Below are 72,089 nucleotides of genomic sequence, written 5' to 3'. Positions count from 1 at the left end.
TACTTGTCCCAGAGCCATTTATTGGAGGGGCCCTCATTTCTCCACAGATCTGTAGTGCTAACTCTGTTATATATCGAGTTTACATTCATAGTGTATTTCTAGGCTCTATTTTCTGGTCTATTCTATTTTTCTCTCCCTGGGTTAATGAATACCTGACCACTTTTATAATAAGCCTTTCCAGCTGGTACAGTAAGTCCTGTACCTTATTCCTTTTCTTCAGGAGGATCTTATTTCTTTTTTGCAATTGCACTTTCATATACATTTTTAAATCTGCTTAAGTTCTACAAAAACCTTACTGGAATTTTGATTGGGATGACATTAAATCTACCTATCAATTTGAAGAGAACTGACATCTTTACCATATCAAATTATCCTATCTCTGAAGACAGTATGTCTCTCCATTTATTTAGATCTTTTTAGTGTCTTTTAATGAAATTTTATAATCTTTTTATTAATGGATTGCATATTTTGCAACTTTCTAAGTACATTATATTTTTGGTCAGTGTTATACATGGTATATGTATTTCTTTAATTAATTTTTTTGGGGGGCTGCATTGGGTCTTCGTTGTGTGAATGGTATATTTTCAAATTAGGTCTTCTCACTATGTTTTTGCTAGTATGCAAACATGCAGTTGTCTTTTTGTATATTGATCTTATGTTTAGCAACATTGTTTTTGTATATTGATCTTTTGTTTGCCAACATTTATCTTTAATAGCAATAATTGTCATTTGTAAGGTTTGGGGGATTTTTCTACATAGATAATCATGTCCTCTGGAAACTGTGACAGTTTTGTTACTTCCCTCTCAATTCTTTTACTTTTTTTCCTCTTTCTTTTCTTACTATGTTGGCCAGGATCAGTGCAGTGTTGAGTAGAACCAGTGATAATGGACATCCTTGTCTTATTCATGTTTATAAATGGAATACTTCTAATATTTCACCATTAAGGATGACATTATAGGTTTTTGGTAGCTACCTTTTATCAGGTTAATGAACTTCTCATCCATTCCATATTTGCTAAAAGTCTTGTTCATTTTATTTTTAGTCATGAATGGGTGTTGAATTTTATCAAAGACTTTGTCTGTAACTGCTGAGGTGATAATATAATTTTTTTCCTATAATCTGATAATGTGGTAATTACATAAATATATTTTCTAATGTTAAACCAAACTTGAGTTTAGATAAGTTTTGGTGATGTGTTTTGTTTTTTAAACACTGTGGAATTTGGGCAACTGCTGGCTTCATTGCTCTCTCAGCTCTTTGGATCTTTGCTAGCTTTTGGTCTCTGAGGGTTTCTCTTTCTTTCTTGCTGGCTCACTGATGTATCGATATTTAACAAGATATATTTTTTAATGTATTTGTCCAGGCTTTTGGGAATATTTTATAGCAGAAAGGTTTTGGGGGTATCAGGCTCACCAAATTACCAGAACAAGAATTCCACTTTCTCATATTTTTAGTGTAAAAGCTTCCATTAATGTAAGATACGATCACTTAGCACCATTTCTGTCTTCTCTTCTTCTTGTCTGTGTGCACAACCATGCCTCTCCCTGCTGAAATCAAGGAAGTGGAGTTGTGTGGTAGAAAGAGCATCACATCAGGAGTCACAAGGCACAAGCAGCATCACATAGTGAAATTTTGACTAAGCCATTTACTCTGTTTCCTTCAATCATCTGCTAAGTGGAAACGGGATTGAAGTGAATCACATGAATTTATAAACATGAACACACTGTTGTAGAGAGTTTGGGAAAGAGAGAAGATTGATTAAGTAGCACAGAGCATTGTTTTTTTTTTTAGGGTAGAGAAATTTCGTATGATACTGTAATGGATACATAACACTGTGCATTTCTTTCTTTTTTTTTTTTTTTTTCTTTTCCTGTAGTGCCATGCACGGCATGCAGGATCTTAGATCCCCAACCAGGGATCAAACCCATGCCCCCTGCATTGGAAGCATGGAGTCTTAATCATTGGAGTGCCAGGAAAGTCCCAGACTATGCATTTATTAAAACCCATATAGCTTTACAGCACAAAGAGTAAAACTTAATGTATGCAAAATTTAAAAAAAGAAGGGGAAGAGGGGGTTCCAGGATATAATGCAGACGGTGACAAAAGAATCTAACTGTATTACAAATGTATGCGGTGATCTCACTGAAAGGGGCAAGAGAAAAGGTGCTGACCTAAGTAACTTTGAAAATGAGACTGTAAGACTAAAAGCAGTAGGAACTATACATAAGCGCTGTCCTCTAGTTGATAAAAGTTTCCCACAGAGGTATGGGTTAATAATTCTGAAACTACTACACATGAGTACTGGAATTAAACAATTAATAGCTGCATGGTGGATGATGGCAACCAGATTTCTTACTGTTGGAGTTGGAGGTTATAGACAACCAAGTGGGGAAGGCTAGAATGATCCATGTGGTAATGGATTAGAGTTGGAGACATTAGTATAAACTCTAGTTAGCTTACTATAGATACAGATGGATACATATGAAACATTTATAGATAAAGATATGTGTATATACATGGTTTAGTATACACACATATGTTTCCTTGCTTTGTCAGTTGAGAGGGCCTAGAAGCAAGGACAGGGTAGTAGCAAAGAGCACACCCAGCACCCAGACCATTCTCCAATAAAAGGAACAAACACTCTATTTATTTAATAAATTATTTTATTTTATTTATTTTTGGCTGTGTTGGGTCTTCATTGCTGCACACAGGCTTTCTCTAGTTGCGGTGAGCGGGGGCTACTCTTCGTTGTGGTGCACAGCCTTCTCATTGCGGTGGCTTCTCTTTGTTGCAGAGCATGGGCTCTAGGTGTGCAGGCTTCCATAGTTGTAGCACGCAGGCTCAGTGGTTGTGGCTCGCGGGCTCTAGAACGCAGGCTCAGTAGTTGTGGCGCACAGGTTTAGTTGCCCCACGGCATGTGGGATCTTCCCAGACCAGGGATTGAACCCATGTCCACTGCATTGGCAGGCAGATTCTTAACCACTGCGCCACCAGGGAAGTCCCAACACTCTTTAGAGGAAATGGCTGATTCTAGGACTGGGTCAAGGAATATACAAGAGTCTGTAGTGCCAGAAAGTAAAGAAGTGCTCAAAAATACAATGATGGGAATGTGTCAAAAGGATATAGGAGACAACAGAAAGAGCTCTTTTTTTTTTGCGGTACGCGGGCCTCTCACTGCTGTGGCCTCTCCCGTTGCGGAGCACAGGCTCTGGACGCACAGGCCCAGTGGCCATGGCTCACGGGCCCAGCCGCTCTGCGGCATGTGGGATCTTCCCAGACCGGGGCACGAACCCGTGTCCCCTGCATCGGCAGGCGGACTCTCAACCACTGCGCCACCAGGGAAGCCCCAGAAAGAGCTCTTAATTGGCAAAGCAGGAATAGTTTGAACAACAAAATAAAGTAGTATTGGGTTATAACCCAAAATTTAAAATAAATATCTATGAGACTGTACTGATATAAACAAGTGATTGAACAAATAAATGGGGGAGAAGAAACAAATCTCCCTTGCAAAAACATTCCAAATAATTTATGTAGACACTTCACCCTTAAAAAGGTGGAGCATAACTCCCCTCTCCTTAAGTGTTGGCTGTGTATAGTGACTTCCTGCCAAAGCATATGGTATGGAAAAGAGGGGGGTTGGTAACTTTACAGTAGAAACCTGTCAGTCACTACCTCAGCCAATTTATCAAGGTTAACATCAACAGTGGTGAGTCATGTTCATATCACGTACCCTTGATATGATGTGATAAGAATGGCACTTTACCTCTGTGGTTTTCCTCCCTAAAGCCCATAACCCCAGTCTAATCATGAGAAAAACATCTGATGAATATTTACTGAGAGGTATTCTAAAGATAACTGATCAGTACTCCTCAAAACTGACAAGGTCTTCAAAAACAAAGAAAGTTTGAGAAACTGTTAGAGCCAAAGAGGAGCCTAGGGAGACTTGATGGCGAAATGTAATGTGGTGTCCTGGAAGGAAGATGAGCTCAGGTACCAGCCTGCCTGGGTTCAGATCTCAGCCTCACTACTTATTAGTGTGTGAACCTGGTTACCCTAACTAGAATTACTTAACCTCTATGTGCCTCAGTTTACTTATCTGTTAAATGGGTTCTTGGGGGGACTAAATGACTTAACATATGTAAAGCACTTAGAGTAATGCCTGGCACATAGCCAGCACTATATAATTGTTTGAGTCTATTATTAGTACTTTGCTTTGCTCTTTAGCTTTGGGGATCTCTGTGATTATAGCTGAATTTCAATGACTCTCCTTCAGCATACTGAGTTTTAGCTTGGCACTCTGACAAAACAGTATTCATAATGTTTTGCTTATAAGGGAAAAATTATCAAGATGGTAAACATTCAAGAGAAAGTAGGACCAGAACTTGAGGATTCCCAACCCCAGTTTCCTGCTACATATATGTAGTATTGACTGAGTGAATGCAGAAGCCATGAAACCTGACAGGATACTTTTTATGGGCCTAGACATGCCAACATAGAGATTCTGAAGTTAACTTTGGTTTTCAGTAGATTCCTTATTAAAATATCCACTTCCCTTGTTAAACTGATGTTCTTTTAGGACAAAGCACTGCCTGCAGTGCAAACCCCTCAGATTTAGGGTTCAGCACCTAAAATTTTGGTGATATTTGAAACAAAGTGGAATGAATGTATTATAGAAACATATGTTTTAGGCCTTTTACTTCTCTGCCTAGAATACATACCAACTCTTCAGAAAACCCCTTGTAGATCAGCAGCTCAGGTAGAATAGAGCTCTGAGAAGAACGTAAAATTTGGAGTCAGGAGACCTGCTTGGAGTGTGGGTTCTTGTAGCTGTGTGATCAAGGCCACTCATTAACCCCTTTGAGCCTCAGCTCCCATCTGTAAAATGGTGATAACAGAAATGCTTGCGCTGCCTTCCTCCCTTGCTTATAGAATTGTTGTAAGGATTAGGTGTGAAAATGAATGTGAGAGCTCTTTGTAAGTTGTAAAACCTATGCAAGTATTATTTGTTATGATAATCTCAGGTTTTCAACCAGAGTAAAATTCTCATGGAGCTTTATGGTCATATTAAGTGTTGCAGTCATCTGCACACCTTTACTTACTTATTATGTAATAAACTGAAGTCATTCGAATTTAAGATGCTTTAGATGGTATATTTTCTCATAGGACTTTAGTTTTTATGATGTTTTTCTTTGGTGTAACAAAGGAAGGCATTGTTTTAATCTGGAATTGTCTCTTTGAGGTGGCAGTTTCAGGAAATGTTTTCCAAACTCTTCACTGAAATTGGCTGTATAGAGAACACAAAAGTGTATTCCTGTCATTTAGAAGTTGTCTCCTGCAGACACAGACCCTCTTGTCCTGGTGTGGAGCTGACCAGCAGAGGGTGCACAAGCTTTCCCAGCAGCTAGGCTGGGCAGACCTGACTGGTGCCATCTGTGTGTGCTGCCTGATGATTAACAAGTACTATAAATGAAAAGGTTCTAGCACATCGGAAACACAGTTACCAAATGGAAGGAGACAGCAGCCATAATGTCACACAGCAGTGTAGGAAGCACCTCCCTAGTTGGTGAATAGGAAGTTTCTGGATAACTGGAATTTGATATTCTAATGTGGTTTTATTTGTCTGTTTTACACCTTCTCCTCTTTGCTTTTTCCAATTTCTTTCTCTTTCCAGCTTTCTTACCCCACCTTCTCAGCATCTGCAATTGTCTGCCTCACCTGGTCTAACAAATTGGGGTCTTTTAAAAGTAGCCTTTCTTTGGACTTCTTTGACCTTAAGGTATTTGGGTCCTGAATCCAGCCAACTACAGCATTCTGTCTGGGTCCCACTAACCAAACTCTTACAAACTCCATGGCATCTTTTCCTCCATGGAAATGGGTGACCATCAGAAAATTTTGTAACCTTTTAGTGTTACTGTCACTACTGCCCGTATCATCTTTTTTCCCCCTTCCTTCCCAAGCGTGGATAGTATATAGAATGTATATAGTTACTGGTTTTTAAAATATTTTTATATTTTCTGATTATAAAAGTAATTTGAGTTTTCTCGAAAAGAACATTTTGAGACACATTAAGAAGAAAATATAAGGATGTCCTTGAGCCTTTCAGTCAAAGGGAACTACCATAAACTCTTCCAGACTTTCTCTATGCATACACATAGGTGTTGGTATGTGTATTAATTTTTTAAAATGAGATCATATCATAGGTACTCTTTTGTACCTTTTTTACTCTACCTAATAAATCATGGACTTCTTTCCATATCAACAGCTTTAGGTTTTTAGCAACATTCTAAGTAACTACATAATTTTCCTTTATATAGGTGTACAATAATTTAGTCAGTCCTCTAAAGATGAATATTTGGATTGTTTGCAGTTTTTCAGTATAGTGCTGTGACAAATCCTTAATATATTCTTCTGATTATATTCTTAGGATATATTTCTAGAAATAGAATTTTCCATCAGATTTCTTCTTTAAACATGTTCATGTGTATTGCCAAAGTTCCCTCAGGAAAGGTCTCTTGGTACAATCTCCCTGGCAATGTGTGAGGATGCTTGTTCTTGCACACCACTGATCACAACATTTCACCTTTGCCAAAATGATGGTGAGTAACCCATTGCACCAATTTTTTTTTAATTGGTGGACTTTCTGCTCTCCATGTCACCCCAGAAAATTAATCTATGGCAGCAGTTCTCAATTTTTTGGTCTCAGGACCACTTGACACTCTGAAAAATTATAGAGGCCCCCCCCAAGAGCTTTTGTTTATATGGATCATCGTTATCATTATTTGCTGTATTAGAAATTAAACCTAAGAAAAAATTTAAATATTTATTTAAGTCCTTTTAAAACAATAATAAACCTATTGCATATTAGTATGAATACCCTTTTTATTAAAAGTATTTTCCAAAAGAAAAAAATTAGAAGAGTAGTATGGTTTTACATTTTTGCATAGCTCCTTAATGTATGGCCTAAAAGAAGATGGCTAGATTCTTATATTTGCTTTTGCACTGTCTATTATGATATGTTGTTCCAGTTGATATATATGAAGAAAATCTGATCTCACACAGATATATAAGTAGTTAGAAAGGGGCAGAGTACTTTAAAAGTCTATTCAGATGAGTTTGAAGAATCTCCTTTAATACTACACTAAATCCCAGTAAGTGGTAGCTTCTTTTTTTAATTAGTTAATTAATTTATTTATTTTTGGTTGCGTCGGGTCTTCGTTGCTGCGCGCGAGCTTCCTCTAGTTGAAGTGAGCTGGGGCTTCTCATTGTGGTGGCTTCTCCTGTCGTGGCTCGTGGGCTCTAGGCTCACAGGCTTCAGTAGTTGTGGCACACAGGCTTAGTTGCTCCACAGCACGTGGGATCTTCCTGGACCAGGGCTCGAACCTGTGTCCGCCTGCGTGGGCAGGCGGATTCTTAACCACTGCACCACCAGGGAAGTCCATGTGTTAGTTTCTTAAAGGTTAATTGCAATATAATATTTGAAATCATACCTGTGAACTTTTTCTACTCTGTTACATTAAAATCCATTGGTCTGTCTTGCACTTTGAGTGGATCTTTTACCCATGCATGATTTTGTGATATCGTATGTTGGCCATCTGGAAAATATTGGTTCACTGAGTTGTGTAGGTCTTCCAAATGTTGACACATTTCATTATACAATATCAAAAATACTTTATTCTCATCAGAACAGTGTTTAAGTGTCAGCAAGCTGTTAAGCTCACAGTGGTGGACACAGGGTTTCCAAAATTCTAATTTTTGCTTGAAAGCTTGAATTTTATCAATGGCAACAAATGCTGTCAGTTGTTTTCTTGACAGGCTTACTTTGTTTTTGAGAAAATGCCAAAGTAAAAATGGGGTTCCATGAAAACAGTCTTCATTGCTTCATCAATGATATGCTTAAGTGAAACTGGTTTTTCCTTTTTTTTCTTCAAATGCATGGTTGGTAAAGAAGGCATGACCTCTAGTATAGTTTGGTGCCACTGCCTTGATTCAGACCAAGGTCCCAGCAATTTTATCCACCATTGCCTGTACACCATCAGTGCAAACGTCACCACAGTAAAAAGGCAAATAACATGTTGATGGTATTGTGAAAATAATTCTGACCTTTTGCAGACCCACTTAAAGTGTCTTGGGGGCCCCTAGGGATCTGTAGACCACACTTTGAAAACCTCAAAAGGTCTAAGGTAATCATAGGAACTCATTCTCTGGAGAGACTGGTTTAGGAATAGTTTGTGACCCAGTTCTGGCCAGTGAAATCTGAGAGCAAGTCTGTTGAAGAACTTGTGAAAAAGTTTCCTCATCACTAAAAAGAGGCATAAGAAAGAGATGATCCTTTTCCTGCTCTGGATATTGCCATGCCAGTGTGATGCCTGGAACTGCTGCAGCTGTTTTGTAATTAACAAAGCGAACCAGCCTTAGAATGAAGGTGATGCTATTTAGAGCAAGATGGAGAAATGGCATGAACCTGGGTCCTTGATGACATTATAGAACTGAAACCATACCTGGAACTTGCCCAACCTCTGGACTTAGTTCTGAGAGATAACATGCTCTATTTATTTGAGCCAGTTTGAATAGTGTCTTCTGTTACTTGCAGTCACAAGCATCCCCCAAAGTTATTTATTATTAGTGTGATGAACATTTTTAAGTGTTTAGTGGCCATTTGCATTTCTTTTGTGAATGCTTATTGATGGTATTAGCACATTTTCTACTGAGGTCATTTATAATTATTTTCTAAACATTCCTTATATATTAATCATATTAACACATTGTAATATTTTGCATTTATTTCCATGAGTGTCTTTTATATATAGTATATCATCCTGTACATTCCTATAGCAATCAATTAGTCTTTTTCTTTTATATTTTATGGCTTTGGTATAATGTTCAAAAGAGTCTTTTCTACCCCACTTTTTAGTAAGTATTCACCTATATTTTTTCTAAGCCTATAAAAAGTATTTTTACATTAAAAACTTTAATTCATCTGGAATTTATTTGGTGTTAGATAGAGTAGGGATATAACTTTATTTTTTCTGAATAGGTAGCCCCTTTTCTTAATACGCTTTTTTGAATAGGCCAGTCTTAACGTACTGATTTGAAATACTAGCTTTATTACAAATGGAATTCTTATATATAATTTGACTAGTTTCTGGACTTTCTATTCTGTTCTAGTGCTTTGACTATATATCCTGGCACTATAGACATGGCCAGGATATATTTGCTTTCTAGAGTATTGTAACGTATGGAAGGGCAAGGACTACCCCAACCCTCCCTAACCCTACGCCACCACAATCAACAGCACACATTTCCCCTGCAGTATTTTCTTGGTACTTTCTCCATGTTTATTCTTCCAGATGAACTTTAAAATTATTTGTTAAAGTTCCTCAAAGACATTTTTGGAACTTTGATTGGGATTACTTTAATTTTGGCGAGAATTTACATTTTTTGTTTGTTTGTTTTTTGCGGTACGAGGGCCTCTCACTGTTGTGGCGCCTCCCGCCGCGGAGCACAAGCTCTGGACGCGCAGGCTCAGTGGCCATGGCTCACAGGCCCAGCCGCTCTGCAGCATGTGGGATCCTCCTGGACCGGGGCATGAACCCGTGTCCCCTGCATCGGCAGGCGGACTCTCAACCACTGTGCCACCAGGGAAGCCCTACATTTTTTTTACAATATTGAATCTTCAGCTCCAGAAACCCATGTACTGTCTTCCTATTTATTAAATTATCTTCCATGCTCTTCTGTAGAGTTGTATAGCTTTCTTAATATCAGTCCTGTACATTTCTGGCTAAATTTATTCCTAGGTATTTCATATAATTTTTTTGTTGTAATTGTAAGAGGGCTCTTTCCCCCTGTATATTTTCTATTTTTGTTATCAATATTAAAAAAAAACTTTAAAAAATCTAGCTCATATTTCCAGATAGTTTTGGCTTCTCAAAACAGAATAAGCACAAAGGATACTATCATTTGTGGCAGTACAGTGTGTACTATGTGCACTTGATTTATGAGGTATGACTGTTTGAGACTGTTTAAGGAAACAGAACATACCAGAAGCTATATCTTAATGAATATGATCTTTCCAAGCTGGTTATGTTGGGAATATGTACATTTATGGCAACAAGAACAACTTACTCTAAAAACAACAAAAGGTATATTTCCTAAAACAAAAGTATTGCCACTACTGAGGATATGAAAAAGGATCAATTAGCTTGCTATGAGGACATTATCTGAAAATAATGTTTTCAAAGATGTTTTACTGTTATTGGAATAAATAGTAATCTCTTAAGGTGATTTATTTGAAAGGACAACATTTATTTTGATGTAAAGTTGTAATTTTTAGTTAAACAACATACCTTTATAGGCACACCTTCTGTTATCAGGTGGCAACGAGATGGCCAACAGGTTTTTTGTGTTTGCTATTGTTGTTTTAAAAGAATCATTTAATCAGATTGTTTTTTGTATTAAATAAAATTCCAGTTGCCCCAGGCATTATGGATTGGCAGTGTTTCAGCTGTTTGGGAAAATGGAATTTGCCAGTTTTCTAAGATCATCTAAAATAAAGAAACAAATTTCTTTTCATCCACATTATGGATTTTGAAAGCATGTGTAGTCTAGCCTGGTATCTTAATCACCAATTAAAATGCTCCTGTGGAAAATGTGGTTCTGAGCTCTTAACAGCTGACTTACAAATGGTCTTAGAAATAAGACCTTATATAGATTGAAGATTACTATGGTTTCTCTACATATCGTGGTCCTCGGAAGTTAAAGCTATAATTAACATTCTCAATTATTCTCTAGCAACTTGCTGTGTCATTATTATTCACGGGCTATTTGTTTTAATCATTCTTAAATGTATTGATATTTTAGTTTATATAATTTCTGAATGAGTTTATTATATGTTAAGTAAAGAGTGCTTGAGTTTTTTTTTCTTTGGGTGAGGAGTCTGACTCTAGGTCAGAATCATATGTGTGATCTTTCAGGCCTGGCAGTTAGCGATTAAGACTTTTCCTGCAAGGCCTCATCGGAAGAAGCTGCCATCCGCACACCAGAATTGGTATACAGCCAGTGCACTGCAGTTTTCTGTAGGGATTCCAGTCAAGCCTTCCCCCACCCACCCCCCCGCCCTGCCTCTCCCCACTCTGTGTGGCCATACTTTTATGTATATCTGCATTCTGATAAAGTGAATGCATGTGTGGGGACCCACAAAATGGATGTCACGCCAGTGGCCTAGTCAAGGTCACATTTCTAAACCTTAGTCAGCCTGCCCTTATGGGAAACACCTGTCAAGGAAACCTAACATACTACAATCGCAATCCTCCAACCTAATTTTAGCTAGCTCAGCTTACCCTAGAAAACAGGACCTGCTAGCCTTGTAAGGAAATCCCTGACCTCCTAGGCAATCATGCTGTTTCCACATTGCCTCTTCTAGTGTACTATAAAGCTTGCTCTTGCCCAAAATCCCCTGGGAAGAGTGTTCCACTGCTAGTTTTTTCATTTGACAATTCCTAGACCAGATGCCTGCATTCAGAGGACTCCTTATTGGGGGCCTCTGCGGAGACCCTTTCTCCACTTTGGCTCAGTACCATTCCTCTTAGCTCTTCCCTTCTTCCTAAACCCCCCACTCTGCGCCGGTCCGTGCGCCCACAAAAAGGCATTAGCCTCTTTTTCAGGGGTCTGGGGCAGTGAGACAGTTTCCCCCATCTTTGTTGCATCCACTCGATCCTTGCCTGGTGTCATTCCACAGGGGAAAATGGAACACTGGGGAGCCGGTGCCTCTTTTTGCCTCTTGTTTACACTGTTATTGTAAGTAAAAGGCTTGATTGCTACTTTCACAGTTTGCCTTTTTGTCCTAATGGGCCACCTCAATACTTGATTGCTCAATAAGAGGGAAGTGGGAATGGGGTTCCTAATTATTTGTGATTTTTTTTTTTTCTTTTCAAGCTTTAAGGGGTGTCTTTTAGAAATGTTTCTGGAATTCACTGAATAATAGTTTGACTTTACATTTGTGAAACACTATGTCGTTTATAATGTTCTTTGTAAAAACTTTGTGACTTAGGAATTATCTCCATTTAAGAAATGAGCCTTAGGCAAAGTAAGTCACTTTCCCAAAAATCATGATTAATGGATTGGCTGTACCATGACTTAAACTTGAGGCTTATTCTGTTCTCAGTTCAGCACTTTCTACTATACCACCCCACTTCATTGGTAAATTAGTCTTTCACTTTCTTGGGAAGTTGGGACTACTTTAGGGCTGAATAATAAGCAAATCAGATCAAGTAGGAAGCTTGATCCTGTGGTATTAATGAAGCCCTAGGGAAATTGTAAGGAGAGCCAGACTAACGGTAACAACAGTAATATCAACTAAAGTTTACTGAGCACTTATCATGCACCTAGCACTATGCTACATTATCCTAGATAGATCACCTTCTATAACCCTCCCATATTTTGCAATAATCTTATTAGTCACATTTTATTGAGGAAATTGAGGTTAACAAAGTTAAGTATCATGTTAGAGGTTATATGGTAGTAAGTGGCAGATCCTGGATTCAACTTAATCCAAACCCTTTGCCTCTTCACCTGAAATTGTTTTCCAAGGAGAATTGAGGTGATTCTGCCCTACTTGGAGTATTTCTGCTGTTAAGGAAGAGTGGGAGAAGAATTCTCTGGAACAGAATCTTCTAATACTGTATTTCTCAATGTTGAAAAATATATAAACCTTCATTTAAAGGAAAAAAATTCTCAGACCCCTGAGTTGATATTTTACTATATTATTAACACAAATCTGGTTATAAGCTCCTTGTACATAGAACTACTATTCAACTATAAAATCAAAATAAGCACAAATACAACCACAAAGCCAATAAAATTCAAATTAACAACATTATAACGTGACTGCTGATGTTTTACCAAAACTGACTTGCAGCTCTCATTATAAACAAGGTACTGACCACCACCACACAGGTTCTTTGGACTTCATCCCATCTGTACTGTGTGTGCTATGTGTCTTCTCAATTCCCTCACCACTTTTCTCAACTCAAAATACTGCAGAATCGGGCTTCCCTGGTGGCGCAGTGGTTGAGAGTCCGCCTGCCGATGCAGGGGACACGGGTTCGTGCCCCGGTCCGGGAGGATCCCACATGCCACAGAGTGGCTGGGCCGGTGAGCCATGGCCACTGAGCCTGCGTGTCCGGAGCCTGTGCTCCGAAACGGGAGACGCCACAACACTGAGAGGCCTGCATACCGCCAAAAAAAAAAAAAAATACTGCAGAATCTTTTTACAGTGTGCTGTGTACTCAGATGCATCATTTCTATCTTATATCTGTGCTACTTGTGGCAACAAGATCATAAATGCACGTATAGGCACTGAAGTCAAGTAGCAGTTATACATTTGCTCCTACTGGTTTTATTTTTTAGATTATCATAATAAATATACAATTTAAAAAGTTGTCATAGGATCTTAGATGTGTCCAGTGGGGGATTGATCCTGAGGAGCAAAGGATGGAGATTTATTATAATGACCTGCTGAAGATTAAAATGAGGTGGTAGTTGGGGGTCCATATTTCAGCTTTTTGTCCATGCTAAAATGTTTCTTTTTCCTAGGTGTTCATGGCCTTGTGGTTCTCCCACACTGTAAGCATCTCTCATTCAAATAGGATTTCCTTCTCCTTGTTACAGCATTACTGTTTTTGTTACTAGGTGACATAGGTTAAACTCAGAAGGCCTAATTACTAACCAGTACCTTCTGTCTGTCTTTTCTTCCCCTTGTTTCTGTTAAACCCAGACTTCAACCACATCAAGTCCATCAACCTTCCCCAATCCCTCCTTCTCCTCTCTCCTCTTTATTTTTAGGTTTCTAGTCATTTGGGGTTTTTATGGTCATTTGTTATATTCTCCCTCAATTCCACATCCTAAATCACCATTACTTTCTGTACTACAAGCCTAGACAGGCCTAATCTAGGTAAAACCACATATTTTCCCCTCAGACTGCCTGGTGGTAGAGGAAATCACATAACTGCTATATTATTTAGGTTACTTTTGGTTGGAGATAACAGAAAACTCAGACTGGCTTAAACAATTAAGGGAATATATTGGCTCAATAACTGAAAAAGCCAGATGTGGGACTGGCTTCAAATGAAACTTTAACTAATTAACAGTGGGACCTAACTTCTTTTTATTTTCCCAATTTTCCTTCTTCAGAGTTGGCTTCATCCTAAATGTGTACCGTGCCATCATCCTTAGGCCAGGTAGCTTCAAGATAGCTTTTGTCATGGACTGAATTGTGTCCCCTTCCCCCAAATTCATAGGTTGAAGCCCCAAACCCCCCTCCCATGTGACTATATTTGGATAAAGCCTTTGTGGAGGAAATAAAAGTTAAGTGAGGTGATAAGGATGGAGCCCTAATGCAATAGAAATGTGTCCTCATAAGAAGAGAAAGAGATACCCAAGATCTCTCTCTCCACAAGCATGCAAGATGGAAGGCCATGTGAGGACACAGCAAGAAAGTAGCAAGAAGGACCTCACCAGAAACCAACCCTGATGCCACCTTGATCTTGGACTTCTAGCTTCCAGAACTGTGAGAAAATAAATTTCTACTCTTTAAGCCACCCAGGCTGTGGTATTTTGTTAAGGCAGCCTGAGCTGACTAATACAGCTTTCAGTAGCTCCAGGGCTTCATGCTTCCTCTTTCATGTGTAACAGGTATGATAAATCATCTTTGTCCCAAAATCTCTAGCACTAGACCTAAGAGATGCACTCTGTTGGCCAGATTTAGTCTGATGCTCACCTCTGAACCATTCACGATGCCCACAGATTTGGAATGTACTGATTGGCTCAGTGTAGGTTATGCAGTCCATCTCTGGCTTCAGCCAGGTCCACTGTGGCTTCTCTGCAAACTCACAGATTCCAGGTCCATGAGCTATTGGAAGTGGGGAGTGAGTACTCAGGAGGCAGCTAATAAATGATCACTAATTTGAGTTGCAACTTCATGTGGGCCAATTATGTTGTTCACATTATTTTACTCAAATGTTGTTAGTTTCCTTTCTCATTTTTTTTTCCTGTTCCTTCTTTTCTCAGGTTCCCTACCTTGCAGCCTCTTACTTCACAAAGAAGAGAGCATTGGGAAAGGGTTCTCTTAACAATCTTCCCTTCCACTACAAACACACCTGTTCTCACTCATCAGATGATGAGATTGTTCTTGATGCCTTACATGGATAACATGTTTTCTGTGTACTTATTCCCCCTCCCTACCTCCCACTTCTGGAAACTTGTTTGTCAACAATCCATCTCTTTCCGCTATCTTCAGTCTATTTTGTTTCCGACACTGGGTTTTCTCTCATCCTACAAAGATACTTAGGATTCTTTGCATCTAAACAAATACTTTGACCTAGGGAATCCCTTAAGATAAGGCCCAAGTTCTGTTTTTTCTTCGCTACTGCCTATCAGAGTCCTCTACATTTACTACCTCCCCTACCCCAGTGACCTACTTATTCCTAAAGTCTGCATTCTGCCAGCACAGCCAGGATTCAAATCACTTTGATAAAGGTCATAATTGATCTGTGCCTTCAAAACCAATTATTTATTTTTAGCTTCTCCTTTTTTAATGTTCTTTAGTATTTGATCACATAAACTGGTTCCTCTTCCTCTACCTGACTCCTAAGTATTGTATTCCCTTGAGTTCTATCTCCTTTTTTTCTTGATCAATTCATCATGACTTCACCCACCAACCTGTAGACCAGTGACTTGTCTCTGAAATCTATACCTCTAATGCTTACTAATTACCTGAACTCATTTCCAACTATCTTTTGGTGATATTCATTTGAATGTATTGTGGGATCCTTAAAATTTGTCATGTGCAAAGTGACCTTATTCTCTTCCCTTCCCTACCCACACCCCACCATTATCCACCTTTTTTTTTTGCGGTACGCGGGCCTCTCAATGTCGTGGCCTCTCCCGTTGCGGAGCACAGGCTCCGAACTCGCAGGCTCAGTGGCCATGGCTCACGGGCCCAGCCGCTCCGCGGCATGTGGGATCTTCCCATACCGGGGCACGAACCCGTGTCCCCTGCATCGGCAGGCAGACTCTCAACCACTGCGCCACCAGGGAAGCCCATGCCACTATCTTTGGCTCTCATGATCTGTGACAAATCCTTCTTGAGTGTAGCCCTCATCTAATCAATTCTGTATAGGAGTGGTTTTAAGTCATTGATGTGCACCAGGATCATATGTGAAGATTTAAGAAGCCGTAGATGCCCCAGTCCCCGAGCTTTGATTTTTACTGCTCTCGTTTAGGGCGCAGTAATTGGCAGGATAAGACCATCATAACAATCTTTATAAAATACAATCTGATCATGTTGTTTACCTGTTTAGAACTTATCAGTTGTTGACAGTGTCTATAAGAAAATATTCAAGCTGCTTAATTTGGTTTACATAAAGATTCCTCATTATCTGGCCCCTGCCTAATTTTCCGGCCTTATCATCACTTCTCCACTCCAACCTCCATCTGTCCCTCACATCGTAGGCTCTAAGCATATAAAATTACTTTTAAAAAATAAACGTTTAATTTTAGAACAGTTTTAGATTTACAGAGAAATTGTGAGAATAGTATAGATAGTTACCATATACTCCATACCAGATTCACCTATTATTAACATCTTACATTAGCATCTATATTTGTCACAATTAATGAACCAATATTGATACATTATTGTTAACTAAAGTCCATAGTTTATTCAGATTAAAAAATTTTTTTTCACCTAATATCCTTTTTCTGTTACAGGATCGCATCCAAGATACACTACATTTAGTTGTCGTGTCTCTTTAAGCTCATCTTGGCTCTGACAGTTTCTCGGATTTAACTTGTTTTCGATGACCTTGACAGTTTGGGGGAATACTGGTCAGGTATTTTGAAGAATGTTTCTCAGTTGGGGTTTGTCTGATGTTCTTCTCATGATTAGACTGGAGTTATGGGTTTGGGGGAGGAAGAAGAATACAGAGGCCAAGTGCCATTCTCATCATATCATATATAAAGAATATATACTATCAACCTGACTTATCATTGTTGATGTTAACCTTGATCACCTGACTGAGGTAGTGTTTCTCAAGTTTCTCCACTGCAGAGCCACTCCCCCACATCCCACCCATACTGTACTCTTTAGAAGGAAGTAACTATGCGCAGCCCACATTTAAGGAATGAGGAGTTATGTTCCACCTCCTTGAGGGTGGAGTGTCTACATAAATTATTTGGAAGTCTTCTGCATGAGAGATTTGTCCCTTCTCACCCATTTATTTATTTGTTTATTCAATCAACCATTTCTATCAATATGAACACATGGATATTTATTTTATATTTTGGGTTATAAGCCAAAATTATTTTGTGGTTCAGAGTATCAGTATTTCAGCTTTGGCCATTGGGAGTGCTTTCAGTTGGCTTATGTGTCCCTTTGACATATCCTTATCATTGTGGGTTGTTTTTTTGTTTTTGTTTGAGCAGTTCCTTACTTTCTGGTACCATGCTACAGGCTCATTTTATATATTCCCTGCCCCAATCCTAGCATCAGCTATTTTCCCAAGGAGCTCTGATTCCTTTTATTAGAGAATAGTATTAGAAACCAAGATGGTCCCTGGTGTGCTTGTTGCTACAGGGGTATGTTTGCCTCTCAACTAACAGAATAAGGAAATATATGTGTGTATGCTAACCCATGTATATACACACATCTATAATTAGTTCTGTATGTAACATCTGTATTTATAAGCTAAATATGAGTTCATACTGATGACTCCAATTCTAATTCATTACCATATGAATTATTCTAGCCTTCTCCCCTCACTTATCCATAACCTTCCACTCCTGGTGAGAAACCTGATTCCCACCATCTGCTTCTTAATTGTTCAATTCCAGTGTATTTGTATAGTGACTTCAGAATGGTTAACCCTTTATCAACTAAATCACAGTGCTTATTACAATTCTTACTGCCCTTAGTCTTACAGACTCTACTCATTTCCAAAGTTACTTAGCATCTTTCTTCAAATTACTTTTGCTTCCCTGAATATACCTTATGTTTTCACACTTCTTTGTCTTTATTTGTGCTAGTCCCTCTGTCTGGGGTGCCCTGGTTTTTACCCTTATCTCCTTGGAATATTGTCACTCACTCTTCTAGACCCAGCACAGATGTTGCCTTCACCAGGAAGCTTTCCCTAGCCACAACCAAGAGACTTAATCACTAATGCCTCTGTACTTTAATAGCACTTTATTCCCACCTCTGTTACACATTTATCAAGACTCTGTTTGCATCTCATTCTTCTTCACTTGGTGGTAAGTTTCTTTTTTTTTTTTTTTTTAATTTATTTCTTTTTGGCTGCATTGGGTCTTTGTTGCTGCATGTGGGCTTTCTCTAGTTGCGGTGAGCAGGGGCTACTCTTTGTTGCAGTGCGCGGGCTTCTCGTTGCGGTGGCTTCTCTTACTGCAGAGCATGGGCTCTAGGTGCGCGGGCTTCAGTAGCTGTGGCTCGCAGTCTCTAGAGCGCAGGCTCAGTAGTTGTGGCTCACAGGCTTAGTTGCTCCACAGCATGTGGGATCTTCGTGGACCAGCACTTGAACGGGTGTCCCCTGCATTGGCAGGCGGATTCTTAACCACTGCATCACCGGGGAAGCCCTGGTGATAAGGTTCTTGAGGGCAGGAACCAAATAGATTTGTCCCTGGATTCCTAGGACTCAATAGTAATGGATGTTATGTTAGAATCCTCTTGGGTGAAAATTACAGAAAACCTAATAGTGGCTAAAATATATAAGGATTTCTTTTTCTCATCTAGCAGGAAATCCAGAGGAAAGTGGTAACTATCATTGGTTTACCTGTTCAATGATGCTGTCAAGAACCAGGCCCTTTCCCTCCCCTGTACACAGCATCACTTTCCTTTATTCAGGAAAAAGGCAGAGTGAGGGTGTCAGCAAGCCATCCTCCAGCCCCTTTCCCTTCTGTATGGAGGCAAAGACTTTTGCCCGTTAACAGACTTCTGTCATCTAGAACATGGTCACATGGCTCCTCCAACTGCAAGAGAAGATGGGAAGGTGTATTTTTAGGAAGGCTAATATTTTCAATAAGGCCAAGATGTTGGGATTAAGCTCCAACTAATCACAAGGCCACAAGGAGGTCAGGTATCTGTTTCCTGTTGGATAAAAGGCCTGAGGGTAGACAGAAGACCAGGCCAAGAAGACTCTTTAAGACAAGAGGAAAAAAGGCTTGATCTCAGTGGGAGCAACATCTGTTATTGGTAGAAAGCACAAATGTACCTAATGAGGAATCTAACATACTCTGACTACCCACTCTATATTCCTAGCATTCTGTATTGCTCCCTGGAAACTTTCAACTTGTCTGTTTTCATGTGGAAATCGTATCATTCTTGTGAATTTTACTTTCCATTCTCTGGTGCCTTTTCTGTGTCATACCTCCTGTGATGTGACAGTCAAATTTTTACCTGATAGACCATGGTGCAGTTTGCCTTGATTTTTTGCAAGTTATAACTAATTGTAGTTCTTTAAAATAGAATTTACACAGTTCTATAATTTCTGCCTACCTAAATCCCACATTCTTTTGAAATTATGGAAATACATTCATTTGGATGCTTTTATTCATTAATGTTCTGTTTCGAGTTTTTTTTTTAATTATTTTTATTTTTGGCTGCATTGGGTCTTCATTGCTGCGTGCGGGCTTTCTCTAGTTGCGGCGAGCGGGGGCTACTCTTCATTGCGGTGCATGGACTTCTCATTGTGGTGGCTTCTCTTGTTGTGGAGCACAGGCTCTAGGTGTGCAGTCTTCAGTAGTTGTGGCATGCGGGCTCAGTAGTTGTGGCTCGCAGGCTCTAGAGCACAGGCTCAGTAGTTGTGGTGCATGGGCTTAGTTGCTCCACGGCTTGTGGGATCTTCCCAGACCAGGGCTCAAACCTGTGTCCCCTGCATTGGCAGGTGGATTCCTTTTTTTTTTTTTTTTAATAAATTTGTTTATTTATTTATTTATTTATGGCTGTGTTGGGTCTTCGTTGCTGCTCACGGGCTTTCTCTAGTTGCAGAGAGCGGGGGCTACTCTTCATTGCAGTGTGCGGGCTTCTCATTGCAATGGCTTTTCTTGTTGCAGAGCACGGGCTCTAGGCACGCAGGCTTAAGTATCTATAGCATGTGGGCTCAGTAGCTGTGGCACGCGGGCTCTAGAGCGCAGGCTCAGTAGTTGTGGCTCACAGGCTTAGTTGCTCCGTGGCATGTGGGATCTTCCTGGACAGGGATCGAACCCATGTCCCCTGCATAGGCAGGCGTATTTTTAACCACTGTGCCACCAGGGAAGTCCCCAAGTTTTTTTTTTTTTTCTAAGATTTTTTTTATAATTTATTTATTTTATTTATTTATTTTTGGCTGTGTTGGGTCTTTGTTGCTGCGTATGGGCTTTCTCTGGTTGTGGCGAGCGGGGAATACTCTTCGTTGAGGTGCACAGGCTTCTCTTTGCAGTAGCTTCTCTTGTTGCAGAGCATGGGCTCTAGGCGTGTGCGGGCTTCAGTAGTTATGGCACACGGGCTCAGTAGTTGTGGCTCGCGGACTCTAGAGTGCAGGCTCAGTAGTTGTGGCGCACGGGCTTAGTTGCTCCGCGGCATGTGGGATCTTCCCAGACCAGGGCCCGAACCTGTGTCCCCTGCATTGGCAGGCAGATTCTTAACCACTGTGCCACCAGGGAAGCCCCCCCGAAGGTTTTTATATATAACATTCATTTATAACTTGAATTCTTTATAATATTCCATTTTGTGCCAGGATAGCCTTATTGATACATTAGTCCAAACATGACTGGGTAAATCCTGCATACAGGTGCAAGCATCTCCTGCCATCTAGAGTACCTAGGGTTAAGGCCATTTGCAATGAATCAGGAAGCAGAAGTCTCATTAAGTGTAGAACTCCATTAACTTCATTCATGAAAGTTTTTTTACTAGAATTTGTAAGGACTGGTAACACATAAAGCATGCATGTAACTTAATACCTTTTCTCAGCCCACCAAATCTGATTACTACTTCCAGAAGTTACTGTAGTGCGCACAAATGTGAAATGGCAGGTGAATGAGTTAAAACAGATTTCATTCTGGTCCAGCATGTTTTTGGAGACAACTTCCAGAGCAATTAGATACCCTTCAGATATTCAGGTTTAAGGCAGCTTTGAGATAGGTTTACATGAAATCCTTCATATAACGTGTGAGTCCCAGTAACTTCTTGTGTGTGTGAGTGCATGGTGACACCTTTAAGGGTGGTCTTAGAGAGCAAACACAGCATGAGATTCCCATTTTGAAGCTGCAGAGTGACTGACATCACAGTGTGCTCTGCAAATACTTACTGTAATTATTGTTGCTGTTCTGTTCTTGCTAATAACCTTATTTATTCTCTGAAATTATAATCATCCAAAGAAAGATTAAAACAAGATGTATGAGTTGCCTGAGCTCTTTGCCTCACAGATGGTCACCCTCAGAGTTCTCTGAAATTGACAGAGTTAATTGAAGCTTCAGTTTTCACGCCTGTAGTTGATACTTAAGTGTTTCTTACCTGTGGCTTTCACTATTCAAAACAGTACAACAATAGCACTTTAATTTGCTCTCATTAATGGTAGCCTCTCAGGTAATGTTAGTGCAGCTTTATCTAGATGTTGTTTGTTCCTCTGAATGAAACCTTTGTACCAGCTTCCCAGCCAGAGAAGGAAAGCTAAACAGTTACAAAGGTAAAAACATGAATGTCTCACTAATTTACTCATTTAAAGGATGCTCAGAACCCAGGAAACATCCAAGGGAAGTTAACTTTTAAGCAAAGGGCAGACATTTAGTGTATGATTAACGGCAGTTTCTTTCACTGAGATTTCAGTGAGCTGAGACAACTGGGAATCATTCTTAGGGAGGCAGCTCAGAGCCAGCGAAGGGCTCCAAGGATAATCATTACAGATTCACACAAACAACAGTACTATTTGCTCTAGTTCTTTGGTGCCCTTCCAATAGTATTGAGATGTGAGGAAGCAATCTTAGGCTAAAGCTTAAATAGTAAGGGAAAGAAGTCCTTCTTTGCCTCTACTCCTCAACTGAGTAAAAGTAAAAGACCAGTGGAAAGAACAGGGTGTTAAAATGTTATGTTGTTTAGGTTATGCAAGAGCACTTTGCCTGTACCTTGAGATTTGAGTACTGAAAAAGAGAATGACTGTGCTGCCCTACATCTGGGGACTGGTGTCTCCCAGTGGCATTGCTTGCTGTTTGATTAAGGCCCAAGAGAAAAAAACAGAATTGAGAAAGATGAAGGGAGGGAAGAAATTCTGGGCTTCCTTAAATCAAATACAACAAATTAGCAACCCCAGTAAAGACTGGGGAGTCAATACTGTGATCCTTCTTGTATGTGTGGTGTACAAAGGTAGGGCGCAAATTGTATATATGTGCATAACAAAGATGCTTTTAAAAAAAGGTAGAGCATAGGCTTTCCCGTTCAACTGCTTGGGGTCAAGTTGAAGCCCCATTAGTTATTGGTTGGGTAACTTTAAGCATGTTACTTTACTTCATTCTCTGTGAGGTATTCCTATGTAATATGGGTATAAAAATAGGACCCCTTGGTAGGGAAATAGAGGTTAAATAAGATAATACATGTAAAGTGCTTAGAACAGGGCCTCAAACATGGTAAAAACTTAACTTTTTAAAATATTAATATTTATATGAAAAATAAATTGGGATTGGTGATTTACTTCCTCAAAGATTTTTTCAAATTGTAATGTATGGCATGCAGTATTTCCTTTTACTAAAATTATCCCTTTTATTTAAGAAGTAGTTAAAACAATTACTCTACAAAAATAACATTTGCAGTTACTTAAAACATGAAATATCCTATATACATCTTACCTGTTTCAGAAGAATATGATATAGTTTTGTTGGTATGGTATGGTAAGGGCTGTGAGTCATTGTGAAAAGGGCCACATTTTAGTGGAAAGCAAAGCATTTAGCCAAAATTTGGAGGTAGGACAGAGATCTCTTCCCTACAAGTCATCCTTCTACACCAAGGCTACTGCTTTTGCTACAAGCATAATGTGGTGTTAGTGGTAAGCTCAGAAAACTTGTGAGTGTTAAAACCACCTTCTCCTTGGCTTGTCATACGATATATATGTGGAACCCAAGTCATTTTACACATTTATTTGTTTCCTTGTATTCTAAAATGGACACACACTTACCTACATCTGAGAGCTGGCAGGAAGTCTGTCAGCTCTTCATGGCATACCAATGTAGTTATAGCATAATAAATGCTATTGATAATGAAATTCTCTCACTCTGATACCCATATGAGCTTCAGTTCCTTTCTGGATCTGTTCCTCAGTGATTGCTTTAGCCAACTGACTATTCATGACTGAGTCTTGGTGTTGAGATATCAGAGGGCCATGGCCCTAAAGCCATGCTCCTTCTTCATTCTGTTTCATTTTGACCTTGATAGAACTTGAGAGGAAGAACCACCGTAGGATGGTGAGCTGAAAGTGAGAACCTATAGGCAAAATAAGTAAAAGAAATACCACTTGATTATATGGACTAGAATTTGATATGGCAGAATCAGTTTGAACTAAGTTAAGTGAAGCATCAGGACCACAAACCTTTTAAGGTGCTTTCAACAGTAAATTAAAACTCAAACACCTAACAAGGATTTGTGGAAATTCTTGTTGCCTTCGTATTTCTCTGCTCTGGACTGTTGTAACTCAAACTGCCTTAGCAATTAAAGCACACCAAGACATGCCTAGAGAACTCTTACCAGGCTTCCCTCTTTCTGATATCTGCAAGTTTTATTCCTGACAAACACCTGATAACTAGGAACTATAATGAGAAGTCCTAAGTCTGTGGGAAAACTGCATTGTAATAATGTGGCCAGTATTCAGACCTTTATTTCATACAGTTGTACTACTTTTCCACGTTATGCTGGCCTCATAAAACAAATTGAGAAGTGTTCTCTCCCCTATTTTCTGAAAGATTCTGTGTAAGATTGGTGTTATTTCCTCCTTAAACATTTGATAGTCACTAGTGAAGTCATCAGGGCCTCCAGTTTTCTTTGTAGGAAGGTTTTTTGGTTTGTTTTTTTATTGTGGTAAAATATACATAAAATTTACTTCAAGAAAATGACTATTACTAGAAATAAGGAGGGGCTTTTATTAATGAGTCAATTCATCAAAAATATTAACATTTAATATTGCTATTGTCAGAAAACATACTCTGTATGATTTGAATACTTTGGAATTTATTAAGACTTGTCTTATAGCTCAGCATATGTGGTCTGCCTTGGCAAATGGTTCATGATCAGTTGAAAAAATGTGTATTCTGCTGTTATTAGGTATATTGCTCTTTCTATAAATGTCATTCAGGTCAAGTTGATAATGTTCAAAACTCCTATGTCCTTATTGATTTTTTGATAGTTCATTTCTGAGTGTTGTTCTGTTTATTACTGAGAGAGGGCTATTAAAATCTCCAAGTGTTGCCGTGAATTTGTTAATTTTTCCTTTTAAAAGATTCTATTTTTGCTTCGTGTATTTTGAAGCTCTGGTATTAGGTACATGTACATTTAGGATTTTTATGTCTTGATGAATTGGCTCATCATTATTAAATGTAATAGTCTTTTTAAAAGTCTATTTTGTCTATTATTATACCTCCATTAGTTTTTTTATGCAGTGTTTGCATGGTATCTCTTTTTTTTTTCTTTTTTTTCAATGTACTACAGAGCCCAAGAAGACCCAGAAGATATAAAGTAGGATCGCCATTTGTATAAGGTTCAAAAATAGGCGAAATTAAACAGTGTTGCTTAGGAATGCATCAATAGATGGCAAAACTGGGGGCACACAAGGAGGGAAATGAGCACCAGGCAGGGTGGGGGCTTTTGTCTGAGGTGGGAGCAGGGGCTGCTGAGCACAAGTACGCTGAAGGGCTGCTTCTTTTATGACTGTTTATTAAACATCCGTGTTTTATGTACTTGTCTGTACGTATGTCAGATTTCACAACTGAATATGTGAATTATGAAAGACAAAAAAGTGGAGCTACTAAGTTGCTTCATTAAATAAGTGTAATTTCTGATTCCTAACCCTTTAACTCACTCCTATACCCTCAAATGCCAGCAGGTGTAAAGGGCAGCTTCCCAAGTTTATCGCTCCGTTGTATCTCCAGAGCAATTAAAACACTGGAGGTGAACTGGAAAGATCTGGAAAGACCTAGATCCCACCACCTCAGATAAGAAGAAATGTCAGCAGCAACCCCTGCTCACCAGAAGGAATCAAGAAAGGACTGCTCTCCTGCTCAAATATTTGTCCTGCTCTTTTACCATCCCAGTCATCATTGCGCAGAGTTTATGTTTAACACCAAATGCTTGTAGGGCTACCAGGTCCCATCTCTTTTTTAGTTGTAACCTATTTGTATCTTTAAAGTGCTTCTCTTATAGACAATACAGGTATGCCCTGCTTTTTGAAAGTTTGCTTTACCTCCTTCACTTGGATGAAAGACCTACATTGGTACCTGTTGTCGCTAAATGAAAGAAATCTGAAGAGGATTTTCACTTCTACGAAAAAAGGTGAAAACCGAAAATAACTTTCAGTGTTTGTTTTGCAGTGAGCTGTTATAGAAGCGGTGCAAACCCTGAGCGTCAAGAGCAGCACCTCCAAGCTCCTTCCCTGGGAACTACACTCAGCATCCCAGCATTAAGCCGCCATAGCTTTGAGCATCTGTGCTTTATCTTGATTTATTTTGTGCATCTATTAACAAGATGTGTCCTAAGGTAATTGCTTTTTTGCTTTACACCATTTTGGCTTACAAAAGGTTTCACAGGAATCCTCCACTTTTGGATAGTGGGGGAGACCTGTATATGGTTGAGTATTGCCTTTTCATACAAATTAGCAACCTGTGTCTTTTAACTGGAATCCATTTACACTTAATGTAATTACTGATATGGTTGGATTTAAATATGTCATCTTGGTATTTGTTTTCTAATGGTTCCATCTGATCTTTAGTTTCTCCTCCTTCCTTTCCTGCCTTCTTTTGGGTGAATAGAATATTTTTAGCTATGCTTCTTTGTGTTATTTCAAATAAAAGTACTAATCCGTACAATTTCATTGTGCAAATAATATCTTAATTAAACTTGTATTCAAATTAGGGTATGCCAAAGACCTAAATAGACATTTCTCCAAAGAAGATATACAGATTGCCAACAAACACATGAAAGGATGCTCAACATCACTAATCATTAGAGAAATGCAAATCAAAACTACAGTGAGGTATCACCTCACACCAGTCAGAATGGCCATCATCAAAAAATCTACAAACAATAAATGCTGGAGAGGGTGTGGAGAAAAGGGAACCCTCTTGCACTGTTGGTGGGAATGTAAACTGATACAGCCACTATGGAGAACAGTATGGAGGTTCCTTAAAAAACTAAAAATAGAATTACCATACGACCCAGCAATCCCACTACTGGGCATATACCCTGAGAAAACCATAATTCAAAAAGAGTCATGTACCACAATGTTCATTGCAGCTCTGTTTACAATAGCCAGGACATGGAAGCAACCTAAGTGTCCATCGACAGATGAATGGATAAAGAAGATGTGGCACATATATACAATGGAATATTACTCAACCATAAAAAGAAACGAAATTGAGTTATTTGTAGTGAGGTGGATGGACCTAGAGTCTGTCATACAGAGTGAAGTAAGTCAGAAAGAGAAAAACAAATACCATATGCTAACACATATATATGGAATCTAAAAAAAAAAAAGGTTCTGATGAACCTAGCAGCAGGACAGGAATAAAGACGCAGATGTAGAGAATGGACTTGACACGGGGAGGGTGAATGGTAAGCTGGGATGAAGTGAGAGAGTGGCATGGACATATATACACTACCAAATGTAAAATAGATAGCTAGTGGGAAGCAACCACATAGCACAGGGAGATCAGCTCGATGCTTTGTGACCACCTAGAGGGGTGGTATAGAGAGGGTGGGAGGGAGATGCAAGAGGGAGGAGATATGGGGATGTATGTATATGTATAGCTGATTCACTTGGTTATAAAGCAGAAACCAACACACCATTGTAAAGCAGTTATACTCCAATAAAGATGTTTTAAATAAATAAACTTTGCACTCCAAAAAAAAACCAAACAAACAAATTAGGGTATGGCAAAAGAGAGTTAATAGAGGGTACCTAAAGAGAGTGGGACTCTGGTGGCAGAAACCAATTTTCTCTACCAGAATTCTTTTGGGAGCTGACCCTGCCCTTCTCTTTTTTTCTCATCACAAAATGGAACCATGACCTAGTAAACATTAAGCTAACATGATAGTCATAACATAAAGCACATATTTATTAATCGTTGCAGTGACTATAACTGGATAGCTGCCTGTATAGTGTCAACTCTTCGGTCACTTCCTTCTTCCACACTGCAGGGATCTAAGAAGCCACCTTGGGAAATATGAAGTAACTTCCTTCCAATTAAATTTATGTCAGACAAGTACCATTTTTGTGTAGTCAGTCAAACAATTAATTCACAAGCAGCTTGGTGCTGCCCTTAGAAGTTTGCAATTTATTTGAGAAAGCATTTATGTTAAGTAGTTGTATTATGTATCTATATTATGTTTATTATACAGTTTACTATATATTTATATAATATAAAAGATAAAGAGCATTGCAAGGCTGTTGTAGATAATACATAAATGAAATAAAGATGTTTGTGTGGTTAATTAGAAAAAGCTGCCTAAGCTGGACAAATTGCCACATGTTTAGGCCCTGGCTATACCGTGTTTTTCTATGGGCTAGCGGTCTGCAAGGCACACACTTCTCTGACATTTTCCTGAATTGCCTAATATCCAATCCGGTTATGCCTTTTTGTCTCCAGCCTGTCTGTAGATGTTCTTGGGCATTTATAGTGAGAAAAACATCTTTTTTTCCCTTCTCTTCCTCTTCTATATATAGATAGATATAGATAAGTATCACGTGATTATTTGAAGGATTGAAATTTCATTTTGATTTGGCTTTCCTGGGTGGAAAACATTTACATCATTTCATACTTTTGAGCATGAATTGCCTCTTTTTCTAGGTGTAATCCATTTCTACTCTTCAGCATACGGAAGATTTTATGAATAATGTTCAGTGCAGAAAGAGAGCTCTAAAAATAATTGTGCTAGTAGGGTTTTGTTAGTCTTATGTGGAACAGTGACAGGAGAAAAGAACAAAGGCACATCAGAGGAAAGGTAGTGGTAGGCAGAGCATTTGATTTCATTTGCCTCCACCAAAGAGCTTGCATTTAGTGGAGAAGCAAAAACAAATAAGAAACAGGAGATCTGCACTAGCTATTGAATGTTTCATTTCTCATCACTGTTAGTCACATTTGAATGGAATCATTGCAGTCTTTTTGGTGTGTATAACTAAGCCTTTTTTTCCCAAAAGGAAAATCTTGAATTTTATGTTTAAAAGCACAATGAGATGTTTTGACATTCTGCAGTTTGTTTTGGAATTCATAGTCTTAAAAACCCATTGACTTTCAGTAAGGTGGTAAAGGGTGTACAATACATGTCATTTTTATGCCTGATAGCACCTGGGATAGTCTCTAATGCATATTATATATACACACCTTTTATCATCCGTTTCTAGCTTACAGCGTTAGGCTGAATGTTGCGATTAACAACTGAATGGGGGTGAAATGCCAAGCGGTATTACAATGGATTCTTATTGGAAAACATAAGCTCTTTAGAGCTTATTTTTTATACTTTTCCATGAAGATTTTAAGCCGACATATACGCCAGTACATAATTAAAATAACATACTCTTTAAATGTTTAAGTTATTCTCCAGAAATGGAGATAGATTTGGCTAATCAAATGATGATTCTCCTCTTGAGCTGGGATTTAAGCATGCGTTTTGTACAGGGAAATCTGTTTTGCAAATGCATTACTGATTATTCTTTAAAATGTATGTATACAGGGTTGTTAGAATTAAGAACTGTTGGGATCATATCTTAATATAGTATTTACTTACTTATTTTACCAATATTCATATTATTCAGCCCAGCCCAGGGAATGAGATTTTTAAAATTTGTTTTCTTATTCTGCTCCTATACTTGGGTTTTTGGTCTAGTGGTCATCAAATATTCCCTAGAAATACATTTGCGTAGAATTCCCAAAACAAAATAATAAAATCACTTAAAAAAACTTTTTAGTATACAAAATCCAGATTCTGGGCTTACATGCTTTAGCCATGTGCTAAAAATTATATAAGCAAATACCAAAGAAAGCCAAGTTGGTCAAGGCTGTGACTTATAAAGAATGCCAGGCAATGTTGTACACTCCAGATATTCTTTTTCCTTCTCTTGGCCTGAAAAATACTTCAGGAAAGAAGCTACCATGCCCATCTTTCATTTCAAATTTTTTAGTTTTCATGTCCTTTCTCAGCTTGTAAACCTTTTAGGCCAGTTTTTGGCTCTTAGATAAATAATATGTTGTTTAATCCATATTGACTAATTAACTGTTTGTAACTTTCCAGGTACTGATTAGGATGAATGTGATTTGGAGAAATTATTTTTCTCGTCTAAGGATAAGAAAGGTGCCTCACAGATACCAAAGTAGTTATCACCCAGTGGCCCCTCTGGGATCAAGGATTTTAACTGATCCAGCCAAAGTTTTTGAACACAACATGTGGTAAGTTATCTTTTTTTTTTTTTTGTGGTACACGGGCCTCTTACTGTTGTGGCCTCTCCCGTTGCGGAGCACAGGCTCCGGACGTGCAGGCTCAGCGGCCATGGCTCACGGGCCCAGCCGCTCCGTGGCATGTGGGATCTTCCCGGACCGGGCACGAACCCGTGTCCCCTGCATCGGCAGGTGGACTCTCAACCACTGCGCCACCAGGGGAGCCCGGTAAGTTATCTTTTTAGGTGTGATATAATGTATGTACATTAAGCATCACCAGTGTTATTTTCATTTAGTGCCAGAAAAGGATTTTTTAAATTGAGCACTTATGTTTTTGAAGTTAAAAGCAAGGGTAACTGATCCCAACTTAAATGTTGCCAATTCTGAATTTCTTTGCAAAGAGAATTAGAAAAGTGAAGTTTCCCAAGTGCTTTCCTCAGCTTTGGGTTCTTGCAGGCCCTCCCTGCTCACCTCTGATCCTGATTTGGCAGCATATCACTGAGGGGGCTTCTTTTCTAGGTAGAGCCCTCCATTTGCCTCTTTTACAAGTACTTATCAATCAGCAAATGTGAACTCAGTACCTGCTGCTTACTGAGCACCAGGGAGAACACATTGGTTTGACCTTAATTCATGCTTTTAGGAAATCCACCGTTTATTTGTGAAGATAGATGGGTATTTATAGGAAAAACTGATGATTAGGAATACAAGGCAGCAAATTGTAAGGGCCCAGAGTGTTCTTATAAGGCATAGGTCTGTATAAGAACAACTCAAGGGCTTCCCTGGTGGCGCAGTGGTTGAGAGTCCGCCTGCCGATGCAGGGGACACGGGTTTATGCCCCGGTCCGGGAGGATCCCACATGCTGCAGAGCGGCTGGGCCCGAGAGCCATGGCCGCTGGGCCTGCGCATCCAGAGCCTGTGCTTCGCAATGGGAGAGGCCCGCGTACAGCAAAAAAAAAAAAAAAAAAGAACAACTCAACAATGCAGAATCACTTCTATTTTGGCATAGTCAGGAAGATTTTTTTTTTCAGCTTTATTGAGTTACAATTCGCATATAAAGGAAGGTTTAAGTGGGGAAACTGAGATATTTATTCTTTCTCCAGTACCCAGTATGGTGCCTGACACATAAATATTTGTGGAATAATAGATAGGTAAAGCTGGAGTAAGGGCATTCTAGGTGGGTAGACAGTCATATCCACCTAGATGAGGAAGTATAAGGCATATTCAGGAGAACAGGATAGTTTGCCGAAAATAAAGGCTTTTCTAGGAGATTGGTAAATGATAAGGTTGGAATGGTAATAGACCAGGTGTGGGGTAGGAGCAAGATTGTGTGTGGTCTTAAATTCACACCTGAAGTGAAAGGTATTACAGAGCCACTAAAGAGAAATGGCATTCATTATACATGGTATATTAAGTATAAGTATTTGTATAACAGTATAAGGATAGATCAGCAGGTAGAACTAGAAGCAGAAAAGGGAAAATGAGAGAGAGATTGTAAGGGAAGAAAAAATAGAACTTGGTGCTTTTGTAGAATAAAGGAAAAGGAAACATTTGACTCTGAAGGTTTGATCCTAGATGACTAATAGAAATAGGAAAATCAAGAGGTAAATTGATTTTTTTTAAATATAATAGAAGAAAAACAGGTGGTTTATCTTCTTCTTTTGTTTGTTTTTTGTTTTTTGTTTGTTTTTTGTTTGCATTACGCAGGCCTCTCACTGTTGTGGCCTCTCCCGTTGCGGAGCACAGGCTCCGGAAGTGCAGGCTCAGCGGCCATGGCTCACGGGCCCAGCCGCTCCGTGGCATGTGGGATCTTCCCAGACCGGGGCACAAACCCGTGTCCCCTGCATTGGCAGGCAGACTCTCAACCACTGCGCCACCAGGGAAGCCCTTTTTGTTTGTTTGTTTTGTTTTTATCTTCTTTTTTTAAATTGAAGTGTAGTTGATGTACAATATTATATAAGTTACAGGTATAAAGTATAGTGATTCACAATTTTTAAAGGTTATACTCCATTTATAGTTACAAAATATTGGCTATATTCTCATCCTTGTAGCTTATTTTATACATAATAGTTTGTACCTCTTAATTCCCTACCCCTATATTGCCCGTCCCTCTTCTCTCTCCCCCTGGTAACCACTGGTTTGTTCTCTATGTCAAACAGGTGGTTTCTTATAAAGTTAAATATACACTTACCATATGACACAGCAATTCCACCCACTCCTAGGTATTTACCAGAATAAATGAAAATATATGTCCACATAAAGACTTGTATATGAGTGCTCATAACAGATATAGGTATTTGACAAAATAAGAGGTAAATTGATTTTTTATTTTGGAATAAAGATGGTGCATTTAATTTTAGATATTTTGAATAGGTTTTCAGAGAGGAACATCCTGAGAAAAATGTCCAGAACATAGACTCCACTGCTAGGAAGAGAGAGCAGTCAGGGCTGAAGATGTGAGGTTGGGTATAATATCTGCAGACAAGATTGTTATCTGACTAGCCTTGGGAGCAGGACCTCTAGGGCTGGGAAAGTAATTCATGGACTTTCTATGTTTATATTGCAACAGAATATCAATTTTAAAAGGAAATAGATTGACTTTATTAATTAGTCCTGCACTATACAATATGGTGGCCCCTACCCACATATGGTTTTTGAGCACTTGAAACCTGGTTAGTCTGAATTCAGATGTGCTATAACATTTTGAAGATTTAATATAAGTAAAAGGTAAAGTATATCATTAATAATTTTTGTACTTAATTATTCAGTAAATGTTAAAATGATATTATTTTGGATATGTTGAATTACAGTATATTATTAAAATTAATTTCCTTTTCACTTTTTTATCATGGCTACGAGAAAATTTTAAATTACATGTGTGGCCGACATTATACTTTCTTGGACAGTTACTAAGTTAAACCATTTTGACTATCATCACCAATTTGGACAGTTATAATAGGCTGTGAGATAATTGTCAAACAGTTAAACCTCCAGAGGAACTTCTGGTCCTAGGCAAGCTCCTCATTTGCCAGGATTTTTGTTTTGTTTTTTGTCAGTAGACTCTAGTGATTTAGTTGTCTACATTTCTTTTTCCATTTGCTATCACTAGCTTTTTTGCCCAAGATTCCTGCCTGCCCATTTAAGTTCTGTTTTGTCATAGGCTCTCAGGGAAGCAAGGGTCATGTGGTTCAGTGCCTCTCAAACACTGTGGGCTAGCTTAGGGCTGCTGCACAAGAATCCCTTGAGGTATGGCCCAGGAATTTGTAATTTGAAAAAGTTCTTTTAGTAATTCTGTTGAGCTACCAGGTTTAGGAATCCTTGATGCAGTCCAATGGTTTCAAACTTTAGTAGAATTTTTTTTCCAAGTGAAGGCTTAACATAGAATCCCAATATTTAAAAGGTAAAAACAAACGTACTCTGAGTGAAGTGAAGTGGTCATAGAGGCTTGGGGCATTGACAGCTCCACTTCCCTTTTCCTCTCCCACCCCTCCCTCCCTCCCTCTAGCAGCCTAGAGGACCTTTAGGGTTCAGCTGACCAGAGTTTGAAAAACCTTGATCTGATCTCTACAGCCATCCTTCTCCATAGCATACCCCCAAAGAAGTTACCCTGACTGTGCAGGATACCTCTAGTGAACTCTCTCCAAAGCAGATACATACTGTAATAATAAAATAATAATAATTTTCTCCAAGGGAAGAGGAAAGTAGTTGCTTCACATCACCTTCCCATGTCCCCCACCCCAGTTCCCCCCGTTTTTTTGCATGAAGAGAAGATAAGTAAATTAAACTGAAAACCAGAAGACTGGTTTACTTTCTCCTTACTTCAAGTCCAAAGTTCTGTCTAAAAGTTCTCACTTCCTTCCTTATTTCCTCCTTTATATTTAAGAATAATGTCTCCTCATGCTGAATTTTGATTTTTAAGAAGTCTCTTAACAAGTACATGTCAGTTTTCTCTCAGAGATGTTGATCAGAATTGTGTACAGTTCATTTTTCCCTTTAGCCTCTAGTTTAGTTAATAAGAACTATTTACTCTATACATGAACCTCTTGTTAAAAATTTTTTGAGAAAAAATAAAAATACCGTTTTTCTTCAGTTTCTATATCCTGAGTAATATTTGCCCTCCAGATTCTGGATATTACTAGTATTTACATCTGCCTATAGGCTCTTAATTCTTAATAGTTTAGTTAAGTGAATTTCACATAACATAAAATTAACCATTTTAGGTGAACAGTTCAGTGGCATTAATTACATTCACGATTTTGTGCAACCAGCATCGTTCCAAAACATTTCCATAACTCTAAAGTAAAGTCCCTTATCCATTAGGCCTCTTACACTCATGCTACAGTTCCCAGCCCCTGGCAACCACCAATCTGTGTTCGTCTCTAGAGAATTACCTCTTCTGCATATTTCGTATAAATGAGATTATACAATATGTGATCTTCTGTGTCTGGCTTCTTTCCCTTAGCATAAAGTCTTGGAGATCCATCCATATTGTAGCATGTATCGGTACTTGATTCATTTTTATGACAGAATAGTATTCCATTGTATGTATATACCACGGTTGGTTTATCCACTCATTCACTGATGGACATTTAAGCTATTTCCACCTTTTGGCTCTTGTGAACAGAGCTGCTGTGACATGTGTGTACATGTACTTGTTTGAGTCACCTAGGAATGGAACTGTGGGGTCATGTGGTAATTCTACATTTAACTTTTTGCGGAACCGCCATACTTTTCCACAGTGACTAAATCATTTTGTATTCCACTTATAGTCTTTTAGTTATACTTAGTACATTTATCAATTTGGGGGGCACTGACATGAAACTATATTCAGAGTGCTTGTGAGACATGGCCCAGACATCTGTCTGTATTGAGCAAATTACACAGTTACTTGGAAGAATCATTCCTTATTCCACGCTGCTCCTGGTTTAAGTGTATAGGAACTTTTCAGGGGACCCCCGAAATTTATAAGGAAGCAGTAAGCACTTGTATTATCATATAACTAAATCAGCTAGGCCAGCAGCTTTCAAGCTTTTTGGCATGACCCACAGTAAGGAGAACAGTTCACATCATGCAACAGTACTTGTACGTATAACACATGCACATATATGAAACAGGAACAGAAGTTTCCTATGCAGTTTTACCATGTAAGACATGCACTCATAGTTTCCATTTGTTCTTTTCTGCTCCATTTTTGTTTTTTTCTCTTTTTAAATGTAGATGGACTAACTAAATTGGTTTCATGACTCACTAAAAGTGACGTGACCTTTAGTTTAAAAACACTGAGCTAAGTGATTCTCTGTAGATCCAAGGCAAGACCTATATCCTGTAACATGACTTTCTATTACATAACCCATTTAAATAACTGACTGTTTCCAGCATCCCAATAGAGTTCAGGTATCAAGAATTCTTTCTTACTATATAGTCTGAATTTTCTTTATACAATAATTTGTCATGAGAGGCAATCTAGATGTTAAAAGGGGCAGTCTACATGTCTAACTTTAGGAAGTTACTTAATCTCTCTGTGCCTCAGTCTCCTCATCTCTAAAATGGGATAATAATAGTAATATTAACCTCATAGAGTTCTTGTAAGGATTGAATTAGTATATATATGTTATAATATAAATTGTATATACATGATAAATAAGCAACACATAAGAATTAGCTGTATTATTATTATTACCGTTTCCTAACATGTACTTTAGTTACTTATGTGTCTGTTTTATCTTCATTATTAGATTGTATGACTCTTCAGAGAAGAACTTAGCTTATATCTGTTTCATTGCTATATTCTCTATATTATAGGTACCCAATAAGTTTGTTTGAATAAGTGAATGAATGTAGAGAAATAGGAGATCCAGTTTATGTCTACTTGAAATTTACAGCTAGACTGAGAGTTAATATCATAGCTATAAAAAATAAAATTAAATAAATAAAAAATAAATTTAAAAAATATCATAGCTAAACATGGGCTTCAGAACCCAAAAAATCTGAATTTAAGCCCTAACTCTACCCCTTTCCAGGGTTAGAATTTGAGGAATTTGAGCAAGTTTTTTTCATGAGGTGTTGTGAGTATTAAAGGAAATAAATATGTAAAACACTTAGTAGTAGTAAGCTCCCTAAAAGGCATCATTCTTGTTATTATTATAAGACGGAGAGTTGAGATATATACCAATGAATAAATAAACAGTATAGAGGACTATGCAGGGTCATACAGTGAAGACAGTGAAGACCATAGGAATAGTCTTCACAATAGGAAGAGATTTTTGAGATGGGGATGTAAGAAAGTCAATAAGATTTCATAGGGCAGGTAGGATTTAACCTGGGCTCTGAAGGATGAGGAGGATTTAACTAGTGAAAACCCTTTTGTTCTAGACATGAGCAAAGATCTGCATTGTACACAAGGTATATTTCGTGTACAAAAGCAAGCAAATAGACCAGCCCACTTGGAAGAGAGGTTTCACATTTTGAAACTGGGTAAATGGTGTGACAAAAGAAGTATTTTAGGAGAATTAATCAGGCTCTGTTGTCAGGACACGTAGAGTTAACCATTGTAGAACATGAAATGATATCTTTTTTCCTTAGCATTTTTGTTATATTGACATGTACCCATCACTGGGCTAGGTTCAGAGCAGTACTCAAGAGAGGAACAGCAGATGATCACTGCTCTAAAGGAGCTCTAGTCTGTTTCACTAATAAGCTTGAGTCCTCCAGGTAAAGAAGATGGAATGAATCTGAAAAACAAAGTATTCCTCCTCCAACAAAATGAATAAGAAGTAGTAAAAGCAAGCAAAAAGTATGCCAACAGCAACTACAAGAGTTCATACTGTTCATACATAGACAATTAGTGACCAAGGAAAGAAACTATAGATTCATGTGTGGCTCAGAGTGGCTTCTAACCCTATCTTTATCCCTCAGAAGCAGTACTAGGGAAAGGTCAGCTGACAAATCATTACTAATACTCATTAGGCAGCCCTGGCAAATGTTGAGAAAGAGCCCTTGAAAATAAGTGTTCTCACCTATCACAGAAGAATTTGAGGTCTTAGTAGAGTAGGGAAAATCATGGGGCTCACCATTTTCCAGAGTTCCATGCTGAATTGAAACTATCCAAAGCCCAATGGAAACCCCCTTAGGAATAGGACACATCCTAACTAGATAAGTGAAACCTAGCATAGATAGGACTTAATAAATCTCAAAAAAAAAAAAAAAAAAAAAAAAAAGCAGACCCAGACCCTCATAAAATAAAGGCTGCCAACTACCCAGTGGAGTTCCCCCTTCTCCCCCACCTCTGACACCCTCAGATTACAGAAAAGTGCAGAGGATACATAATACCCAGCCTTCAAACTAAGCTTGCAGAGAAAGATAAACCTGAGTAAGGTTTGGTGTCAAGAGAATTTGTCTGCCAACAAACCAGAGAGGAAAGAAGGAAGGAGGGGAGAAAGAACATAGCATGCACTATGGATTAGTTTGCATTTTCCAATATTTTATGTAAAGGGAATCACAATATATACTCTTTTTTTTCTGGCCTCTTTTACTAAGGATCATTATTTTTAGGTTTATGCATGTTGTTGCATATATCAATATTTTGCTTATTTTTATGACTGATAAAAGAATAAAATCAGAATATATAAAAAGCTCTCAAAATTCGATAAACACCCCAATAAAAATGGGCAAAATATTGAACAGACACTTCACCTAAGAAGATACACAGATAACAAGCATATGAAAAGATGCTCAAACATCAGTAGTCATTAGGGAAGTGCAAATTAAAGTCACAATGAAATACTACCAAACATTTATTAGAACAGCTAAAATTCAAAATACTGTACCAATACTGTTGGTGAAGATGTAGAGGAACTGGAATTTTCATACACTGCTGGTGGGAATATAAAATGGTGCAACCACTTTGGAAAACAGCTTGGCAGTTTCTTAAAAAATTAAACATACAACCTCTATATTATTCAGCCATTCCATTCCTAGATATTTATCCAAGAGAAAAGAAAGCATACAAAGACTTTTGCATGATTGTTCATAGCTTTATGTGTAATAGTCAAATTTGGCAACAACCCAAATGTCCATCAACAAGTAAATGGATAAACAAATTGTATATCTATATAATGAACACTACTAATAAAAAAGGAATGAAACTATTGATACACACAACAACATGAATGAATTTCAAAATAATTATGCTGAGTGAAAGAAGCTAGAAATAAAGAGTATGTACTTTACTTTTACTGTACTAGAAAAAGCAAACTAATCTATAGAGGCCGACAACAGATCAGTGGTTGTTAGTGAAGCAGGAGGGGGGTGTGGCGAGAAGGGGAGGGGTGGAAGGGAGGGATTACAAAGGTGCACCAGAATACTTGAGAGTAATGGATATATTCATTAACTTGGTTGTGGTGACGTTTTCACGCATATTACATTTGTCAAAATGTATCAAATCATATACTTTAAATATGTGCGGTATGTCAATTATACCTCAATAAAGCCATTAAAAAATATGGTTACATCCATACATTGGAAAACAATGTAGCAGTTAATAAAAATAAGAGAGATCCATGTGTATTGATATCAAGAGATGGCTATGGTATGTCATTAAACAGAAAGAGCAAGTTGCAGAAAAGTATCTCTAGTATGGCCTCATTTTTATTAAGGAATTTCTGTACATGTGCTACAGTATATACATATCTTTGTTTTTATATACACAGAGAAATGTCTGGAAAGGTCCACATTATACTGATAACACTGTTTATCTCAGGGATGGACATGGGGATAAGAAGTAGGGTAGAGATGAAACTTCGTATTTTATAAGCATTAGTATTATTTGAATTTTGATTTTTTAAAAGAATGCCCCCCATGTACATATTCTCATCTTACTGTCTATCTGATAAAGTCTTTGTTCTTTAATAATCAATTACAACTCCTCATCTTCCTAACAGTTTTGAGTTCTATCAAATCTTCTTCATTTTCGTGTCCCCAGTTCACAGCCCAGTGCCTAATAGTTATAGGTTGTCAATAAATGTCTAATGAGAGAAGTAAATATTGTTTTTTTTCCAGCAGCTGTGACCTCTATCTCTTGTATGCAGAAGTGGGAAGGCATTGGTTCTTTCTGTGTGTCTTTTGTATGTCATTCATTCCTAAGTAAGAAACTGATTTACTAATAAAAATAATCAACTGAAATATTTATTATGGCCAAAAAAGATAAGTGGAAAGCCAGGACTCAGCAATATAAATTAGTGTCAATAGTAGAAAAGATTTAATTGAAGTTAGTTCAGTTATTCTCTGATTTACCTATAACAACTATATTTTATCCATCTGAGACATTTTTTTTACCGATTAACATCTCTGTGAAGTCATGGCATTTCTTAAAATTGATGGCATCTTACAATTGTAATTGGAAGTGTTTTTTTCTTTCTTACTGGTACAGAAAATAATGGTATCTTAGATTTGATGAAATAGGATAATTATAATTTCAAAGTACATAGTCTTAATTGTACACTGTTTTGAGAACTATTACATTTATTTTACTAATACAAAAACTAAGAGACATAGAAAATATAAATTACTTTCCACTGCCATACATCAAGATTAACATTTGAATATTTGTTATATTGTTAGAAAAGCATGAAAACCTTTTGTTATATGGATAAATCGGCAACAGACATAAAAGATTGACCCAGAAGGAAGTACATGTGAACATATGGGAAAATATACAACAGTAAAAGAAATACAAGTCAAAACAATTTGGTACCTTTTTATAGCTACTAAAATAACACCAAAAAAGAAAGAAAAAGAGAGAGAGAGAAATTTAAGATAACACTGTATCCTGGTAGCAGTGTAAGTTAATACAATCTGGTTATATTTCTGTTTATTTTTTGTCTCATCTGTTCTTTTATTTTTCTCTACTGGCTTTTTGGCTATACATCTTTTGATTATTTTTTGTATGTTATTTTAGAGCAATAGTTTCAAACATTTTGGTCTTAGGACCCCTGTACACTGTTAAATCATTGAGGACCCCAAAGACCTTTTATTTATGTGGATTATATCTATTGATATGTTCAATATTAGAGATTGAAACTGAACAGTAAAATATTAATTTTAAAACAATAATAAACATTACATGTTAACATAAATTACATATTTTCATGAAAATATCTATTAGCTCCCCAAAAATATAGTGCAAGGAGTGCATTGTTTTAAATGTTTGTAAGTCTCTCTAATGTCTGGCTTAATGGAAAAAGCTGGATTCTCATATGTGCTTCTTCATTTAATCTTTTGTGTAATGTTGTTTAGGTTGAATTATATGAAGGAAACTTGGCCTCACACAGATATGTACTTGTAAAAGAGAGGAGTGTTATAATAGCATCTTAAGATAATTTTAGATATTTTTCTTTTTTTTTTTAGCTGTGCCCCACATCTTGTGGGATCTTAGTTCCCTGACCCGGGGTTGAACCCTGGCCCTCGGCAGTGAAAGCGCAGGAGTCCTAACCACTGGACCACCTGGGAATTCCCCATATTTTTCTTTCCTTTTTAAAAAATATTTATTTATTTATTTTTGGCTGTGTTGGGTCTTTGTTGCTGCACACGGGCTTTCTCTAATTGCGGCAAGCAGGGGCTACTCTTCATTGTGGCGCATGGGGGTCTAATTGTGGCTTCTCTTGTTGCAGAGCACGGGCTCTAGGTGCGCGGGCTTGCTTCACTAGTTGTGGCTCACAGGCTCTAGAGCGCAGGCTAAGTAGTTGTGGCGCATGGACTTAGCTGCTCTGCAGCATGTGGGATCTTCCCGGACCAGGGCCCGAACCTGTGTCCCCTGCATTGGCAGGTGGATTCTTAACCACTGCGCCGCCAGGGAAGCCCCCCCATATTTTTCTTGATACTACATTAAATCTCAGCAGCAGCAGTTTCTTAGTTGCAATATGGAATATGAAACCATATCAATGAACTTTTGGTATTGTGCTATATTATAATCCATTGTTACACCTTATACTTTTTTTAAAAATAAATTTATTTATTTTTGGCTGCGTTGGGTCTTCGTTGCTGTGCCCCGGCTTTCTCTAGTTGCGGTGAGTAGGGGCTACTCTTCGTTGTGTTGTGCGGGCTTCTCATTGCGGTGGCTTCTCTTGTTGTGGAGCACAGGCTCTAGGCGCACAGGCTGCAGCAGTTGTGGTTCATGGGCTCTAGAGCGCAGGCTCAGTAGTTGTGATACACAGACTTAGTTGCTCCGTGGCATGTGGGATCTTCCCAGACCAGGGCTCAAACCCGTGCCCCCTGAATTAGCAGGCAGATTCTTAACCACTGCGCCACCAGGGAAGCCCACACCTTCTATTTTGAATTTTTTTTTTTACCTATGCATCATTTTATGACATCATGTATGGAAAATTTGGAAAGTTTAGTTCCCTGTTTTATGTAGATTCAGATGACACATTTCATTATACAATATTCAAAAATCACATTTGTTAATACACCATTATTCCCATCAGGAAAAATCTCTTAAGTATTGGGAGCTATCAAACTCATGGTGGTGGAAACAACCTTTCCAAAATCCTAATTTTTGCTTGAAAGCACAAAATTTATCTTTGACAGCAAATACTGTTTCTTTTCTTAAAGTGATAGGCTGATTTTGTTTACTTTTAAGATGCCAAATACTCAAGTCTGAATAGCTATAGTTTGTCTACAGTTGCTCTTTCAAGTAAAAATAGCATTCCATGAGAAAAGCATATAATTTAGTTCACAATGCAAACAATCATACAAGTACTTTTCTACAAGTCATTCATCAGACTTCAGTTTGCAGCTTTTTGCATGCCTCCCATTTTGTCACATAAAATATTAAAAATATATTTACCGAAGGGTAATATATTATCCTCCTCCTTCACATGCTAAAAGTTTTGATTATCTGGTGGACATTATGGATGATATCTTATGTGGAATCTGGATTATGTTGTCTTCCTTTAAAGGTGTTGAGTTTTTTTTCCTGGCAAGTGGTTAAATTATTGCCAAATCTTCTTGGTCAAGTCAGATTTAATTTTAGGTTCTGTTCAGGTGAAATTATTTTGATATTTTTCTGAATCTAGCGTGATTCTTATTCCTATAGTGTGGCAATTCTGGGGTCTTAACTGAATGCCTGAAGTGTTCAGAGAGGTCTCTCCACTCTGGCTTAGCCAGAACTCCAGTATCTCCAAGCACTGCACTGCACTGCCTATGCAGACTTCAGGGACCCTCCCCTTTGTCCAACCCCCTCTTGTTCAGTATTCTGCTGCACAAAGTCTCACCATCTCAGCAGCTCTGAACCTTGATTTCTGCCTTCTCAGCTCACAAAACTACCACTCAGTGAGTCAGCCAGGCTCTGCTTGGGCTCTACCTCTGCACCACAGTCTAGAACATGTCCCAGACAGAAAGTCCAGGGTAAATGTGGGAGCTGACCTTTTGTGTTCCTCTTCTTTTAGGGATCACAGTCCTGTGCTGTCTGAAGTGTAGTCCAGTGCCTAAAAGCAATTGCTTTATATACTATTTTATCCAGTTTTATTATTGTTTATAGCAGAAGGATAGGCCTATTTCTAGGTACTCTGTCATGGCACAAATCACAAATCCTATACAGCAGTTTTAAGCCATAATTATGAATATTTCGTAGCTATGTAGAAGAGTGTTTGTGTGTGTGTGTGTGTGTGTATCCACAAATACAGGAAGGGAACTTGAAAAAATAAGAACTGTTAATTGATTAGGATATTTAAACGAAAGGTAAGACTTTTTCCTCTTTAAATTTTTCTATTAATATAATTTAACTATGTAATAAAATGACTTTGTTATGGAATTAAAGATTACTGAAATAGTTTTAAGGTAAAACTAATAAACTTTATTTCTTCCTTTTACCTAACAATATTTTATTTTTAATTCACTAGGCACCTAATACATTTGTTAAATTTTCTTCTATAATGACACTTTTTCATACACAGTAAATGACCAAGACAGAAAAACATTTTATCTGCGTAGCTTACACTGGGTACTTTGGTTTATATCTGATTGTTAAAAATTATAGTAGGAAGTGACACCACATTCAGCAGTTTTCTATAAGTAGGAACCTCAGAAACATTAGTACCCAAGCTAAATGATTGGGGAGAGAGTGTGTGTGTTTTAACTTTTCAAAACCAAACCAAATGCATGACTATTTAGACTGTTATTGCCATCAACTTAAAGCTAAAGCAAGGAATCATCATTCAATTGCACTATACTTATAGAAGGAATATGAAATCACACACACACGCACACATATGAACTGAAGTCATAGGACTCATGGCCACTCCAAAATTACGAATTAATTCTACTAGCCTTGGTGTGAAATTTTCTTTTTTTTTTTTAACATCTTTATTGGAGTATAATTGCTTTACAATGGTATGTTAGTTCCTGCTTTATAACAAAGTGAATCAGTTATACATATACATATGTTCCCATATCTCTTCACTCTTGCGTCTCCCTCCCTCCCACCCTCCCTATCCCACCCCTCTAGGTGGTCACAGAGCACCGAGTTGATCTCCCTGTGCTATGCGGCTGCTTCCCGCTAGCTATCTATTTTATGTTTGGTAGTGTATATATGTCCACGACACTGTCTCACTTTGTCACAGCTTACCCTTCCCCCTCCCCATATCCTCAAGTCCATTCTCTAGTAGGTCTGTGTCTTTATTCCCGTCTTGCCCCTAGGTTCTTCATGACCTTTTTTTTTTTTCTTAGATTCCATATATATGTGTTAGCATACGGTATTTCTTTTTCTCTTTCTGACTTACTTCACTCTGTATGACAGACTCTAGGTCCATCCACCTCACTACAAATAACTCAATTTTGTTTCTTTTTATGGCTGAGTAATATTCCATTGTATATATGTGCCACATCTTCTTTATCCATTCATCTGTCGATGGACACTTAGGTTGCTTCCATGTCCTGGCTATTGTAAATAGAGCTGCAATGAACATTTTAGTACATGACTCTTTTTGAATTATGGTTTTCTCAGGGTATATGCCCAGTAGTGGGATTGCTGTGTCGTATGGTAGTTCTATTTGTAGTTTTTTAAGGAACCTCCATACTGTTCGCCATAGTGGCTGTATCAGTTTACATTCCCACCAACAATGCAAGAGAGTTCCCTTTCCTCCACACCCTCTCCAGCATTTATTGTTTGTAGATTTTTTGATGATGGCCATTCTGACTGGTGTGAGATGATATCTCATTGTAGTTTTGATTTGCATTTCTCTAATGATTAATGATGTTGAGCATTCTTTCATGTGTTTGTTGGCACTCTGTATATCTTCTTTGGAGAAATGTCTGTTTAGGTCTTCTGCCCATTTTTGGATTGGGTTGTTTGTTTTTTTGATATTGAGCTGCATGAGCTGCTTGTAAATTTTGGAGATTAATCCTTTGTCAGTTGCTTCATTTGCAAATATTTTCTCCCATTCTGAGGGTTGTCTTTTGGTCTCGTTTATGGTTTCCTTTGCTGTGCAAAAGCTTTTACGTTTCATTAGGTCCCATTTGTTTATTTTTGTTTTTATTTCCATTTCTCTAGGATGTGGATCAAAAAGGATCTTGCTGTGATTTATGTCATAGAGTGTTCTTCCTATGTTTTCCTTTAAGAGTTTGATAGTGTCTGGCCTTACATTTAGGTCTTTAATCCATTTTGAGTTTATTTTTGTGTATGATGTTAGAGAGTGTTCTAATTTCATACTTTTACATGTACCTGTCCAGTTTTACCAGCACCACTTATTGAAGAGGCTGTCTTTTCTCCACTGTATATTCTTGCCTCCTTTATCAAAGATAAGGTGACTATATGTGCGTGGGTTTATCTCTGTACTTTCTATCCTGTTCCATTGATCTATATTTCTGTTTTTGTGCTTGTACCATACTGTCTTGATTACTGTAGCTTTGTAGTATACTAAAAATCCTATCTTTTATTTTTAAGATTTCTTTTTCTCAAATTGAAGTTTTCAGGAAAAAATATTCAGCATATTTTATATTTTCTTCTCAAATCTCTTTTTTTTTTTTTTTTTGCGGTACACAGGCCTCTCACTGTTGTGGCCTCTGCTGTTGCAGAGCACAGGCTCCAGACGCGCAGGCTCAGTGGCCATGGCTCACGGGCCCAGCTGCTCCACAGCATGTGGAATCTTCCCGGACCGGGGCACAAACCTGCGTCCCCTGCATCAGCAGGTGGACTCTCAACCACTGCGCCACCAGGGAAGCCCTCAATTCTCTTTTTTTAAGAAAACATATATTCTTTTTTATTATAAAGATTGCTGGGTTTTCCCCCAAGAAGGATAGCATAAAGTTTTAATGACCTTAAACATGCAGTATAGTTTTTTTATAAATATGGTTTTTAAAAGGATTATCTCTAGTTGAAGCAGCTTTATAATATTAAGGAAATTTTAAGGCAGTTACTCTTTATTCCACTATTCTACTATAATTGTTTTTATTTCACCCAGTGTGTATATTATTTTATATAGTTGTGATTATAATACGTATACAGTTTGGGGATCTGTTGTTTTAACCTCATGCTTTTTCATATATACTTTTCCATGTTGTTGCATAAACTTCATATCTATCATTTTAAATGTCTGTGTAATATTCCTTTGAGTTACCATACTTTTTCTATTATCCTATCAGTGAGGTTGTTTCCAGTTTTATGCTATTATATTTGGTATTCCAGTAAATACTGTTGTACAGATACTTCTCTGTACAGAACTTCTCTGGGTTTTTTTTAGTGGCTTCGTTACAATAAATTCCCAGAGTATAATTTGCAAGTCAAACAGTATGAACCATTTTCTTCCTTCAGTAGTGGTGGTGGCGGTGGTGGTGGTGGTAGTGGTGGTGGTAGTGGTGGTGGTGGTGGTGGTGGTTGTTAAATACCTGATTATTTTCAGTTTGTTTGTTAGTTGTCTCTATGCTTAAATTCTATTGTAATTGTATTTGTTACTTATAAACCTTAATGATTCTTATTGCTGTCTGTTGGGTTTGGATATACATGAATCAGACTCTTCTAATATAAGAACCTCCATAAAGCAGCTGGTCTGGAGGAAGTCCCCATAAATACAGTAGAAACATTTTATAGGTTTCTATGGGGATTCTGTAACTATATAGTGGAAAATCTGTTCTCTTGGGGCTAAGGGTATAATATCCCCCTCACCTAGCAGTTAAGAAAATGAAGCAACATAAAAAACAGTATAAGGAAGTTAGAGCAATTTAAGAAATAACTAAATCTATTAAATACTCAGGAAGAAGCAAGTTAAACTAACAGTTTAAAACAAATGCGTACGAGTGAAAACCATATACACTCTCGTTGTCTCAGAGCTTGATTTTTTTACAGGGAAACAGACTGTTCTATTTTCCTTATTATATTTTTTAGAAATTCATAGATGAGAAACTTGTCCCCAGCCTTAGTAATACTATTTTTCAACAAGTGATTTATTGCCTTTAACGTCATAACTGTCATATAATAATATTCTCTATATATTTATAGGTACAGAATATAAAATGTAGTTACCAGCTCCAAGTTATATATGCGATTCCTCACATATATTAAAATAAGTCAAAGCAAAAATTTGTTCTGATCTCATTCATTAAAGCAAGTGATAAAGCTGTTTAGTGATTATTTGGGTTGTAAATGATTGGGTTTTATTTGAAATAACAGTGGTTAAATTTTCATCTGTGAAACTCTGATTTTTACATTATCATATACTTTTCCTGGGAACTTCAGTATACCAGTTTTGATCCTTCTTAAATGTAATTTCTCACCTTTCAGTGGTGTATTTATAGCCAGGTCACTGGAATATACCCTCTCATATCTGATTGCATAAACATGACTTAAAATAGTACTGAGCTTATCATCATTCCACCCAAAGCAACTCCTTATTCTGTCACTGTTGCCCCCACTTTCATCAGTACTCAGTTTTAATACCTTGGAATCATTCCTGACTCTCATTCTTCTCCCTTCAATATCTAGTTAATCTCCAGATCATAACTATAGTTTTCTTTCATAGTGTCTCCCCCTCTACTCTGCCTTTCTGTTTCCCATTGCCACCACCTTAGTGCTGGGTCTCATTACTCCTAGACTACTGCAGCAGACTTGAATTTTGGGTATGTGATTTCTTTATTGTTAAGAAAAATGGTTTATTCCAGGAAACTACATCACCTACTTACAGTTTTACCTATTGCAAAAAAAGAAACATAGACTTTGGAAGAACAAAACAAAACAAAAATCACCTTTTTTCTATAAAGATGTTGCTTCTATTCCAAGAAAGATATTTTGGTGGCAGGAAATAATATTCTCTCATATGGAGTAAATTCTGAAACTGAAAATACTTATAGAAAGTGCCAGGTCTTAGAAAGATGACCTTCTTATATGCTATATCAAGTAGTCTATCATTTAAACATAAATGAATCCATATATAGAAATTAAGGCAGCTAATAAGAATAGTGCAAAAGGAGTATGAAAAAACTATTAAAGAATTCCCTGTTCATAAATTAACAGAAAAGCAAATAAATTTAGCCTTAGAATGAAACACAGCAAACCATACCAGCACCCAGATAAACATGCACCATGGTGCTCCTGGGACACCACTTCAGCAGTTATCTCCAGAAGGTCGCTGGGGCTTGCAAGACACCCAGAGTTAGAAGGACCGTAGGCGCTCCAGGGTTGCACCGGCGCTGTCACAAGGAACATCTGGCACAGCGTATTCATTTGCCTTGGAATTTGTTTGTGTCATTTGCCTTTGACTAACCTAGAATGAAAGGGGTATCCCTTGTCACTCTTTTTCTGCCTTCTTCAATTATAAAGCATGTTTTATAATCTTCATTTTTTGAAAGGGATCACATGCAATGGTCAAAAGAAGAAGAAGAAGCAGCCAGAAAAAAAGTAGAGGAAAACTCAGCTGTGCGAGTCCTTCTGGAAGAGCAAGGTAAAGCAACTACATGTTGTGTCTCCTGGAGCCTGGCTTCCCTGTGTGCCCTTCCACTGATTCAGTTCACACCTCAGTCTCTTTTCCTCCTAATTGTGCCACTACTTTAGAGAGTCCTTAGCTTCTACCTTTGCTAATCTACTTGATCCTTTGGGAGAATTCCAAGTTATTCCAGTGTAGCGGAACCAAAGTTAAAGAAATGAATTATGTATTCACCCTATAAGTATAATCTCTTTCTATAGTCATATTATTGCTTTCTCTGGGAGATACATAAGGGTGGCATTTAAAACAAGATATGAGAACATAATTTAAATTTTTTCCTTTAGTTATGCATCTTTTAGTATGCTGTTGTGCACTTGACCTGCTAGGAATATTCAACAGATTCAAAAACTGAGCGAAGAAGGTAGAGTCATATCAAAATGTTTCTGGTCTTTTATTGAACATAAAGTTTCAATAAGGATTTGAGGTACTTTTCTTGGAGGCCTTTGATATTTAGAGTTTAATTTAGGTAAGGCCTTGCCAACCTTAAAAATGGCTTCTAAAGTATTGGCCTATACTCCAATCACAAAACCAGAAAATAACAAGTGTGGGTGAAGATGCATAGAAATGAAGCCCTTATATGCCCTGTTAGGGTAATTATAAAATGGTACAACCTCTACTGAAAACAGTATGGAAGTTCCTCCAAAAATTAAAAATGGAACTACCATATCATCTAGCAGTCCCACCTCTGGATATATAGCCAGAAGAATTGAAAGGGTCTTGAAGAAATATTTTCACACCCATTTTCATAGCAACACAATTCACCATAGCAAAAGGTAGAAGCAACCCAAATGTCCAACAGATAAATTGATAAACAAAATGTGGTCTCTTCATATGGAATATTATTCAGCCATAAAAAGAAATGGAATCCCTGTCACATGCTATCATCTGGATGAACCTTGAGGACATTATGTTAAATGAAATAAGCCAGTCACAAAAAGACAAATACTATATGATTCCACTTATATGAGGTACCTAAAGTAGTCAGATTCATAGAAACAGAAATTAGAATGGTGGTTAGCAAGGGCTTAGGGGAGGGGGTGAAACACAGAGTTGTTGTTTAATGGGTATAGGGTTTCAGATTTGCAGGATGAAAAAGTTCTGGACATCTGTTTCACAGCAATGTAAATATACTTAACACTACTGGGCTCTTCACTTAAAAATGGTTAAGATGGTAAATGTTATGTGTTTTTTACCACAAATTTTTGTTTAAAAAGCACAGTAGGGCTTCCCTGGTGGTGCAGTGGTTGGGAGTCCGCCTGCCGATGCGGGGGACGCGGGTTCGTGCCCCGGTCCGGGAAGGTCCCGCATGGCGCGGAGCGGTTGGGCCCGTGAGCCATGGCCGTTGAGCCTGCGCGTCCGGAGCCTGTGCTCCGCAACGGGAGAGGCCACAGCAGTGAGAGGCCCGCGTACCGCAAAAAAAAAAAAAAAAAAAAAAAGCACAGTAAAAATAATTTGGCCTCTGTCCTTCTCAATGCATAGCTGGGAACCGACAGGCGGTTGGCCCAACACTTACACTCTCCAGAGAGAATTTTCCTACCTTTTTTTTCTTAAATGATTTCTCCTTTAAAACAGGTTGATTTTTTTTTTCTTTAAAAAAAACAAAAACAGCTTATTGAAGTACCAGATACCCATAGAAATTAACACAATTCATAAATTTTCATAAAGTTTTCATAAAACTCAGTGAATTTTCCCAACACCCACTTTAAGAAACAGAATATTACCAGTAACCCAGAAACTTCCTCATGCCCTGTCCCAATTACTTTCCCAAACCCCTAAGACTCTACAAACAGCAACCACTATTCTGGCTTCTAATACCATAGGTTAGTTTTGCCAGAACAACTTGGTTCTGGTCATCATCATTTCTCAATCACTCATGTAGCACTGCCAGTGTACCTGTTAGATAGAATGAGAGGCAGTAAACTATGGCCAGGGGCCAAATCCAGCCCACTGCCTATTTTTATAGAGAAAGATTTATTGGAACTCATTTGTTAACATTGTCCATGGCTGCTTTTGAGCTATATCTACAGAGTTGAGTAGTTGCAACAGGGACCTTATGTAGTCCACACAGACTACGTACCGTCTGGCCCTTTACAGAAGAAGTTTGCCAACCCCTGAGATAGAATTTTGTTTCCAGATTGATCAGCTGTCCTGAAACTCCCCAGAGAAAGATGTTTGCATTCCTCTGTGCAAGCCAAGCATAGTGAAAAGCACTAATCCCACTGGTAGTTAGCTATTGTTGTGACTTTAGTCTACACTTGAGGCTAAAGTTTGAAGCAAAGGTAGCTGTTGAAACTTAAGCTAATGAGACAGCCCTCATGAGCTGCCCTTTGCCAGTGAAGGGGGCAGTGTGGTCCTGTCTTATCCTCTGGCATCATTTGTTATCCCTCAGAGCTAGTTTTCCTTCCTTACTGTAAGCATGAATATGTCCTGGAGGATGGACAAGAAAGAAGAGCACCTGATCCACAGTAGAACCATTCTATTTTTATGAACTCCAGCCATGCAGTCCCAGAGTGGGATGTGGCCAGGGAGTGTTGGGGCTGGATTTGAGAGTGCATACCGGTGGCAGTTCTGCTCACAGATCAGCCCGCACTGCATTCCTTTGCAGGAACTCTGTCACACTGTTTCTGAGGAAGTATAATTTTGCTTCTTTGCCAGCAGCTGCACAGGCATATTTTCCACATTACTCAAGCTTCTGCTAGTGGCCACCTGGATGTGACAGAGAGAGTCAAGCCTAAACAGAATTAAAAGATATCAGTCATCTTAATTCTTTTCCAGGAAGTTAAAAATTATCCACAGTATATTTCCTGAGAATATGAAAAACCAAGGAATTTTTTTTTTCCATGCTCTTTTGAGTATTTCTGTTTAGAACATAAATAGATGAGCAGTGCTGATAATGTTCCCTTAAAGGGCTCTGTATGTGGCTGCCTATTTTGGCCTATTTATGTTAACAATGAACTTGAGTGAAGCTAATGAGAAGGTTATTTTCAGGCCTTGGAAACCACAGTAAAGGAAAATGACAGTTCCCACAGAACCATAATGTGACTGAAATAGAAAGGTGGTGACTGGCCTTTCTCTATAGAAGCAGGAAAAGCAGACTGGAGAGAGCTGATGATACTGCTTTGAAGCATTTGGTTTGCTTATTAGCATGTGCAGTCTGTTTCTGAGCAAGTTTTCTGGCCGCCGTGGAGACACAAAACAAAAGAGTTCATTTTAAAATGACTCAAAGTGATCAAGGCTTCTGCTGGGTCCCCTCTGCGTCCTCCCTTCCTACCTCCCCCCACCCCCCCATAACACCACTCAGTGCAATGGACTTCACACATGTCAGAGAACTGCTACAAGGAGAGGAACACACACATTGAGGGTGACCCTTACATCACACTTAAGCAAGGTTGCACAGAGCAGCAGCTGAGGGTGGCAAAGAAAGAAAACTTATGTCCTGAGGGACTATATTGAGTGATGGGATATTACAGTGAGAGTAAATACCTACCCAGCCACCCAGTCCAGTCTCCACCAGGGATCATCGACCTGCTAGTCTGCAGCAGCCTAGGTGAGGCTTCTAATTGGATATCTAATGTCTCTGATGAATATGGGTCAAGGTGAATAGATCCGTTTAAAAGCTCTATTCCCAAACGTTGTGAAAACCCAAAGGAAGCTGTGACCCGGTTCTTCTCCCACTGCCCCTGTTAATCACCATCTCTTCTTATCCAGGAGGGTCCTAAGTCTTTGAAAGAGCCAGTTTTCTCCCATCATAAAGTATTCCATTTGCAGAATAGTATACGGCATGAGCACTGTCTACTGATTTTATCTTACTTATTTTAATGCCACTGGGAGGAAATACTGGTTGTTCTCCCATGCTGGCCAACTCTCTGGCAAGTTTCTTTTGGTCTCTGTGTGTCAGTCTCTCCTGTCACTCCCATTTCCCATTTGTCACCTATTGTCTCAGCCTTTGGTGAGAACTGAAGTCCGGAAACACCCCCACAATTCTGAAAATAAGAACTTATACATCACAAATAAGACAGTCTTTTGCTGTACAATGGTTGACATATTCATTCCTGTGATTAAAATGTAAAGCATCCGGGCTCTCATTAGCAATATTTCTTTCAATTAGATGCCCAGATTAATGATTTTTTTTTTTTTTTGCGGTACGCGGGCCTCTCACTGTTGTGGCCTCTCCCGTTGCGGAGCGCAGGCTCCGGACGCGCAGGCTCAGCGGCCATGGCTCACGGGCCCAGCCGCTCCGCGGCATGTGGGATCTTCCCAGACCGGGGCACGAACCCATGTCCCCTGCATCGGCAGGCAAACTCTCAACCACTGCGCCACCAGGGAAGCCCAGATTAATGATTTTTAATTCCACATTTCCTTTTGGTAATTTATTTTAAATTTTATAATAGCTCAGATTTCGTTTTAAAGCAGGTTAATTCAGAGAAATGAGAAAGATACATTTGGCAGTTTTTGAGTTAACATGATTATAATTTCCTGAAAACATCTCCAGTGTGTTATATCTCAGCTGGTAATTTAGCAAATGTAATGGGTTTTTAAAAGTTAATAACAAATGCAGCTGCTATTTTTACTTTAAAATACCCTTGTAAATAACTAACTACCTAGGATGAGTTATCTATGTCGAGGAAAATAGTAAGAGAATTCCACTATACCTTCCTTTGTGAATACCTTACCACTTGAGAGTGTCCTATGTGAGAAAAAAAAATAGAGTAGCTAAAAGTTTTGTGTGCTGATAAATTTAGGATACTTGTTTGTAGGTCAGCTTTGGTTGTTAATTTCATACACTGCTCTTAGAAGTATACTTTAAATTTCATAACTTTAAGAGTTTCCTTTATTAGACAATTAACTTTATCAGTGACATGTGGAAATTTCCAACTTTGAGAGCTCAGGTGTTCATGTAATTGCTGTGCAAAAATAGCTTTAAATTGCCTTTTGTATAGGGAGGGTGGGAGGGAGGAAGACGCAAGAGGGAAGAGATATGGGAACATATGTGTATGTATAACTGATTCACTTTGTTATAAAGCAGAAACTAACACACCATTGTAAAGCAATTATACTCCAATAAAGATGTTAAACTAAATAAAATTTTAAAAAAATAAATTGCCTTTTGTTACATTGCAACTTAGAATAAATTTTCATAATACATATTAATCATATCGTATATGTCAGATACATATAAATGGTTTAATTCAATTTCTTAGTTGTTATATTCCGTGTGATTCAGGGTGAATTCTGAATATTTAAGTATGGTTAGTGTGTCATAGTCCTTCTTCCCCTCAGCAGTATTGAATTTAATAAATGAATAATTGAGAAGTTGCTTCATCTGGCTGTGGTTAAACAGATCACTACATCCCTTTTACGGCCGTTGGCAGAGAGCAATTAACTCTGAATTGGCAACCTTGCAGAGTTAAGGGAAAATTTTCTCCTCCAAGAAAAATTGATCATTAATATACCTGTTTAGAAAATCAGTTGGACAAGATGAAGACAGGGCAGATTTCGCTACACTATATTCTTTTATCATTATTGGCCTGAACTTGAGTGAACAGCAGGATTAAGCTAAATTTTTCACTCATGGTCAGAAAAGTTGCTCTTCCAATTCCCCTGTTATCACAGATACTCTTGCAGTTCAGGAAATTAAATTATATGCTGGAGGTGTTTCCTTGTCTCATAGCCATAATTATGAGTTTGATTGAGCTTCCGTGGGTCTCAGAAGCTGTTATACATTACTGGGAACTGTGGAGTTGCCAGCATTGATGGAAGGTACTGCTAAAAGCACAACTTTAAAAAGCAAAAAAAAAAGTTCCAGCTCATTAGCCTTTATCCCAGACTATCCTGTTTTGTTTCTGTTTTGTTGCTGTCCCACAAACCCATCTATTCTCATAGAGCATTTTATGTTCCTGTTGCTCATCATAATTTCATCATACAACCTTGCATAGTTTATTTTTTATATAATTCAAATGGGGTTTAATTAAGTCTGTTTTTCTGATCTGTCTTTATGTAGGTTCACTCCAGTCAGCATTATTTTTACTACTTGGTTATACTGATTATAAGTCATACTGAGGTTTTAATTTCAGCTTGATGCTTCATAATGAGAGGAAAGTACAAAATTAGAAAAACATTATTTTCAGAGATATTTTGGAGGGGGTTAATCTTGATTTTGTGTTAGGAAGGCAGTATAGTATAATGGTTAAGAGCATAAAGTCTGATAGAATTGGTTCAGGTCCTGGCTCTGCTGGGTGACTTTGGGCAAATTTTTTTATCCCCTCTGACCTTGAACTTCTTTGTCTGTAAATTGGAATAACATGTCTATCTGAGAGGTATTATTAGGATTAAATGGGGAAAAAATCCAAGTAACATTTGACATAGTGCCTGGCACAAAATAAACACTTAGTATGTACTATTGTGCTGCTGTTATTGGTACAATGATTTATGTGATGTTTGTTTTTTTCCTCCTAATTCCTGAGTGGGAAATACTTGAAAAAGGCTTGAAAGCGTATATATTAGCAGACCTTGACCATCATCTTTTAATAGTAATCAGATCCTTTTTAAAGATTGGGTAAGCTAGGGTTGAATTTAGGTGCTTGATATATTTGGTACCTGCACCAGATTCTAGTCACCTCACTGCAAATTCATTTTCTTTATAAACTGTAGAAATTAAACAGTAGTACAGGCGCATATTTATGACAGCAATCTGATCCAAGATTTTGCAGTTTGTAGAACTGAATGTTTAATGTTCTCCATAAATTCATGGGATTTAATAGGGAAGTACATAGACTTTTTAGAGCTTAAACATAGAGATACTCTAATTCAGGGGTCCAGCCCGTGGCCTGTTAGGAACCAGGCCGCACAGCAGGAGGTGAGCAGCAGGTGAGTGAGTGAAACTTCATCTGCCGCTCCCCATCGCTCCCCATCGCTCACATTACCTCCTGAACCATCACCCCCCCACCCCCCACCTCCGTGGAAAAATTGTCTTCCACGAAACTGGTCCCTGGTGCCAAAAAGGTTGGGGGCCGCTGCTCTGATTCAACCCCTCATCAAATGAGGAAACTCTTTGGGCAAATAGAATGAAGAATTCAACCAAGATTCTTTATCTTCATGTAAGATGTAGATAAAACTTTGCAAAAGAAAGAACTACCTAATAATCGTTAAATTGTTACCAGCACTCCAAATTTCCATCTGATGGTTATAAATGAATATAAAATAAATTTTAGAGTTGCAGTCAGTGTATAGACCATTCTGTCTGAATATTTTCTCTTAATATTATTATCCTTTAAATTTTAATTGCTACATAAGTTTACTCTGTTTTGACATGCATGGTTTGCTTGGTCATTCCTATGTTGCTGGCTGTTTGAGTTATTTCCACTTTTTCTTATTACAAATAGCACTGCTATGAACATCTTTTCTTTCAAGTTACTCCACTGCTGTCTATCTCTTCCCCTGCCAGTTAATTCCGAGGGGGATATTCCCACAAATTAATCACTTATATTATATTCTAGTTACTTATAGTTAGGTTCAAACTCACTTCACAAGTAACTTGGTATTAGAAACTCAAATGCTAGAGATTTGACTAAATATAGGTCTTCTTAGGTGGGTCACCTTTTTTTTTTTTTTTTTTTTTTTGCGGTACGCGGGCCTCTCACTGTTGTGGCCCCTCCCGTTGTGGAGCACAGGCTCCGGACGCGCAGGCTCAGCGGCCATGGCTCACAGGCCCAGCCGCTCCGCGGCATGTGGGATCTTCCCAGACCGAGGCACGAACCCGTGTCCCCTGCATCGGCAGGCGGACTCTCAACCACTGCGCCACCAGGGAAGCCCGGGTCACCTTTTATTAAGCAGAAAAATCTTTTACCAGCATAGAGTGAGTTACAAAGAGAGTTCTTAAAGTAAAAGGAAGAAGAGAAGGTGCGAGAAGACCCTGGGGAAATTTGACGGTTTCCTAATTCCTCCTGAGTCTGATTTTCAGAATGTTGTTTTGTTTTCTTACACAGTATATCAGGTACACTCCAATTTCTAAAAGTAGAGATAGAACTATTTTAAAGATATACAGCATTTTTAGATTAGTGATAAATAGGCTTCCTCCCATTAGTGCAGATGAGAGCATGTTTTGGACTTCAACATCACATAATTCTTTTGTTACAGAGATCTACTTTCATTTCTCAGACCTTAAATACAGATGGGAGTTTCTGTCTTTCTAGCAGTCCTGCTGCCAGATACAATTCAGCCCTGATGGGAAGGAAGTCTTGTGGCCAGATGGGTGGAGATCCATGGTACAAGGCCATAAAGATAAAAGTGGAAAGAAAAGAAAAAATATAAGGACTTCAGGACAGGGTTCTGTAACAGAGACAATCCTGACTATAGGCAACTGCTTGTTCTGAGGGTAAGGGCTTCTTTAAAATTCTCAAAGAAATGAGTCTGTTGTTTTTAGTTTTAGTTTATTTTTGGAATAGATTATAATTTCACATGGATCAAAATTCAAATGAGAATTCTTCCTCAAACCCTGGTCCCCAGCCACTCAGTTCCACTCTTTAGAGGCAACCAGTACTACTAATTATGTGATTATCCTTCCAGAAGTATTCTGCCCATATAGCAGTAAATATGTGCATATACATACATGACTGTTTTTCTGTGTATGTACATACATGTATTTTTTTCTTCTTTTGTTTCTAATAAATAGTTGCATCATATACTTATTGTTCTACATTTTGCTTTCTCACCTAACATTAAGTCTTGAAAATTATTCTATATTAATGGAAGGTTTTTTTAATTTTTTGAAGGCACTTTAGAAATGTCACGTGTCTACACTGGGCGAAAGTAGTTCCTAACCCAGGGATTAGGTCTGGTATGTAATAGTATCCAAGAAATGTTTCTTGAGTGAGTGATTGAGAAAGTGAGTGAATTAATGATTATACTAATTTAAGCTGCAGACAGAAAGAGGCAGAAAGCTAAGAATTGCCTGAAGGTCTGAGACTGTTGACCTAACCCTGATGCTGAGACCCAGGGTAATCGAAGGGATGACATCACAAAATGCATATCTCTTTTTAAATTGTATCAGAAATTCTCTTTAAGGCTTCCTATTAGGAGATGTCAATAAGAAGAGGTGCCTCTGGAGGTAGGTGAAGAATGGAGTTACGGGATGGCCCCTAGACCCCAGGAGTCAGATCATACGGTCCTGCTTCTGCTGTGACCAGGCTCCAGGACCCGTACAAGTGGGTTCATTTCTCTGTGTGTCCTTTCTTCAAACGTGAAACAAGGGGGTTGGAGTAGATTATTGCAATGGACCGTTCTAGCTCTAAGATTATGTCATTTATTATTCCACAATTTCCTGTTTGATTACCAGTTTGCACAGACATTTGTCGTGTTGAAGCTGCATTTACAGAGACATAAAAAATGAGGTATCATTTCTCTAAGATAATAAAGAGCCTTACAGGTTATTGGTGAAAATGTGATCATTAAGATTTCAAGATTAGACTGTAGAAAGCAGTATGCAATGATTATATTCCTCACAAAAATTTATTGGCTAAACTATTGAGACAGAAGCAGACTTACCAGGGTAAGCCCAAATAACCCACCCATTGACACATTTTGTGAGGATTAATACTCTGTAGTTTTAACCTTTAAAAGGTTAAAAAAGGGCTTCCCTTATAGCAGAAACTAACACACCATTGTAAAGCAGTTATACTCCAATAAAGATGTTAAAAAAGAAAAAGGGCTTCCCTGGTGGTTTAGTGGTTGAGAGTCCACCTGCCGATGCAGGGGACACGGGTTCGTGCCCCGATCCGGGAGGATCCCACATGCCACAGAGCGGCTGGGCCCATGAAGCATTGGCCGCTGAGCCTGCGCGTCCGGAGCCTGTGCTCCGCAACGGGAGAGGCCACAGCAGTGAGAGGCCCGCGTACCGCAAAAAAAAAAAAAAAAAAAGTTAAAAAAAATCAGATAAATAAAAATTATTATAATATTAAAGTTATTCAATAGTAAATATAATTGTTATAAATGAATAGTATATGTAATATATTTAGCAGTATATAATTATTAAATATAGTTATTAAAATAGTAACTAATGATAAATATAATTCATAGTAAAATAAATCCTTTTTCTTCTCTTTACTTTAGTGAAGTATGAGAGTGAAGCTAGTAAATATTGGGACACATTTTATAAGATACATAAGAATAAGTTTTTCAAAGATCGTAATTGGCTGTTGAGAGAATTTCCTGAAATTCTTCCAGTTGGTCAAAAAACTGAAGAGAAGGTAAAAGAATTATCATGGAATCATGTAAAAGTTCATGCTGCAAACTGTTTCTCAAGAATGCACTGCCCTACTATGCGTGAAGAAAAAAATCATGATAGAGAAAGTTCTGGCTTATCAGATGGTCAAAACAAAGCAGGATCTGATTTTTCCAACCTAGACTCCAAAAAACACAGAAAAGGACCTCTGAAGACTGAATTGTTTCCTGGTAGCAATGCCACTTTCAGAATCCTAGAGGTATGGTACTGCAGGGGCAAAAATTTTTCAATGTACATTTTATATTACTTTAATAACGATCCATATTTTTTAGGGGGGAAATGATCAAATCTAACTATTAAATAAGTGTTCATATACTTTTGTGCATAAAAATTATGTAAGGGACTCATATCTTTAATTAGTCAGGTTTTAAGTTTGTGATTTAAATTTTTTTTAATTTGTCTACTTTAATTCTAACTTGAAGGAAGTTTTAAATACCAATAAGGTTTTGGCCTTAATTTCTATCTCTTTCTGTTATTACCCACTTTTAGGTGAAATAGAAATAAGTGAAGTATGTAATTTGCTATAATCTGGTGTAGACCTTGATTTTCTGTTTTAAAAAATAAACCTTTTCCTTCTGATTGTAAAGATAATATATACTGCTTACAGAGAATTTGCTAAACAGAAAGAATAAAATAATCTACAGTCCCATAAACAAGGGATTTAATTTAACCACTATTAACATTTAACTGACTTTTTTCTCCTTTTGTTTATACTGTTTTGTATAGTTGAGCTATACTCTACCTGCATTTTGGGGTTTTGCTTTGTTTGTATTGAACATTATAACATAAACAGTTTTCCCTATCTTTAAAAATTCTCTATAAACCTTTTCATGGCTGCAAAATACTTTACTATGTGGAATACTATGATTCTACTTACCTGTTTTCACTTGACTGAGCATTTAAATTGTTTTCAGGTTTTCAGCAGCAAACATCTTTGGGTATAGACTTTTCTGCATTTTCTTTTATTATTTGGGTTCAATTTACTAGTTCATAATTTATTTTAAAAGTTTAGTACTGTTAAAATATATTGCCAAATTGCTTTCTAAGAAGTTGTACTAATACCAATTCACAGCAGTATAGGTCTGTTTCATCACACCCTTACTGACTGGAATATTCTTATTTTAGTGCTTTCTGCTTTGTTAGACAAAAATTATACCTTATTTTAATTTGCATTCCTTTGATTGTTAAATAGGTCATATAGTTCTTCAAACGTTTAGAAGTCATTTGTACTTCTTTTGTGTTCTGTTTATTTCCTTTATTTATCAGATGCTTTTTAAAAAATGAGCTCTGCCCTTTATCATATTTAATGCAAATGTTTTTTTCACAGTATGTTTGTTACCTTTTAATTTGGTTTATTTTGGGTTTTGGTATGTAAAAATTTTAGATGTTTCCATAGTCAGATTTCTCAGTGCATATTATTCTTGTGATTTACTTCATTGCTTTTGAGTTTAGAAAACTCTCCTATACCCAGAGATCCAGTAAATTTCTTTTAGTTTTTTTTAATAAAAAAATCTGACATTGGTGAGGAAAATTTAACTTTATTTTCATAATATTTGTTTATTCTTTGATTTTAGGTTGGCTGTGGTGCTGGGAATAGTGTTTTTCCAATTCTGAACACTTTGCAGTGAGTTTTAGAGTTTTCTCCTACAAAATTCTACATACATATGGGAGGTTGAGAAATTCTGGGAAAAAGTTGTCATGTATATGCCAGTAGTGTTCTTGTTCCTATATAAACAATGACTAAAGGAAATTTCAAAAGAAGTGTCTTGGTCTGAGTGTCTAATTTCATGTGAACTGAGAATTACTCTGAAAATAATGTTTCACAGGCATGGGTTGTCCACCATGAGTTGAAGTAATTTTTTAAGCTTGTGTTTATGTGGATGAGGGAATAAGAAGAGAGTAAGAGGTTGGATCCTTCTGCTAAGCTGGGAATTGCTGAACTTTAGAGATTTATTTACCCCTCCAGGTTATTTAGGTGTCATTTTACACATAGAGAATTGAGTTTAAAGCTTACACAAAATAAAGTGTAAGCTTTAAACTCATTTTTTTGTCATCACTTCTGGAGCCACACCCAGTATAAAACCTTCCTATGTCAAATGACTGTATCTAGACTTGACATTGTTTGGAGTTATAGCACCTAACCCTAAGATTCAAAAAGGCAGAAGTAGGGGATAGGAGCAAAGATGTTCTCCTGAGCTGCCCTTCCCGTTCACCACCTCACCTATGTGTTTTAGTAGGTGATGAAGAAGATACACCTTACAAAACTTTAACACCTTTTACCTATGGCTGGTCTGTCAAGTCCCTATTTTTTTTTTAAGTTTACATGATAGCTTTCCCATTATTTTTCCATTATAAAATCAACATAAGCACATTGTAGAACGTTCCCATTAGAGGAAAATGGGTTGGGGGAATCACCCATTATTCCCACCACCATTAGCATAGCTGCTGACAGAATTTTTGTTATAATTCCTTTCAGTCTTTTCACTATGCCTATTTTTAAATTTAAGAAAGTCTTTTTTTTTTAACTTTCCATTGTGAAAATGTAAAAGCATTCAGAAAAACTGAGTAATACAGCGTATTCTCATACACCCACCACCTTGTTTCAACAGTTACTAACATAAGGCCAACATCATGACACTTTAAGTACTTATGATGGATCTCCAAAAAGCAGAACAAACTTCATTACTATTATAAACCTAACATAATAAAAATTAAGTAATTCCCTAATATCATCAAATTACCAGTTAAAGTGTCCAGCTAGAAGTGGTGCTGGCCAATTTGCAGTTCTGAATGGTCTTCCTCTTTCCGGACTTATTTTCTTTGTTTTCCCTTTTCCAATTTCTGGGCCAAAATTTCCTGTACTTTTATACCACATAGCCAGATTCCTTCACCCCCGTGATCTCTGAACTTGTGATACACATAAATCTACTACACTGGCAGTTGATTGTATGTTACTTTATGACTTACCTCAAGTTATTATTTAGCATATCGTTTCTCTATGTCTTATTTCTTAAACTACTATTCATATATTCCTTGAGGTAAAGAGCATATTTTACTCTAATCTGATTTTTCAGGTAGCCTAACAATACAATATAGATAGAGCTTGGTACACACTGACTGATTAATATCTCTGGCTCCCCACTTGTTAGTTGTATTTTTCCCTCTTCTACTTCTCCCTCCAACTAATAATTGCAAGCTCTTGCCTCTCACCGCTGACTCTTTCTTTGTGGATATGTCTTTTTGGTTTTTTTTGCCTCGTATTCATATTTTAGAAATCACTGTAGCTCAATAACCTGAGATAATTAATTCACCTTTAAAAGGCAACCAGTGATTAGCCTTCCAAAGGGAGGATTAGACTTTTTTTTCCCACCACAGAAATTGTGTTTTATTACTTTTGGAGAGTATAAGATTAATGTTTTACATTTTTAGAATATTTTACCATAATTAGACCTCTGGAATTGAGAGGTCATATCATTCTCCAAGGATCATTTAATTCTTAAACCCCTTGCCAAGAGAGTGCTTGGTGGTGTGGTGGTAGTGGTGATATTTACACCTGTTTGCTGGGAGAAGGGCCAAGGCAGTCAGCCGATTTTACTGAAAAGCTCTGGAAAGTCATTGGGTGATCACAAGACCAACTTGGGTTGCTGATGCAGTGGGAATTCAGTTTCAGAGGTCAAGCTGCCGTCTGGTAGGACACATGGCAAATGGCACATGCCTTCCTTTAGCTTACTAGACTGTTCTGTATCTTGTGAGTGTTTAGTAACTACTGCCCAAAGATAGACTGCATACCTTTCATAATAGCTAGATGTGCCAGTGTCCAGAGAAGCATTTTGAGCTATATTGAAGTATTTATAGAACCATGTTAATTTCTTAAGTTTTTAAGTTCCTGGAAGGCAGAGGCAGATCTTCCTTTAATGATGATAACAATGATGATAATGATGATGGTGATGATGATAGCAACAATAATAAGAATGACTAACAGTTATTAGGTGCTTACTCTGAGTCAGGCATCTTTCTAGAAACTCTACATATATGAGTCCATTCAATCCTTACAACCAACTTAGATGCCATATTAATCTCTGTTAGGAGTTCGGGATTGACATATACACACTACTACTATATTTAAAATAGATAACTAACAAGGACCTACTGTATAGCACAAGGAACTCTGCTCAATATTCTGTAATAACCTAAATGGGAAAAGAATTTGAAAAAGAATAGATACATGTATATCTGTAACTGAATCACCTTGCTGTACACCTGAAACTAACACAACATTGTTAATCAACTATACTCCAATATAAAAGAATTAATTAAAAAAAAATAAAGATGAAGAAAGCAATTACAGAGAGATTAGATGACTCTTCCATGGTCACCCAACTAAGTGGTAGAGCCAGGATTCAACCCTTGGCAGTCTTGTTTCAGAGCCCTTGCCCTTAGCCATCATACCACATAGTACTATATGTATCTGAGTGTTTTTTGAGACATCAAACATATGTGACCAGCCAACAATTACAAGTCACAAATATATGGATTTCATAGGAAACAATAAGGGTATATATGCTGCAATAAAGCACAATTTTTATATGGTATGGATGAGAAAATAAAAGCAGCACAAGTTTTAACTTTGATTCAGTACTGGTTAACTTTTCATAACCATATCCTATTCATGATACATTAATTTATTTGGACAGATCTTAATTTGAGTACAAACCCGTAGTGCCACAGAATGGCACTATATATGAATACTATACTATATATGAATATTATACATGAATGTAGTATTCATCAGTGAGTAGCATTTGAGAGTAATGCAAGCCTGGGTGAGATTTTGCTAAATGCATATTTGTGCTTATATTCCGTATTTATTTAGAAGTCCTGCTTGCTTGAAATGCCTCCTGAATCAAATTGGAAGTTCTAATTATGTGCTTCAAAGCCCATATATCCTGTCACACACTGGGCTCTCAGGATCAACTCTGCTTCTCATCCCTAGCATGTGACTCCCACTTCTAAACCCTTTCCCCTTCTTCCCACTTAGTAATGCCATCCCCCTCCTTCAAAATTCTTAAGACTTTCACCTGAGGGTGCCTGCCTTATGCACACTTCTATAGAAATTTTTGTATATGTCCCCAACTAGGCTATAAAATCCACAAGAGCCAGGACCATACCTATAATTACTGTTTAGGACATACTGATCTCTTTCTGTGATTCAGACACACTACTACGCAAGATGATGCAAGGATCCTTTGCTAATAGCATACAAGGTATGATTAGGAAGGGTACTGACCCACAAAATTCAAAGTACAGTTGACCCTTGAACAATGTGGGGGGTTAGTCCACGAATAATTTACAGTCGACCCTTCGTATTTGTGGTTCCTTCTGTATCCACAGATTCCATCAACCACGGACCATATAGCACTTAGTATTTACTATTGAAAAATATCCATGTGTAAGTGGACCTGCGAAGTTCAAACCTGTATTATTCAAGGGACAACTGTATGTGCCTGCCCATTAGTAACCATGGATCAGCCATTGTTACTGAATTTCAGGTAAAGACCAAATAGAACTTGTCTAAGTTCAGTGGAGGCCAATTAAAATTAGTCAGGATTTTCATATGGGTAAACATCCCCCCCAAAAAGAAACCCCCCTGAATTTGCTTACTTTATTTACGTATTGTAGGTAAAGCAACTGAGTCTCGGAGAAGTTAAGTCAAATTCAGTGTTAATAACTGGCAAATCCAGGATTTAAACACAGGTGTAATTGGCTCCCAAATCCCATACTCTTACTAGACAGTTTTATTAGACAGTTTCATTTACTACTTTGTATTCTAATGCTTGGTCCATGTATAAGGCTCAATAAAAATTTGAAAATCGGGCTTCCCTGGTGGCGCAGTGGGTGAGAGTCTGCCTGCCGATGCAGGGTACACGGATTCGTGCCCCGGTCCGGGAAGATCCCACATGCCGCGGAGCGACTGGGGCCGTGAGCCATGGCCGCTGAGCCTGCGCGTCCGGAGCCTGTGCTCCGCAACGGGAGAGGAAAGAAAAGTTTGACAATCACTTGAAACGATAAGAATATATTAGTGTTTTATTATTTTTAGAAGTTGTATTTACATGCTGTTAATATAAACATATTAATATTATATTTAACAGCACGTAAATGCAGCTGGGGGTTGAGGGTCCTTGGAGAGGATAGAACTTGGCTAAGCTAAGAGGAGTTACAGGCCACGCTGGCTGGAGGCAGACAAGAAAGAGTGCCTGTGAGGGGTAGGAGGAAGATTGAGCAATGCTGATGGATGGCTTTGGAGGTTTCCCATGGGAGAGTATGATGGGATATAGAGCAAGTAGGCGCACATAATGGAGGGCCTTAAAATCAGGGCAGGAATTTGAAAGTCACCCTGTAATTGATAAGTGTTTGAGATAATGTTGGTTCAGAAACATGAAGGCATCCACACACCACTGCAGAGAACAGTGTCTAAAAGGAAGAAACAACAAGCCAAGTGTCATCCAAAATTCTGTTAAAGAAATACTAACAAATTCAAACCTACACTTTCCTTACTTCTGTAGCTTCAGCATATCTGGGCTCTAGATTTAAATATTTCTTTCATTTTCATAGGAATGCTCCAGAGTTCTTTCTTTATTGTTGTGATTTTGCTTCTGGAGCTGTGGAGCTGGTAAAGGTATGCCTTATATTTTCTTTAAAGAGAGCTATATTAAAAATCTAATTTTTTGCTGTTGAAGTGATTTTTTTTAAATGTAACTGCATCAGATGTAATCTGTGACCATTTTTAACTGAGCTTTTACAATTTTGCAAATCATATCATCAACTGATGCCTAAGATGTTACCCTAAAACAATAGAAGTTGTTTGGGATTTAATATAGAGTTCAAGAGAGTGGTTCCTACAAGGTGGTATTTATATTTATGTCCCTAGAGCTTTACACACAGTTTGGCACATAGTAGGCACTCATTAAATTAAAAATTTTGAAAAAAAAAAAGGTCTGAAAAGGCATATATTACAAATCTAAAATGTCTCAACTGTAAAGAAAACAGTGGTGGGAACCGGGCCTTATTTGACCAATTCCCAAATGCTAGTAAGCATTATCATAGCAAAAAGAGGTAATTTTAGGAAATGGAAAAGGAATGGAAATTCTAACAAAAATGTATAGTAAACACATGGAACATAATTTCTGGTAATAAGAGTTAATAGTTTTTCATTGTAGACATTTTCTAAAATACTAAAAAGCCTAAAGGGGCAGATAAAATTTACCTATAATATGCTTTTTTAGAGTCCTAGAGTGAATCACTGTTAGTATTTTGGTATATATCCTTCTAGTGTTGTTTTTATAGGCAAATTGTGTGTGGATGTGGTTTTTTAAAATAGCGTCTTTATTGAGGTATAGTTCACATACCATAAATTTCACCATTTTAAAGAATACAATCCTGTGATTTTTAGTATATTTAGAGTTGTACAGCCATCACCATTACCTAATGTTGATTATGTACTATAGGATATTTACATATTAATGCCAAAGGAGGCATGGAATAAGCAGTGAGAGAGAGAACCGAGGACCATCTCAGTGCCTCTGAAGTAACACAGGGTGGGCTTCCAGCAACACTGCCTACTGACTCAGAAAGACTGCCCTACTCCACTTTTCAAGCTAAGGAGGAATTGCAAAAGAATATTTGTTATCAAGTCCAAGAGCTAGACTTAATTTTTAATGACAGCTTGAAATAACCTAACAGAATACCTAATCCAAAAATCAAATTTATAGAAGAAAGGCACTTGAGAGAAGTTAAATTGACCTTTTTAATTTGAGAAAAATACTAGAAGTCTACTAACAACTGTTTTTGTCTTTTCATTCCTTTATCATGACAGTCGCATGCATCATACAGAGCAGCCCAGTGCTGTGCCTTTGTTCATGACGTTTGTGACGATGGCCTACCCTACCCTTTTCCAGATGGGATCCTGGACGTCATTCTCCTCGTCTTTGTGCTCTCTTCCATTCATCCTGACAGGTAAATGAAGACGAAAAGGCAGAGCAAATGTGTACAGCCCTTTATCAGGAGTGGCTTTCAAAACTATCAAAGCAAAAATGACAATTCTTGAATTTATTATTTAATGAACTGCATTATGTATAATATGCAGCCTTTTAAATGTAGTTTTTCCTTTCTTCAGACTTTCAGAAAGAAACTGGTGACACTACTTCTTTAGTGAGCTTTCTGTCACTGTCAAAGCATCTTCTGGCAAGACACATGCCTATTAAAAGTGACAGAGCTTCAAGGAAATTACAAATTCAGAACAGCCTAATAGACTCCCGAGAGGGAAATTGTACATTGGTGATCAGAAACAAACATCTTTGATTTAGCATCTTGCTGAATGTTCATGAAGAGGTGGGCTGTAAATCTGTTTGGCTTCACACTGGTCTGTTGATGGGCTTTAAAATATTTGTTTTAAAGAAGCCCACTAGGGAATTAGGGGTTATCAAAATTTGCCAGATTAACCTCAGACCTTTATAATCTAAGATTGGCCTAGTGCCATCATTTAAATATTCATGACTTATATATTTTTGTTCACATAAGGTTTTGAAATAATAAATACAGCTTTTCTCTAAAGAGGAAGCACAAAGAGATATTACCAGCAATTAAAATGATCACTTTTCTTAAAATTTTGCCACCTTGTATGTATTAAGACACATGTGGTAAGTGTCAGGGGTTGTGCCTTCATAATGTTTCTTAAAATTGGGTTTTCGTGATCTTCTGGTAATAGATACAGACTTGGCATCAACCACTTTTTGTTTGGTGAGTGTGACTCTTTCCCAAAGAAATGGAGTATTGTGTCCTTCTTTCTTTGCTATTATAAGGTCATTAGGACCCTTTACAGTCCTTTCACTTCTCATTGAGAGATGTGCACTTTGATTACTTGTGGAAAAGCAAATTAGATTTCCAAATAACGAATGAAATATATAATTGCACCTGGTGAGATATATCAAGTTCCATGAAGTTACTTCCTCCCAGTTTCTATAACCTATTTCTTTCTGCTAATCTGTTTATACTGTTGGCATTATTCAGGTACTGGTAGAAGGATGTCACCTATGTATTTTGTTTCACAGTTAAAAGGATGAATAGTAAAAAAGATAGAGTAGGTGGATAGTGAATAAGATTTTCTATCTGACACCTATAACAGGAAATGTTTAAATTCAAAATGAGACCTCAAAAAGACTATTTCAATTAGTTTAGATAATGTATTTTTGTCATGAGTTGAATTGAATGTTAAAGAGAAGGGGAAGCAGATATCTTGGAAAGATTGTTTTTATAGTACATATATTCATTCTATTTATTTATTATAAAATAAGTTCAGATGTATCATGTCCATAGCTACTTTCTTACCTACGTGGAAATGATCTAAAAATGAGGTGAATGAGTAGAAGTTGGGTAATAGTAAGTGAAAAGTAAGGCAGTATCTTTAGGGTCATCTAGCACTGTGGTAGTAGATTCAACCCCAGGAAAATTCTAGAAAAATGGCTTATTGCCAGCTTGGAAGGTCAGCTAGACCTTGAGTCTTGGGGTCCCAGCTTAAATGGGAGTAAACCATAGAAGGCTACAAAAAAAATAGGTAGCTGTCCTTCTTGTTATTGAAATAAAAGTATAATATGTTTTCTAAAGATCTAAGCATAGAATAGTCAATAAACACTCTATTTTTTTAATTTCCTTTTTTCCTTCTCCTCTCCCTCCATCCAGCGATAGGTGAGGATAGCAGAGTTGGCCCAAGTCAGATGAAAAAAGAAAAGGGGCTTTCCCCCATTCTTGTCCATCTCACCTGCAGGCCACTCCCACCTGCATTTCTCAGGAACTGGCTCTGGAATTGCATTATGACCCAAGATGGGCTGATAAGAGAAGCAGCTCCCCACCTCTTGCCTTCACCTGCAATGCAGACTTTAAAGGATAGTTGGGAGGAGAGGATTTGCAGAAGGAGGCTACATTTTGAAGTATTTGGCTGTTTGTTTTTTTGTGTTTTCGTTTCATGCTTGTTTTGCTAATAATTGCAGAAAGAGATTTTTTTTCTCTGTACGTAAAACATTTATCCTGAAAGTGAACGTTTTAAGGTTTAGATATGGTTTTCTTTAATTGTCAAATTCTAAGGATATAAGCACAGTGTGAAAATAACCTGTAATAAAATAAACAAGGAAAAATACTTTTCTTTTTCTCTTTCATGTACTTAGGTTCCAGGTTTTTTAAAGAGCTTTTTTTCTAATCATGGCACCTTTTTCTGTCATTTATCTCTTGTTTTCATAGTTACTTTCATTTTCTTACTACTTATTTCTTTCATAACCTGACATACTGTTTCACCCCGTTATTCCACTTAACAGTGTTTTAAATTTTTATTTTTTTTTAATTTTTAAAAATTTTTGGCTGCATTGGGTCTTCATTGCTGCATGCCGGCTTTCTCTAGTTGCGGGGAACAGGGTCTACTCTTCGTCGCGGTGCGTGGGCTTCTCGTTGTGGTGGCGTTTCTTGTTTCGGAGCACAGGTTCTAACGCATGGGCTTCAGTAGTTGTGGCACACAGGCTCAGTAGTTTTGGCACATGGGCTTAGTTGCTTCGCGGCATGTGGGATCTTCCCGGACCAGGGCTCGAACCTGTGTCCCCTGTATTGGCAGGCAGATTCTTAACCACTGTGCCACCAGGGAAGTCCCTGAAGAGTGTTTTAATTGGAAGGAATTTACAGATCATCTGATCAAAACCCCTCATTTTTAAAATAAGTTATGCTCAGAAGCTTTAAGAAGCTTGGATAAAGCAGAGACAGCAAGGACTTAGTACACAGGCTGCCCATTTACCATTCTCTGCCCAGGGCAGACATTGATAATTGATTTTGTAGATTGTCATTCCCTGTGAGTCTTAAGAGTCCTTTGCAGTAGAGCTCCGTCGGCAGCCAATGTCAGTCACTTGGCTTGATATGAGATCTGAAATCTTTGTCATCTCTGTACCATAATCACATATAAGGCCTTGAACACTTAACCAAAAACATTAAATCAAAAGCAGTCACAGCTTCCCTGGTGGCACATTGGTTGAGAATCCGCCTGCCAATGCTGGTGACACGGGTTCGATCCCTGGTCTAGGAAGATCCCACATGCCTCGCAGCAACTAAGCCCGTGAGCCACAACTACTGAGCCTGCATGCCACAACTACTGAAGCCCACGTGCCTAGAGCCTGTGCTCCACAATGAGAAGCCACCGCAGTGAGAAGCCCGCACACTGCAACAAAGAGTGGCCCCTGCTTGCCACAACTAGAGAAAGCCTACATGCAGCAGCGAAGACCCAACACAGCCAAAAATAAATTAAAAAAAAAAAAAGAAAAGAAAACCAGTCACAAGGGGTCATGTTTGGGAACCAGATGGGTAGAATAAGCAGTAAAAGATAGAAAGTAATAAAAGCTTCCCAGTATTGAGCTGGGGCTTAGAGTGTGAATAGAATTTAAATAGGCAAAGAGTAAGGAGGAGAGAATTCTTTGAGGGGAAACCACATGAGCAAAGGCATGGACTGCTCAGAGCCAAGCATGTAACAGTTTGGCTAAAGATGCTTCAGATTAGGAAGTAGTGGGAAAGATGTTGGAAAGATTGAGGTCAGTTGTAGGTGATCTTAAGGGCTCAAATAAGAAACTAAGATTTTATCCTGTGGATTAAAATCATGAAAATTTGAGCAAAGGGATGATTTGACAAAACCATCATTTTAAGCATACTAATTCATCAATAATATGCAGGAAGGATTGGCAGGGATAATAATAACACCTGTTAAGAAGCAATTCTGTTTCCAGCCTGAGGATGTTGGAGTTTGTATACTAAGAGAGTACCAATGGGATACGAGAGAGAGAAACGATCAAATATGTAGTTTTTTAAAAAAGACAATTTGATGACCAAATGGTTGTGCTGAGGATAGTGGAAGAAGAGAAAAATAAAAGGAGTCAAAGATTTCTCTGAGGTGTTACACTTCGGTGAATTTAGTACCTTTGAACTAAATAAAGAAGTCAGGAGGAAAAGCAGCTAGTTTTGGAGGAAAGGTGATCCCTGTTTAGGTATGTCTGATTGGGACAGTTCTGGCATATTTTTTGTCTTGCAAGGAAAATGAAACGACTTCATTTTTTTCTGCCTTGGAACTACCTTAATTTGCTGTTAATATCAGGAATGTCTATGTGGTTTTGCAGTTCAGCATTGACATTACACATCAAGCTCTGTGAAGTTACCACTCTGGTCATTTGGGTGATTTCTTGATATTCTAGGCTTTTTGAATCTGATTATTTAGCAAGTTGGTGTCCTTTTTTCTTTCTATACAAAATATTTTTGGTTTTGTTCCCCTTATATTTGTGGCTTACATTTCTTTGGCCTCATTGAGCTGTGCTTATTTTATCATTAAGGAGGTTGAATGTGACGTATAAAACAAGACTTCCACAGAGTCTCTTGCTTTGTTTTCAAAGGATGCAAGGTGTTGTAAACCGACTGTCCAAGTTACTGAAACCTGGGGGAATGCTGTTATTTCGGGACTATGGAAGATACGATAAGACTCAGCTTCGTTTTAAAAGGGGTAATGGTATATTCAGTTTGGAGTTATTTTCTTGTGTTTTAAAGAATGCTGTGTTTACATTTCATGTCAATTTTGTTGTTGTTGGTGGTGGTGGTTTTCTTAAGGAATACTAAGTTTCTCTTGTCACACTTCTTTTTCTTTTTAGGGCATTGTTTATCTGAAAACTTTTATGTTCGAGGAGATGGTACCAGAGCATATTTCTTTACAAAAGGTATGTTTATCTATAAGAGGAAATAATTAGCTGTAAAAACTTTCCTTGGGTATTATTTGCAGGGAGAAACTTAAAAGCTCTAAAAATGAGGCTTCAAGAGTTGAATAAACATTAGATGTCTTTACACCTTAGTGATTATAACTGTTCTATGTAAAAGCTTGGAAGTGGCCTTTTTGCCTTTTAATTTTTTTCCAATTTAAAGAATCACTTGTTTCATCCTCATACCCTAACAAAGTTTCCATTTCAGAGGTACTGTTAGCCCAGATATGAAAAAATTGATGACGTGCCACAGCCAAAAGAGGGAATGTGATTTTAAGAGTCCATAGAAAATTACTTATCTCTTGTCAATTTCTCATTTTAAAAAAGCATTTAAAATGAATCCTTCATTCAAGGACTTTCCCCAAACTTATGTGAGTACTTTTACAATGTGCCATTTGGGGTCTCTGCAAACCAACAAAAACTCAGATCTGGGCACCTTTCAAAATATTGAAAGCTGCAACCGGTAGTGTTGTATATCTGTTAACACCTGCTGTGTTCAACTGTTTATACTTAGTATGTTTGTGTGAAATAAAAGAAAACCACTTGGTGTCATGGGTTTCCTTCACCAATTTGTACTAGAGAATGTTTCTTGGTATAAATGAAAATTCAGATGGTCATTCATTTCATTAATGTTCCATTGTTCCTGACTGCCCCTCCCCCCAAGTTACATATCATACATTTGACTGCCATTCTTGTCTCACAGGGGAAGTCCACGATATGTTCTGCAAGCCTGGGTTAAATGAGAAGCAAAATCTGGTCGATCGTCGCTTACAAGTTAATAGGAAAAAAAAAGTGAAAATGCACCGAATTTGGGTTCAAGGAAAATTCCAGAAACCATTACCCTTCACTTAAAAAAGCTCCAAATTGGTATTTTCACTCTTTTCTCATGGCTGAACTATGTATCATGTTAAGGTACAAACCAGAGGATTACACTATGCAAAGTCTTCTGTAAATCTTCCATTTTTGAAAAGACAGAAGAAGAGAATTTGTATATCCTGCTGTTTACCATGGGTGGGCTCTTTTGTGCATTTTAAGCACATGTAAGTGATTTGGAAGAGAGCACAGTATTCTGTGTTTTCAAAACTTAATATGCTAAAGCTTGTTTGGATTTATTACATCTTAACCATTTTGTTTGTTCTTTGAGTTTTATAAGCATTCAGTTAAATTACCGATATAAGTCAGATGATTCTGAGAAGTGGAAACCTGCCATTTTTTAGAAGTGAAAAAAACCCATCTACTTTATTTATACATTAGTTGAACACAGTTGAACTCTCCTCCACTGTTAACTGATAGCAGAGAGGCAGCTCACCTTGTTTCCAAGGAAAGTCACAAGACCAAGACAAAAGTCTATATTTTTT

General features: G+C 37.8%; 1 protein-coding gene across 1 annotated transcript; it reads left to right on the top strand.

Moving 5' to 3' along the window:
* Positions 1–29,528: 29,528 nt before the first annotated feature.
* On the top strand, positions 29,529–71,583 carry METTL8 (methyltransferase 8, tRNA N3-cytidine). The gene is made up of 9 exons (XM_065880576.1): positions 29,529–29,677; positions 47,498–47,589; positions 57,739–58,109; positions 59,485–59,534; positions 64,523–64,586; positions 65,784–65,923; positions 70,375–70,481; positions 70,627–70,692; positions 71,435–71,583. The coding sequence occupies exons 1-9, from the start codon at positions 29,535–29,537 to the stop codon at positions 71,581–71,583; spliced, it is 1,182 nt and encodes a 393-aa protein (XP_065736648.1). The 5' UTR covers positions 29,529–29,534.
* The last annotated feature ends 506 nt before the right edge of the window (positions 71,584–72,089 follow it).

Source organism: Phocoena phocoena, chromosome 7 (genome assembly GCF_963924675.1).
Source record: "Phocoena phocoena chromosome 7, mPhoPho1.1, whole genome shotgun sequence".
Lineage (NCBI taxonomy): Eukaryota > Metazoa > Chordata > Mammalia > Artiodactyla > Phocoenidae > Phocoena > Phocoena phocoena.
This window is presented reverse-complemented; position numbering and strand designations above follow the sequence as displayed.

What these genes read in the sequence shown, in the direction of transcription:
- METTL8 (XM_065880576.1), top strand. Translation starts at nt 29,535, where the DNA reads ATGAATGTGATTTGGAGAAATTATTTTTCTCGTCTAAGGATAAGAAAG. An exon ending in TCAGCTTCGTTTTAAAAGGG is followed by an intron (nt 70,482 to 70,626) that starts GTAATGGTATAT and finishes TTTTCTTTTTAG; the next exon opens with GGCATTGTTTATCTGAAAAC. An exon ending in AGCATATTTCTTTACAAAAG is followed by an intron (nt 70,693 to 71,434) that starts GTATGTTTATCT and finishes CTTGTCTCACAG; the next exon opens with GGGAAGTCCACGATATGTTC.